The 72089-nt window shown below is 37.2% G+C and overlaps 1 long non-coding RNA gene across 1 annotated transcript; it reads right to left on the reverse strand.

The window, feature by feature from the left end:
- Window positions 1-17373: 17373 nt before the first annotated feature.
- Window positions 17374-41894, reverse strand: LOC118639551. The gene is made up of 5 exons (XR_004961199.1): window positions 41823-41894; window positions 40577-40707; window positions 38691-39350; window positions 29196-29208; window positions 17374-17384 (listed from the first exon to the last, which is right to left on the reverse strand). It is a non-coding gene; the product is annotated as an uncharacterized LOC118639551 (long non-coding RNA).
- Between the last annotated feature and the right edge of the window lie 30195 nt (window positions 41895-72089).

Consider the following 72089-nt stretch of genomic DNA (forward strand, 5'->3'; position numbering starts at 1 on the left):
GGGACAAACTGCAACCGAGGTATGCGCCCTTAGCGGGAACCGAACCCGGGTCTCTCAGGACCGCAGGCCGACGCTCTAACCGCTGAGCCAAACCGGCCAGGGCTGTTTTGATTGTTTTTAGATTTGAAATATACATGCATATTAGAATTTAAAATGTAACATTAAAATAGTAGTACGAAACTAGTAGGAGAAGGAAACCAAATAAGAAAAAGATTCAATTAAAAATAAGGTAAGTAATTTTAAACAAGTAGAACCAATAGCACATAATAAGATGGTAGAAAGAAATGAAAACATATTAGTAATCACAATTAATGGACTAAATTCACCAAATGAAGATGAAGATTTCAGGCTAGATTATTTAAAATTCTGCTACATGTGGTTACAAAGAAAATGCCTAGAATATAAAGCCACATAAAAACAGATGGAAGTTTTAGGATATTTAACAAATTCCTAAAACTTAAGGAAAATGAAACAGAATTGAAAAATGAACAAAAGAAATAAACTGGTGCTTCATAGAATCAGAAATTCAAGTGGCCTGTAAATTTAAAAAGATGCTGATCCTATCCAGAAATTACAGAAGGGTAGGAAAGTGTATGGAAAATGGAAGAAAGCACTTGTTGTCCCCCAATATTCATTATCTTATTTGGTCAAAAGACCATTGATTTTTGGCCACTTGGAATAAAGATCTCATTTTCCAGTAACTCTTGTAGCTTCGTGTAACTATGTGATTAAGATCTGGCTAACAAGTTATAAACTAGATATAGATTTCTCTAATTCTAGAAAAATGTTCCTATCAATGTCAGGTAAAGAAAGCATAAACTTCTTTCCCCTTTTCCCAGGGGCTGAATGCAAACCTTAGGGCTAAAAATCAAGCAGCCTCCTTGAAAATCACATGTTGTAGAAATGAGTCTTGGACCCAAATCACCCTGGAGCCACCACATTGCACTGCACTGCTGCCTCTACACCTTATAAATAAACTTCTTTTGTTTGGTTTAAGCCACTGTTATTCATGCTTGTTTCTTTGTTTTTCTCAGTCACAGCCAAAACTAATTTGAAGTAATACATAAATAAGTAAAAACTGCTGATAGGAGTGTGGATTAGTATACCCACTTTGGAAAACAAGTTGGCAATTTCCAGTAAAGTTGAAGATAGAAATATCCTATGACCCAGGAATTTTACTTCTGGATATATATCCTAGAGAAATTTGCACATAGGCCCTAGATGACACAAATAAGAATATCAGAGTAGCACTGGTTTTAATGACAACTAGAAAAAAAACTGTCCAAGTGGGTGAAAATTGACAAAGTATATTCATACAATGGAATTCAACAGCAAAACAAAACAAAAAAAAACCTACACAAATCAATGACAATCTCAAAAACAAAGTTAACTAAAAGAATCAAATCACTAATAAAATGCATCAGTATGATAATGCTATATTAAAATAAAATACTATGCTGCATTTACCTGGGGTAGAAAAACCTCTGGGTACCAAAGACAGAAATTACTTAAAATATTGGTGTAAGTATTGAGAAAGAGGATGACTTCAATGTCTAGACCCGCACTATTCAACAGTACTTTCTATAATAATGCAAATATTCTATATCTGCACTGTCAAATATAATATTGCTAGCTATACATGGCTTTGGGAACTTGAAATATGGTTAGTGCAACTGAGGAACTAAATTCTAAATTTTATCAAATTTTAATGAACTTAAATATAGGTTGAAACATGTGGCTAATGGCTACTGTTCATTACAGGTCTACACAATTCTTTGCTTATATATTTGGTATGTAACTCAAAAGGAGGTCAGAACTGGAAAAAATGGAGGTGGAGTGAATGGAGCTACACAGACCATCTCCCAGGACCAAAATGGATTTACAACGAAAATAAAGACAAATCATCAGGAAAGGGCAACCGAAAGGCAGCCTGAAAGACCACATAACCAGGGACACTGACTCAATCCTGGTAGGCTTGCCAGGACACGAGAGGGGGCCAGGAACCCACGGTCCGCAGCGGCCTGGACTGGGAGCAGGGGACTTGGCTGGAAGCTGTCGCTGCCTCAGCTGGATGCCACGCCCTCGGCTGGTGCCACAGACTCCCAGACTCGGCTGCCCTTAGCTGGGAGCAGCGCCCTCTGGTTAAAAGTCCCAGGTAGCTCCATGACTCAGAGACTGGACAGAGGCTAAATTGGCAGCAGCCACTCACCTTGGGCTCTGGCAGAGGGAAGGCAGACAGGACTGGAAATGTGTGGGGACACTCGGGATTTGGAGGGTGCTCAGAGCTTTTGCTGAGTGCAGCCACACAGGACTGTGATCATCTTACTCCTTCCCAGGGCCCTGGGGAGAGATGGAGGCCCCTCCCTCAGAGATTCAACCCCACCTGGTGGCCATTGAAATGCTAATTGAGGCCCATTAACAACCAGCATCTGCCCCACCCTCGGGAAATCCTCTTACACTGAGCACCTGAGGGAGTTTTTCAAGCAACTCAGAAACCAAGGTTCTTCAGGTGACGCTACTAATGGCCTCGAGGCAAAAAAAAGGTAGAGGAAAGTTAAGACTTGACAGTGGTGGTAAAAGTGGGTCCTCCCTGCCTCATCCAAACCCAGGAGAGGGAGCCACAAACAGCAGAACACCAACATCCACAGGGAAAATTTGGCAGACTCCAAAGCTCACTGTGATAGCCAAAATGGTGAAAAACAGAAACAAAAGCCAAATGAAAGAACAAGAGACCTCTACGGAAGATGAGATAAATGAGGTGCAGTTAAGCAAGTTAACAGAACTAGAATTTAGAGCCATGATCTTGAGGAAGCTCAACAGCATGTATAAGGACATGAGCACCATGAGTAAAGACATAAAAATGTTGAAAATCAACCAGTTGGAAATTACAAACCACCAAGAAGTAGTGAAGAATGACATAACAGAAATAAAAAACACATTGGAAAGTCTACATAGCAGAGTAGAGGAAGCTGAGGACCGGGTCAGTGAATTAGAAGATAGGGTAGAAAAAATCAACCAATCAGAAAACCAAGAGGAAAAAATAATTAAAGAACAGGAAAACAGATTAAGAGAACTGTGGGACAACTGGAAACGTAATAACATTCGCATCATAGGAGTCCCCGAAGACGAAGAAAATGAGCAACGGTTAGAGAATATATTCACAGAAATAGTGACAGAAAACTTCCCTAATTTGGTAAAGGAAGAAGGTATTCAAGTTCAAGAAGCACAGAGAACCCCAAGTAAGAAGAACCCAAACAAACCCACACCAAGACACATACTAATCAAAGTGCCAAAAATTCAAGACAAAGAGAGAATCCTAAAAGCAGCAAGAGAGAAGCAACAGGTTACCTACAAAGGAACCCCCATAAGGCTCTCAGCTAACTTCTCACAAGAAACACTACAGGCCAGAAGGGAATGGCATGAAGTAATCAAGGTCACGAAAAACAAGGATCTGAATCCAAGACTACTCTACCCAGCAAGGCTATCATTCAAAATGGAAGGTCAAATAAAGAGCTTCCCAGACAAAAAAAGGCTAAGGGAATACATTAGCACCAAACCAGCACTGCAAGAAATGTTAAAATGACTGCTGTAATTAGCAGTAGAAATGGGAAGAAAAATAGAACCACACTAAACAAAAATGGCAATAAGTAAGTACATATCAATAATCACCTTAAATGTAAATGGATTGAATGCTCCCATAAAAAGACACAGAGTAGCTGATTGGATAAGAAAGCATGACTCATCTATATGTTGTTTACAAGAGACCCACCTCACAACAAAAGACTCACATAGATTGAAGTAAAGGGATGGAAAAAAAATCTTCCAAGCAAACGGAAAAGAAAAAAAAGCTGGGGTTGCAATACTCATATCTGATAAAATAGATTTCTGATTGAAGGCCATAACTAGAGACAAAGAAGGCCACTCCATAATATTGAAAGGATCTATTCAACAGGAAGATATAACCTTGATAAACATATATGCACCCAATATAGGAGCACCAAAATATATTAAAAATCATCTGGAGGACTTCAAAGAAGAAATCGATAGCAATACAATCATAGCAGGGGACTTCAACACCCCGCTGACATCACTGGGAGCAGGGGACTTGGCTGGAAGCTAAGACAAAAAATTAGCAAAGAAACAGAGACTCTAAATGAAGCACCAGACCAAATGGATATCATAGATATCTATAGAGAATTACACCCCAAAACTACAGAATTCACATTCTTCTCAAGTGCACATGGGACATTCTCAAAGATAGACCACATGTTAGAACCCAGAAATGGACCCAAAGCAATATGCTCAATTAATATTTGACAAAGGTGGCAAGAGCATACAGTGGAATAAGGACAGCCTCTTTAATAAATGGTGATGGGAAAATTGGACAGCTACATGCAGAAAAATGAAACTAGACCATCAACTTACACCCTACACGAGAATAAACTCAAAATGGATAAAAGACTTTTATGTGACTCATGAATCCATAAAAATCCTAGAAGAAAATGTAGGCAACAAAATTTCAGACATCATACGCAGCAGAATTTTCACTGATACATCACCTAAGGCAATAGAAACAAAGGAGAAAATGAACACATGGGACTACCTCAAACTCAAAAGCTTCTGCACAGTGAAAGATACAATCATCAAAATGGAAAGGCTACCCACTGTATGGGAGAGCATAATTGCCAATGATATATCAGATAAGGGGTTAATATCCAATATATATAGAGTGCTCATACAACTCCACAAAAGGAAGACATAGAACCCAATTTAAAAAATGGGCAGAGGAACTAAATAGACACCTCTCCAAACAGGACATACAAATGGCTAAGAAACATATGAAGAAATGCTCAACATCACTAATCATCAGAGAGATGCAAATTAAAACAACAATGAGGATCACCTCACACCTGTCAGAATGGCCGCCATCAACAAATCATCAAACAACAAGTGTTGGCGAGGGTGTGGAGAAAAGGGGACTCTAGTACACTGCTGGTGGGAATGCAGACTGGTGCTGCCACTATGAAAAACAATATGGTGTTACCTCAAAAAATTAAAAATTGACTTCCATTTGACCCAGTGATCCCACTTCTAGGAATATACCCTAAGAAGCCTGAAACACCAATCAGAAAGAATATATGTACCCCCGTGTTCATAGCAGCACTATTTACAATAGCTAAGATCTGGAAATAGCCCAAATGTCCATCAGTAGACGAATGGATCAAAAACCTGTGGTACATATACCCAATTGAGTACTACGCAGCTGTAAGAAAGAAAGATCTCTTATCCTTTGAGACTACATGGAGGGACCTGGAAAGTATCATCCTCAGTGAAACAAGCCAAACAGTGAAAGACAAGTATCATATGATGTCACTTATTTGTGGAATATAATGAACATAACAGTCTGAGGAATGGGGTAGTCCCAGAGACGTGGAAGTGGGGTACAGACCGACAATCCCCAGAAGAGGGGGTGATGGGGAAGAGATAAACCACAGAACTTATATGCATGTATGCATGAACAGTGGAAATGGACAGCAAACTGGGGACAGGGCAGGGAGGGGAAAGGGGGAATCAGTGGGGGGAAAAGGAGAAACATCTGTAACAAAAATTAATTAATAAAAAAGAAAAAAAAAGAGAGGTCAAAGAAAAATGACATTTGCTATAATACATATCTTTCTATTTCCATCTATTTATGTAAACAGCTTTTATTAAGGCTTATATCAGCAAAAAAATATATAAATAAATACTGATTCAGTAAAGTCAGTAGAAATCATACACAGACACATGAATTGAGCAAGAGTCCCATGTATCTCATTAAAAGATGTGTTTTTGATAAAAATTTATTTTTTTTGTTGTTTAATAATTACTTAACAAAATTTGGGTATTATATTCGTTTTGCTCAATTGTGTACAAAAAATAACTGTAATATGAATTTGATCATTTTAATGCCCAGACCAGAAGATTCCCAAACTTTCTCAGCTCATGAGGTCCTTAGTGTTGCAGCAGTTTTTCCAAGGCTCTCCTAGGCTAAAAAATCCTAACTTAATCGTAGTAGTTCAGGTCATGCCCAACAGATGTCACTGTGTTTCTCTCAAAAATTGAAAATATCCTGCAATGTCCAAGAGTACCTTGATGCACAGTTTGGCATCCATGGACCTAGAGCCTTTTGGGTATAGAAAATGAAACATGTGGCAAATCTGGATAAAGTCTGTATGGGAGTACTTTTTATTTCTAATGTTTAGGAGAAGTTTTCAAAAGCCACTTAACTAATGGAAAACATACAAGACCTACAGAAAACACACACACACACACATTATAACTAGTTTGGGGGCAGCCTAGTAGTATGACTTTCCAGGGGCCCAAAAAATACATCTTGAAATTAAATTAAATATCCTACACAAGAAATGGATAGCTATGCATATATATAAATATACCAGCGCATATTATAGGGAACATATTTTAATTGTTAGAAGTGTTAAAAGTCATATTTAACTTAGAAAATAAGCCTCTCCCTGCTCACATCCCATCTTCCTATGCTGAAGGTTGCCTGTGGCCACATATTGGGGAGATTGTCTGATAAGCTATTTCTTGTTGATTGACTATACCATGCAAAGAAAATAGATCTACACTGGGATGGTTTAACTGAATGAGACAGAGACAGAGAGATGGAGAATGAGAGATGTGCTATGGAATGAGAAAAAGAAGCACAATGACATGAAAACAATGTTAAAGAGGGTTTAGGAGGAAGTGGAGGGGTTAAAAGTTACCACGTGTTTCTTAGAATCTTCAATAAAATGAGGATAGTTATTTTTTCCATGTTATATTTATAAATTTACTTTCTTTCTGGTATTTTCTATAAATAGTCCCTATCTACAGTTTAAATCAGTAGTTTATAGAAAAACAGAAGTTCCTTAATAATAGCAGCCATAAGTAGCATAAAGTCATGTCAAAATAATATGTCTTTAGCTATACAGAGGCATGTATTTTGATTAAAATATTAAGATAGTTTATTCACCATTCAACTCATCCATTTTTTATAATAAGCTTGGCAGAATTTGAAGAGAATAGATGTCTTGATTTGCTTATTGCTGCTCTATATTAGGAGAGAATGTTCCATGACAAACTAAAGAAAATTTCCCACGATCAACACAGATTTTCAAGAGAGCAGAAGTTCCCATCTTTAAAAGAAGGCCTATGTGGAAATAATTTTCCCTAATTATACTGTAAAATTTTAGAGACTAGCACAATGTACTCTCAAAGACTACTAGCCTACTCTCTTAATTTTTAAAAAGAAATTTAGACAATTAGCCCTTCCTTCAATTCCTCATTGGTACAAAGGGGACAGTAATAGTCATTTCACTGAGTTGCTGTGGCAATGAAGATACTGCCTGGGCAAGCCCTGTACAATCCTGTAATGTCATACAGTGTAAATCACTGAAGTTATTTCTCCACATTCTCTCTCTCTCTTACTTTGGTTTAAGTGAAACACTGTGTCTTCAGGTTCTTAGAACAGACTGGAGTTCCACTTTGATAGATCTTTTGAGGTGAATTCATGGCATTGTGGGTTAAATGAGAACTTGGAGATTAAACAGTTCCTTACAACTCTCTCTGATATGTCCATCACTAGTTCATTTCCTATAATTTTTGGAATTTCCCAAGGCTACATTCCAACTTTTTTACCTTTTTTTTTTTTTTTTCATTTATCTTCAGATAAAGCGGGAGAGAGAGAGGGGAGAAGAGAGAAAAACATCGATGTGAGAGAAAAACATCCACCCAAATGACCCTAACAGGGCATGGGGACAAACTGCAACCGAGGTACATGCCCCTAGCAGGAACCAAACCCGGGTCTCTCTGGTCCATGGGCCGACGCTCTAACCGCTGAGCGAAACTGGCCGGGGCAAAATTTTTTACTTTTGACACTTCCCTTCTGAAGGTTCTAGATAAGTCTTGTGGCTTCAAATGTTATCAAGTTTGGGTTACCATACACCCATCTACAAATACACTCCTTACCTTCTTTCTAGTTCCCCATCCACTACTGTCCATAAAACATTTTAATTTAAATGCCATCATAACTTCTGAAACATAATGAAAAATAAGTCCATCTCCCCCAAGAGCTATTTTTACAATTTTTTTTCACAATTATCAACAACACCTTCAGTGTTTCCAGGCTCACAACCTTGGTATCATTTTCTTTATTCCCACTTCTATTTAGATCTACCATTATAAATTCTGCTAATTATTTCTTTGTAATAACCTTGAGATTCACTTTACCATTAACACCACAGTCCCACCACACCCCCACTCCCAGTTCTCAATTTCTCCACTTCCCAACTCTCTGGCCTTAACTAATCCATGTGTGGATTGTTGCAATGGCTTATTAGGCATTCTCCTCATTGTTTGACATTTTCCATACCAATAAAAAATATTTGTATTTTTTATTTTTCAGCTTAAGTATCCATAGTGGCTGCCTATTCCTAAGTTCATCACTCAAGATACTTAATCACTGGAATGACAATTTTATTAACCATAACTTTACTTCAACTGCTCTACTGGTATGTTGTCCTCAAATTTGCCTTTTCTTGCCTTCCATCCCTTCTGGTCTGCCATAAGTACAATATTGCTAAAAGAACATCTTCATTACTCTGATGAGAGTGGGAAAGCATCAAAAGGAAGGGAAGAACTTCAGATGATCATTTGTTCTGCAATAGAAATTTTAAAAAAAGGAAATTGAAGTGGATTTTTTTTTGTCTTGGTAGCCTAGAATTTAACTTTATACCACTGCTCTCTTTCATCTTTTGAGGTTCATAAGTCTTCATCCTCTTCAAAATCCAGTTAAGACTTTAAGTAGAAATCTTCCTGGACTGACAACACACAGATAAAATATGCCCTCTATTTAGTATACTTGCCCTTTGATTAGAATTTTTCAGTTTGCAGTTGTTGTTATTTCAATACATACTTTTTAGTACACACATGCTTGTTAATATGTATATACATTTTCTTATCATCAGTCTAGGACATAAAATGATGTTATATTTCTCTTAATTTCAAATGAAATGCCTCTATCTGGTTCTTCTCTCCTAGGGATGCTCACTTTGCTTAAACTCCAAAACCTCTAAAGTTGCTTATTTAGATTTACAAGTCTGGTAACCATTCTCTGTTTAGTCAGCCAATGAGATATATTCTTTTCAGTTGTTACTAATATCACTGGCACAAGATATGCCCGTTGAAACAAAGACAACTCAGCAGCCCCAGCATATTCAGTACTGGATGAGCCATAATAAATTGGACATGGCTCTCTGTTGAAAACCTGGCCCCCTACCCAGTGCAAGCCTACTTAGCTAAGAGCCAGTATGTACCTTCCAATGGAAGGAGCTCAGCTGCACTTCCACTTTGCATGTGACTTTGGCTCAGAGTCAAGTATTCATGTACTAATAGAGTAGGCTCAGGTCTTTGAGGCTGGAACACATATACAGACACAAATATTTTCTCTCTAAGGCTGCCTGTAGTACCAGAATAAATTTCAAAAGATTTGCAGACTCAGCTACTACTGTGACTAATACAACTCTCTTGTGTTGGTTTTTGCATATCTGCTCCAAGAGCTAAAGAAATATCCTCTGTTGTGTCCAAAGACCATGCCTGTTTTCTGCCCCACAATAAGTAACAATGCTTTCAAGGAATATATTCCCCCACTATCTGAAGGTAGAGTATTCCTATGTAACCTTTTCTAAACTGAAATGGCATTAAGTGAGGATGTGATTGCTATTAATTTATATGGAAAAAAATTTTAACATTCCCTGACCCCCAAAATAACCTACCAAATTGAACCAATTAACACATAATACCTAAAATAATGCTAACATACATTAAAAACAAGAATGATATGATAAATACATACCATGTTTTGTACAACCATCACTTCTCTTAAACAATAGACTTTCCATTTTATCCATTACTGGATGCCAATTAAAAGAGAACACCTTGCTACTAGCAGAACCAATAGTAACTGCGGCAGCTTTCGAGATTCTTTCCATGTGTAAATAGTATGAATGGTGGATGTAGGCAAGTATAACACACAGTGTCTTAATTTCATTCACAATGGAAACTCTTCAGTGTTATCTGAGATGTAACATCCTTATGGTCTCTCCTAGGCTTTTCTGATACCATAGGACACATCTCCCTAACAGATGCACAAAATAAATTGAGATTAAGCCCAGATGTTCATTAACAGTTCAAAGCTATGGTGTCTTGATGGTGAGTGTAATTCCTGAAGGAAGGAGGTTGGTGGTGCCTGGGGTGTGCAGTACCTCTAAAAAGGCTTGCTGCAAAACAAACACTGGACACTATTTTAGCTTTCTGCCCCCCCCCCCCTTTTTAGAGTGAAAAGGGAGAGGGTGAGAGGGACAGAAACATCATCAGTAGGCTGCCTCTGGGGATCTAGCTCACAACCTGAGCATATGCCCTGACCAGAATCAAACCAGCGACCTCTTGGTGCACAGGTTGATGATCAACCACTGAGTTACACTGGCTGGGCACTTTTTTTTTAATGAAATTAAAAATACTTTTTTGATATCTTTTGGTTGTGAAAACAGGTATTAATGTTGGTCTTTTGTAAAAGCAAAGTGCCATAAAGCAAGCTTTCAAAAAAGGGAATACTTGTACTAGTTTTCCTAGCCTCTCATTAGTTCTAACTACTTAGATCTACATGGAAATATGCTGGAGAAAGTGAAAGATAGTAATAATAATAGTAATAATAATAATAATAAAGAGCTGTATCAAATCTTTTAGACAAATAGAACTTCTCTAGTTTCATAGTTGTCTCTGAAGCTATAATTCAAAACAGCATTATTAACAAATCTATTCATGTTGAGCTTGCCATTAAAGGTCATTAACTATCTTGCCCCATCACACACTTTGCCATATTTTACAAATACCCTATACTGTATCTGACTCAAGTTACTTGTTGCCCATAGAACATACCTTATACTTTCTGACCCTAAGCACTTTTTCAGCTCATGCTATTCTTTGCATTTGGAATTTTGCACCTCATTATGGATAACAAAATATTTATATAAATTAAACTGTATATATTTAAGGGTACGACATGATGATTTGGTATAAATATACATTGTGAAACGATGACCACAACCAAGTTAACACATCCATCACATCACATATTTATCATTTTTTGTTGTTACAAGATCCCCAACATATTCCTCTTATAACTGAAAATTTATACCCTTTGACCAATGTCTCATTTCCCCCATCCCCAACTTCTGGCAGCCATAATTCTATTGTTTCTGTAAGTTCAGCTTTTGTTTTTTGTAGATTCCACATGAACGAGATATAAAGTTTATTTCACTTAATATAATGTCCTTCAAACTTATCCCTATTTTTACAAATGGCAGTTTTTCCTTCTTTTTAATGGCTGAATAATATTCAAGTGTGTGTGTGTGTGTGTGTGTGTGTGTGTATCACATTTTCTTTTTCCATTCATCTGTCAGCAGACTCTTCAGTTATTTCCATGTCTTGGCACCTGTGAATAATGTTGCAGTGAACATAGGAGTGCAGATATCTATTAAAGATACTGATTTTGTTTCCTTTAGAGATATATAAGCATATATAAAGAAGTGGGATTGCTGCCTCAAATGGTAGTACTGTTTTTAATATTTTGAGGAATCTCCATACTGTTTTCAATAATGGCTGTACCAATTTACATTACCATCAACAGTCTACAAGAGCTCCCTTTTCTCCACACCCTTGCCAACATGTACCTTTTTCATAGTAGTCATTCTAAAAGATGTGAGGTGATTTGCATTTTCCTGATGATTAGTAATGTTGAGTACCTTATCATGTACCTGTTGGCCATTAGAATGTGTTCTTTGGAAAACTGTCCAGTTAGGTCATTTTCTCATTATGTAATTAGATTGTATGTTTGTCTGCTACTGAGTTATATGAGTTCCTTATATATTTTACTAATTAACTCCTTATCAGATATATGCAAATATTTTCTCCCATTTTGTAGGTTGCTTTTTCATTTAATAATCGTTGAACAACTGTTAATTGTTTTCTTTGCTGTGAAGAAGCTTTTCAGTTTGAGGTAGTGTCAGTTATTTATTTTTGCTTTTGTTGCCATAGTTAAAAAAAAATCATTGCCAACACCAATGTCAAGAAGCCTTTTACCTTTGTTTTCGTCTAGAAATTTTAAGTTTTCAGGTCTTATGTTTAAGTATTTAATCCATTTCCAGGTAATTTTTGTCTATGGAATAAGTGTCCAGTTTCATTCTTTTGCATGTGGATGTCTAATTCCCAATGCCATTTATTGGAGACTATCCTTTTCTCTTTATATAATCTAGGGACCCATGCCAGAGATTAGTTTGGATTTATTTCTGGGTTCTACATTCTGTTCCACTGATCCATGTTTCTACTTTTAAGCCAGTGTCACAATCTTTTTATTTATTTATTTCCCCCCATTTACCCTTTCTTCCCCATTCCCAAGCCCCTCCTGCCTTCCCCACACTATTGTTTCTGCCCATTGGTTATGCATGTAAGCATATAATTTCTTTGGTTTATTTCTTCCCTCCACACCCCCATCCCCCTTCCCTCTGAGGTTTGTCAGTCTGTTCCCTACTTCCATGTCTCTGGATCTATTTTGATCATCAACTTATTTTGTTCACCATATTCATAAAATAAGAGCAATCATGTGGTACTTGTCGTTCTCTGACTGGCTTTTTCCACTTAGCATAATTCCCTAGATGTCATCTCAAAGGGTAAGAGATCGTTCTTTCTTACAGCTGCATAGTATTCCATTGTGTAAATATATACCACAGCTTTTTTATCCACTCGTCTACTGATGGACACTTGGGCTGTTTCCAGATCTTAGCCATTGTAGTGCTGCTATTAACACAGTGGTGCATATATTCTTTCTGTTGGTGTTTCAGACCGGCCCTTTCCTCTGGCCATAATCACATTGTTTTCTGTGACTAAGGGTTATGCATATATGTTCTGTGGCTAACCCCTTCACCTTCTTTCACCCAGTAGCCCTGCCCTCAAAAACACAAATTAAAATTGCCAGAGAATATTCTTTTTTTATTTTTATAGCATTTATCACCTTTTAACATATAATTAACTTCTATTTATTATCTATCCCCACAAGAATGTAGGCTCATTAAAGCAGCAAAACCCCCATATAACATACCTCCCATTAAGTGCCTAGAATAGCATGCAACTCATAAGCACTCAGTAAATGTGTTGAAAAATTTGAAAAAATTTGTCATAAAATGATATCTGAGTATACCTCAATCTTTAAGGCTTCCTAGATTGAAAAATATTGGCATGGAGGGAAAAGCTTTGGCTTAGGAGTCAGAGAGACCTGAGTTTGAATAATCTATTGCCTCTTATTCTGCTCACAAGCTGCATGACGTGGTTCAATAACTTAAATTCAAGGCCTCTGTTTTATTTTTTATCTTTTTTAAAATTAATTAATTAATTTTAGTTATAAATGTTTCTTTTTCCCACACATATTCTCCCCTCCTCTCCCTCCCTGCCCTGTCTCCAGCTTTGTTGTCCATGTCCATTGTTCATGCATATAAGTTCTGTGGTTTATCTCTCCCCCACCACCCCTTCTTCTGCGAATTGTCGGTCTGTACCCCACTTCCACGTCTCTGGGACTACCCCATTCCTCAGACTGTTATGTTCATTATACTCCACAAATAAGTGACATCATATGATACTTGTCTTTCACTGTTTGGCTTGTTTCACTTAGGATGATACTTTCCAGGTCCCTCCATGTAGTCTCAAAGGATAAGAGATCTTTCTTTCTTACAGCTGCGTAGTACTCAATTGTGTATATGTACCACAGCTTTTTTATCCATTCATCTACTGTGGACTTTTGGGCTGTTTCCAGATCTTAGCTATTCTAAATAGTGCTGCTACAAACATGGGGGTACATATATTCTTTCTGATTGGTGTTTCAGGCTTCTTAGGGTATATTCCTAGAAGTGGGATCACTGAGTCAAATGGAAGTCAATTTTTAATTTTTTGAGGTAACACCATATTGTTTTTCATAGTGGCAGCACCAGTCTGCATTCCCACCAGCAGTGTACTAGAGCCCCCTTTTCTCCACACCCTCGCCAGCACTTGTTTGATGATTTATTGATGGCGGCCATTCTGACAGGTGTGAGGTGATACCTCATTGTTGTTTTAATTTGCATCTCTCTGATGATTAGTGATGTTGAGCATTTCTTCATATGTTTCTTAGCCATTTGTATGTCCTGTTTGGAGAGGTGTCTATTTAGTTCCTCTGCCCATTTTTTCTTTTTTAACTTTCTTATGTTTATTGGTCAACTGGATATTATTATTATTATTTTTTTATTTTATTTTATGAATTTTTATTTATTTTTTTGTTACAGATATTTTACCTTTTTACCCCATTGGCACCCCCCACCCCCCACCACGTCCCCTGCTTAGTTGTCCATGTCCATTGGTCATGCATACATGCATATAAGTTCTGTGGTTTATCTCTTCCCACCCCCCCACCCCCTCACCCCGTCTTCTGAGGGATGTCAGTCTGTGCCCTACTTCCATGTGTCTGGGTCTACTGTATTCCTCAGACTGTTATGTTCATTATATTCCGTATATAAGTGAGATCATGTGGTATTTGTCTTTTTCTGCTTGGCTTCTTTCACTTAGGATAATACTTTCCAGGTCCCTCCATGTCGTCTCAAAGGATAAGAGATCTTTCTTTCTTACCGCTGCATAGTACTCCATTGTGTATATGTACCACAGATTTTTATCCATTCGTCTACTGGTGGACACTTGGGCTGTTTCCAGATCTTAGCTATTGTAAATAGTGCTGCTATGAACATGGGGGTACATATATTCTTTCTGATTGGTGTTTCAGGCTTCTTAGGGTATATTCCTAGCAGTGGGATCACTGGGTCAAATGGAAGTTCAATTTTTAATCTTTTGGGGTAGCACCATATTGTTTTCCACAGCGGCTGCACCAGTCTGCATTCCCACCAGCAGTGTATTAGAGTCCCCTTTTCTCCACACCCTCGCCAACACTTGTTGTTTGATGATTTGTTGATGGCGGCCATTCTGACAGGTGTGAGGTGATACCTCATTGTTGTTTTAATTTGCATCTCTCTGATGATTAGTGATGTTGAGCATTTCTTCATATGTCTCTTGGCCATTTGTATGTCCTGTTTCCTCTGCCCATTTTTTAAATTGGGTTCTTTGTCTTCCTTTTGTGGAGTTGTATGAGCACTCTATATGTATTGGAAATTAACCCCTTATCTGATATATCATTGGCAATTATGCTTTCCCATATAGTGAGTAGCTTTTCTGTTTTGATGATTGTATATTTCAATGTGCAGCAGCTTTTGAGTTTGATGTAGTCCCATGTGTTCATTTTCTCCTTTGTTTCTATTGCCTTAGGTGATGTATCAGTGAGAATTCTGCTGTATATGATGTCTGAAATTTTGTTGCCTACATTTTCTTCTAGGAATTTTATGGATTCATAAGTCATATTAAAGTCTTTTATCCATTTTGAGTTTATTCTCGTGTAGGGTGTAAGTTGATGGTCTAGTTTCATTTTTCTGCAAGTAGCTGTCCAATTTTCCCATCACCATTTATTAAAGAGGCTGTCCTTACTCCACTGTATGCTCTTGCCACCTTTGTCAAATATTAATTGAGCATATTGCCTTGGGTCCATTTCTGGGTTCTCTGTTCTGTTCCACTGGTCTATATGCCTGTTCTTGTGCCAGTACCAGGCTGTTTTGATTACAGTGTCTTTGTAGTATAACCTGAAATCTGGTAATGTGATCCCTCCAATTTTGTTCTTCCTTTTCAAGATTACTGTGGCTATTCGAGGCCTTTTTTGGTTCCATATGAACTTGTGAAATAATTGTTCTAATTTTGTGAATTATGCCATTGGTATTTTGATGGGGATTGCGTTGAATCTATAGACATTTAATGATGTTAATTCTCCCAATCCATGAACAGGGTAGGTGCTTCCACTTTTTTTATCTTCCTCTATTTCTTTTTTCAATGACCTGTAGTTTTCTGCGAATAGGTCCTTTATTTCTTTGGTTAGGTTTATTCCTAGGTTTCTTAATTTTTTTGCCACAATGGTAAATGGGATTGTTTTCTTAGTTTCTTTTCCTGTGAGTTCATCATTGGTGTATAAGAATGCCATAGATTTCTTGACGTTAATTTTGTATCCTGCTACTTTGCCAAATTCATTTATTAAGTCTAGTAAACTTTTGATGGAGTCTTTGGGGTTTTCTACACATAGTATCAAGTCATCTGCAAATAATGGCAGTTTTACTTCCTCCTTTCCAATTTGGATCCCTTTTATTTTTTCTTCCTGTCTGATTGCTGTGGCTAAGACTTCCAGTACTATGTTAAATAAGAGTGGCGAAAGTGGGCATCCTTGCCTTGTTCCTGTTACTAAGGGAAATGCTTTTAGTTTTTGCCCTTTGACTGTGATGTTGGCTGTAGGTCTTTCATAGATGGCCTTTATTATGTCTAGATATGATCCCTCTATTCCCACACTGCTGAGCGTTTTTATGAGAAATGGATGCTGGATTTTGTCGAAGGTTTTTTCGGCATCTATTGATATGATCATGTGGTTTTTATTCTTCATTTTATTTATGTGGTGTATCACATTTATTGATTTGTGAATATTGTACCAGCCTGGCATCCCTGGGATGAATCCCACTAGGTCATGGTGGATAATTTTTTTGGTGTATTGATGGATCCGATTTGGTAGTATTTTGTTCAGGATTTTTGCATCTATGTTCATCAGGGATATTGGCCTGTAGTTTTCTTTCTTTGTAGTGTATTTTTCTGGTTTTGGAATTAGAATTATGCTGGCTTCAAAAAAGAGTTTGGAAGTCTTACTTCTTCTTGAATTTTTTGAAATAGTTTGAGGAGAATGGGTGTTAGTTCTTCTTTCAATGTTTAGTAAAACTCCCCCGTGAAGCCCTATGGGCCTGGGCTTTTGTTTGCTGGGAGAGTCTTGATTACATCTTCAATTTCTTCTGTTGTTATTGGTCTGTTCAAGTTTTCTATCTCTTTCCTGTCCCGTTTTGGGAGACTGTGTGTTTCTAGAAATTTGTCCATTTCGCTTACATTGTCGAATTTGTTGCCATATAATTGTTCATAGTTGTTAATGATCTTTTGTATTTCTGTGGTGTCAGTTGTTACCTCTCCTCTTTCATTTCTGATTTTGTTTATTTGGGTTCTTTCTCTTTGTTTCTTGGTGAGTCTAGCTAAAGGTCCATCAATCTTGTTTATATTTTCGAAAAACCAGCTCTTTGTTTCATTGATTCTTTGAATTGTTTTTTTGGTCTCCATGTCATTTATTTCCGCTCTGATCTTTACTACTTCCTTCCTTCTACTTGCTCTGGGGTTTTCTTTTTGTTTGCTCTCTAGTTCTTTCAGTTGTGAGGTTAGATAATCTATTAGAGATTTTTCTTGTTTTTTGAGGTCGGCCTGTAGTGCTATTAACTTCCCTCTCAGAACTGCTTTTGCTGCATTCCATAGATTTTGTGTTGTTGTGTCTTCATTTTCATTGGTTTCCAGGAAGTTTTTGATTTCTTCCTTGATCTCCTCTGTATCCCATTTATTGTTCAATAACATGCTATTTAGCTTCCATGGTTTCACATGTCTTTGTGTGTTCGTGTTGCAATTGATTTCTAGTTTCATGCCATTGTGATCTGAGAAGATGCTTGATATGATTTCAATCTTCCTGAACTTGTAGTGACTTAGTTTGTGCCCTAACATGTGGTCTATCTTTGAGAATGTCCCATGTGCACTTGAGAAGAATGTGAATTCTGTAGTTTTGGGGTGTAATTCTCTGTAGATATCTACTAAATCCTTTTGGTCTAGTGCTTCATTTAGAGTCTCTGTTTCTTTGCTAATTTTTTGTCTAGAGGTTCTATCCAGTGATGTCAGTGGGGTGTTGAAGTCTCCTGCTATGATTGTATTGCTATCGATTTCTCCTTTGAAGTCCTCCAGAAGATTTTTAATATATTTTGTTGTTCCTATATTGGGTGCATATATGTTTATCAAGGTTAATCTTCCTGTTGGATAGATCCTTTCAATATTATGTAGTGGCCTTCTTTGTCTCTAGTTATGGCCTTCATTCAGAAATCTATTTTATTAGATATGAGTATTGCTACCCCAGCTTTTTTTTCTTTTCCGTTTGCTTGGAAGATTTTTTTCCATCCCTTTACTTCAATCTATGTGAGTCTTTTGCTGTGATGTGGGTTTCTTGCAAACAACATATAGATGAGTCATGCTTTCTTATCCAATCAGCTACTCTGTTTCTTTTTATGGGAGCATTCAATCCATTTACATTTAAAGTGATTATTGATATGTACTTATTTATTGCCATTTTTGTTTAGTGTGGTTCTATTTTTCTTCCCATTTCTCCAGGTAATTACAGCAGTCCTTTTAACATTTCTTGCAGTGCTGGTTTGGTGCTAATGTATTCCCTTAGCCTTTTTTTTGGTCTGGGAAGCTCTTTATTTGACCTTCTATTTTGAATGATAGCCTTGCTGGGTAGAGTAGTCTTGGATTCAGATCCTTGTTTTTCATGACTTTGATTACTTCATGCCATTCCCTTCTGGCCTGTAGTGTTTCTTGTGAGAAATCCGCTGAGAGTCTTAAGGGGTTTCCCTCAACATCATGACTCTAAATTCTAGTTCTCTTTACTTGCTTAACTGCACCTCATGTATCTCATCTTCCGTAGAGGTCTCTTGTTCTTTCATTTGGCTTTTGTTTCTGTTTTTCACCATTTTGGCTATCACAGTGGGCTTTGGAGTCTGCCAAACTTTCCCTGTGGATGTTGGTGTTCTGCTGTTTGTGGCTCCCTCTCCTGGGTTTGGATGAGCCAGGGAGGAGCCACTTTAAACACCACTGTCAAGTCTTAGCTTTTCTGTTTAGTGTTGCTAGCCCAGGGAATGGTAGTTATTCTCTAGCTATTTTTTTGCCTGGCAGCAATTAGTAGAGTTCACCTGAAGAACCTTGGTTTCTGAGTTGCCTGAAAAACTCCCTCAGGTGCTCAGTGTAAGAGGATGGGGCAGCTGCTGGTTGTTAATGTGCCTCAATTAGCATTTTAATGGCCACCAGGTGGGGTTGAATCTCTGAGTGAGGGGCCTCTGCCTCTCCCCAGGGCCCTGGGAAGGAGTAAAATGACCACAGTCCTGCGTAGCTGCACTCAGCAAAAGCTCTTAGCACCCTCCAAAACCCAAGTGTCCCCACACATTTCCAGTCCTGTCTGCCTTCCCTCTGCCAGAGCCCAAGGTGAGTGGCTGTTGCCAATTGAGCCTCTGTCTAGACTCTGCGTCATGGAGCCGCCTGAGTCTTTTACCCCGAGGGCGCTGCTTCCAGCCAAGGGCGGCCATGGCTTTGGCACCAGCCGAGGGCGTTGCACTCAGCAGAAGCCCCAGGACTAAGCCGCGGTAGTGGGACACTACTAAGGTGGCAGCAGCTTCCAGCAGAGTCCCCGGGTCCCAGCGATTCATGCGGCAGCAGCCGAGGGCTTAGCACGCAGAGTTTACAGTACTCAGCAGGGGTTGCAGCCGAGGCGGCAGCAGCCTCCCGCTGAGTCCCCTGGTCCCAGTCCAGGCCGCAGTGGACCGTGGGCTTCCAGCCCCATCTCGTGTCCTCTCAAGCCTACCAGGATTGAATCGGTGTCCCTGGTTATGTGGTCCTCCAAGGTGTCTTTCGGTTGCCCCTTCCTGACAATTTATTTTCGTTGTAAATCCAGTTTGGTCCTGAGATGTGGTCTGTGTAGCTTCCATTCACTCCGCTGCCATTTTTTTAGTCCCCTTCACTTTCAATCTATGAGTCTTTTGTTGTGAGGTGGGTCTCTTGTAAACAACATATAGATGAGTCATGCTTTCTTATCCAATCAGCTACTCTGTGTCTTTTTATGGGAGCATTCAATCCATTTACATTTAAGGTGATTATTGATATGTACTTACTTATTGCCATTTTTGTTTAGTGTGGTTCTATTTTTCTTCCCATTTCTACTGCTAATTACAGCAGTCATTTTAACATTTCTTGCAGTGCTGGTTTGGTGCTAATGTATTCCCTTAGCCTTTTTTTGTCTGGGAAGCTCTTTATTTGACCTTCCATTTTGAATGATAGCCTTGCTGGGTAGAGTAGTCTTGGATTCAGATCCTTGTTTTTCGTGACCTTGATTACTTCATGGCCTGTAGTGTTTCTTGTGAGAAGTTAGCTGAGAGCCTTATGGGGGTTCCTTTGTAGGTAACCTGTTGCTTCTCTCTTGCTGCTTTTAGGATTCTCTCTGTCTTGAATTTTTGGCACTTTGATTAGTATGTGTCTTGGTGTGGGTTTGTTTGGGTTCTTCTTACTTGGGGTTCTCTGTGCTTCTTGAACTTGAATACCTTCTTCCTTTACCAAATTAGGGAAGTTTTCTGTCACTACTTCTGTGAATATATTCTCTAACCGTTGCTCATTTTCTTCGTCTTCGGGGACTCCTATGATGCGAATGTTATTACGTTTCCAGTTGTCCCACAGTTCTCTTAATCTGTTTTCCTGTTCTTTAATTATTTTTTCCTCTTGGTTTTCTGATTGGTTGATTTTTTCTACCCTATCTTCTAATTCACTGACCCGGTCCTCAGCTTCCTCTACTCTGCTATGTAGACTTTCCAATGTGTTTTTTATTTCTGATATGTCATTCTTCACTACTTCTTGGTGGTTTGTAATTTCCAACTGGTTGATTTTCAACATTTCTATGTCTTTACTCATGATGCTCATGTCCTTATACATGCTGTTGAGCTTCCTCAAGATCATGGCTCTAAATTCTAGTTCTGTTAACTTGCTTAACTGCACCTCATTTATCTCATCTTCCGTAGAGGTCTCTTGTTCTTTCATTTGGCTTTTGTTTCTGTTTTTCACCATTTTGGCTATCACAGTGGGCTTTGGAGTCTGCCAAACTTTCCCTGTGGATGTTGGTGTTCTGCTGTTTGTGGCTCCCTCTCCTGGGTTTGGATGAGGCAGTAAGGACCCATTTTAAACACTACTGTCAAGTGTTAACCTTCCTGGTTAAAGTTGCTAGTCCAGGGAATGGTATTTATCCTCTAGCTTTTTTGCCTCAAGGCTATTAGTAGCGGTCGGGTCACCTGAAAAACCTTGGTTTCTGAGTTGCCTGAAAAACTCCCTCAGGTGCTCAGTGTAAGAGGATTTCCCAAGGGTGGGGCAGATGCTGGTTGTTAATGGGCCTCAATTAGCATTTCAATGGTTACCAGGTGTGGTTGAATCTCCGAGAGAGGGGCCATCGCCTTTCCCCAGGGCCCTGGGAAGGAGTAGATGACCACAGTCCTGCGTGGCTGCAATCAGCAAAAGCTCTGAGCACCCTCCAAATCCCGAGTGTCCCCACACATTTCCAGTCCAGTCTGCCTTCCCTCTGCCAGAGTCCAAGGTGAGTGGCTGCTGCCAATTTAGCCTCTGTCCGGGTTCTGCACTGTGGAGCCCCCTGGGACTTTAACCTGAGGGTGCTGCTCCCACCTAAGTGTGGCGGAGGCTGCGGCAGCTCCCAGCCGAGGTTGCAGGACCCAGCCGAGGGCGCAACTTCCAGCTGAGGCCACTGGTCCCAGCCGAGGGTGTGGCACCCTGCTGAGGCAGCCAAAGGTCCCAGCTGAGGCCACAGGACCCAGCCGAGTCTGCTGCGGACCGTGGGCTCCCAGCCCTCTCTCGCGTCCTCACAAGCCTACCAGGATTGAGTCAGTGTCCCTGGTTATGAGGTCCTCCAAGCTGCCTTTCGGTTGCCCCTTCCTTACCATTTGTCTTTATTTTCGTTGTAATTCTATTTTGGTCTTGGGAGATGGTCTGTGTAGCTTCCATTCACTCCGCTACCATTTTTTTCCCTCTTTTTTAAAAAAATAAAATATAAAGTCTGTTAAAAATGAGAAAAATGTCTAGTACATAAAATATCAGCATATATGAAGATGATCATTATTAGTATTAGAGATGTCATAGAACAATATTTAATCAAATAAGCTATACTTTTATATTTTTCCCTTCCTTAATTTATCTTATTCATAGAAAGATAAGATTCATAAAATTCATAAAAATAAATTAATAAATGGAATAAATGAAAAGGTAAAAATAGGATGCAAAACTTCCAGTAAAACAACAGTATGAAAATACTGGAAAATGGTTTCATAATCATTTGTCAGATTTTGAAAGAGCTTGGCAATAATAGGGCTGCAAAATAAGCCAATTTATATTTTCTTATAAATAAGAAGAAAAATAGATGGATACAAGAAATAAAATAAAGATCAATTTGTGACCCCAGCTGCCCATGAGTGGGTTTTCTCTCTCAGCATTCAGTACTCTATCTTCCCACCTTCTCCCTACATGCAAGTCCTACTTGGCTTATCAGGAACTCTAACCCTCAGGCCAACCCTGAAGGAAGAATTAACCTACTTATTAAACCCTTAGGCAGTGTACATGGCCAGGAACTTGGGTATTTGGGAAACACACCAAGGTAATCTCAGCATTTTATTGCAATATCTCACAACCACTGAAGGAAGAGGTTTAAAGTAACTTACTATAATAAGAAAAAGTAGTGTAAATGTATTCCTTGGTTTAAGTTTTTTGCCAAATGGAATTCTCAAAATTCTTTGGAAGTGCAAATGGACTGATGATCTATTTCAGGTAAACATTATTTATTTTATAAAGAGAGAATAAAATATTACTTAGTTTTAGGCGAATGACATTTCATTAGTATTCCCAGTTTAGCACAAAATGAGCAATTTTGGATGGCTAAATTCAGTCTTAACCCAAACCACATTCCAATAATGCAAATAGCTATTGGTAGATTAAAATGGATTTGTCCTCCAACATTTTTAATGTTAAAAAATAGTTAAATGAGACATATGCCCCTGATAATAACTTGTGTTAACAGCAAAGCAAATACAAGCCCATAAACTTTCTCTCGCCCTTGTCACCTAGTTCTGCCAGTGTGCTAGTTCAACTAATAATCTTCTTTAATGCCAACATGCAACAGATATAATGTTAACCAACTTCCACTTAGCTGATTCACTATATTGCCCTGAACTCTTCATTTTCTCTATAAAAACATGATTAATATACATCTTGCTGAAGGCTCATGGCTAATAAGCTATTCTGTAGTATGGCTAGGTACTTCTTTTCCAGTTAAGCAGAAGCTTACTAAAGATCACTTGTGCTTGTTTCCAATACTGTTTATGCCATTGTACTTGTTACTTTTATTACATACTCTACTTAACTATATATAAGCTGATAAAATATTAGTGCAAAAAGAATACTGTAGCCTGTATAAACAACAACAAACTAAGCTGAATGCTCACTAAGAATTAACTTGAATTAGGTGTGGATGAGACACTGGGAAAGATTAGAAAAATAATTGTAAATATATACAACTATTCTGTATTCAAATTGTTTCAAAATGTCTTTATTATCTCCAAAATAATCAAAACAAAATCATACATCATGCATTAAGGGTGTGACTTTGGTGAGAGCATAGAGAACACCATTCAATAACCTATACTCAAAAGACCCTAGCAGCTTTACATCTAAGAATTGGTGAATACCGTTTTACGTTTCAAAGACAGTAAAATGCTTCAGTGCTGACACTTTTCTTAGTCCCAGCTACAACAAACATTTTTGGTTAACTGTCCAATTACAGGTCCCAATTGTATCAGTTAAGGGGGTTCTACTCTATTCATCTTGTTTCTCCTCAGTCCAGAATTATGAACACTTCATATTATAGGCTTCCCCATCACCTTTAAATTTCACTAAAAAGCATTTGCTAAAAAATATTTTTCAATAGTTAGAACCTAAGGATTTCTAGCTGAATTTAAAATTTAATGTCAGATTTAATGGGTAAGTAATAACAAGAAATACAACTACATGGGAAGGAAAATAAGCAGTTAGAGAAGCAAGAGTAGCTAGGTACACCAAAAACACAACTTGGAAAGGTAGGAGAGAAATAAGAAAGGATGAGTGCTCTCAAAACAGAAACAGTAAATTGATAGAAGAAAGCAATTTAAAGTAACACCAAAGGATGGATGATTGATGTGAATCAACCCTGAAGATACAATTTTGATTATTAGTTACAGTGGACCGGTTCATCAACTGGAAGATGGTTAATTGACCTATAATATATCCAGTGTGGAATTCTATGCAGTAGTTAACAATGAGGCAAATATGTAGACATAGACAAGAAAATATTCCAGAGCTTTATTTAATATTGAGTAAAAACTGCAAGATGCTGAATATGATTCCATTTTTGTTCAGCATTTTGCAATTATCATTGTATATGCAGTGAAAGACTTAAAGAACATACAGAAAGCTGTCAGTAATGGTTACCCTGGAAAGTGGCAGTGAGGATGGGACATATTTTATCTTTTCACATTTCTATAAGGTTCATTGTCTTACAAAAATATTTTACTTTCTAAGTAAACAACAAACATCTAACTTTGGAAAAAGGCAAGGTGAACAATGTAAACACACAGAATTGGTGGCTTTAGAAAAGCTACTTTTTATCTCCATTTAAACACTTTGGATATTGTTGAACTTCCAGTCAAGATGGCGGCGTAGATAAACACAATCCTCCCACAACCACATAAAAGTTACAACTAAACTACAGAACAACCATCATTCAAAACCACCTGAAATCAAGCTGAATGGAAGTCCTGCAACTACAAAATTAAAGCAGCCACATTGAGACTGGTAGGAGGGGTGAACGGGCTGGCCCCATACCCATGTGAATCAACCCTGTGTGGCGGATAAAAATCAGGCAGATACCTCAGCTGTGATGGTCCCCCCTGAGGAGTGAAGGGTCCCCGTCCCACACCAGGCCCCCAGCTCAGGGTTCCAGTGCCAGGAAGAAAAGTCCCCGTAACTTCTGGCTGTAAAAACTAGTGGGGAATGAGATTGAGGAGGCTGAGGCTGCTGAAGCCCCAGGCAGCTCCTCTTAAAGGGCCCACACATGGATGTACTCGGACTCGCACCCTCTAGGCTCCAGGATGGGGGATGCAGCTCAAAAGGTACCAGAGACATACAAAGAAGAACTGAGTTGTTGCCATGGGGGTGAGGACTGGAGAGGCAGCTTTATCCTGGACAGATATGCTGTCAGAGGCCTTTGTTCCTTTGGTGAGCCCTTCCCCAACAGGGCAGGCAGAAGGCCGCCATATCTGGGGTTCCAGCAACCTGGCTCACACTGTTTGCCCCACCCTGGTGATTCCCTGAGGCCCTCCCCTACACAACTTTCAGGCCCACTCAAGCTATTGCCGGTTGCTTTACCTAAAGGAATGGCCTCTCTCAGATCCTGCTTCAGATTTTCCTAAATTCTTTCAAACAAGCAGAATCTGGTCTCAGCAAACCCCATACCTCTCGTTAACTGGCCCCAGGTCCAGCACTAGAAGCAGCCAGCCTTGGTTCACAACTTGGCTTTTCGCGGGCACCTCAAAACCCAGCGCAAGAAGCAGCCATCTGCAGACTGCTCTGTAGCTTATGCCTGGTGGCTCCAGGAAGAACACCAGGCAGTGGCTGAGCTTGCCGTAGAGTCAGCACACCCAGTGGACAGCTTCAGAACACTGCAAAGCACCACTGCCCAACCACCTTGACAAGTGACACACTCAAGGAATGAACTTAGTGGGTATCAGAGCCCTGTTGAAGAAAGTCTTGCTCTGTGTGGTGGGCCCCTGCACAGCTGATTAGCAGTTGGTAGATAGTGGGCACAACTAGTCCTTGTAGCTGATCAGCCTGAGTAAAACTCTCTCATTGATGTGCCAAAAGCAATCAAGACTCAATTACAACAGAAGGGTGTAAAATCTACATGAGGGGTGCACCTTGAGGGCCCAGCTAGGAGATCAGGGAGGCTGTGCCACTGGACCTACAGGATACCTACTACAACAGGCCACCCTAGGAAGCCCAGGAGATATAGCAACTCTACCTAATACATAAAAACAAACACAGGGAGGCAGCCAAAATGAGGAGACAAAGAAACAGGTCACAAATGAAAGAACATAACAAAACTCCAGAAAAAAAAACTAAGCGAAATAGAGATAAGCAACCTAACAGATGCAGAGTTCAAAACACTGCTTATAAGGATGTTCAATGAACTTAGTGAAAATTCAGTGAACTTAGTGAGGACCTCAAGGCATAAAAAAGGACCAGTCAGAAATGAAGGAGTCACTAACTGAAATAAAGAATAATGTACGGAGATCCAATAGTAGAGTAGGTAAAGCCAAGAAGCAAACCATTGATATGGAATATAAGGAAGCAAAAAACACCCAATCAGAACAGCAAAAAGAAAAAAAAATAAAAAATGGGGATAGTGTAAGGAGCCTCTGGGACAACTTCAAGCATACCAACACTCGCATCTTGGGGATGCCAGAAGGGCAAGAGAAGAATAAGAAATCAAAAACCTATTTGAAACAATAATGGCAGAAAACTTCCCTAACTTGGTGAAAAAAATAGACATAAAAGTCCAGGAAGCACAGAGAGTCCCAAACGAGATGAACCCCAAGAGGCCCATACCAAGACACATCATTGTCAAAATGCAAAAGGTTGAAGACAAAGAGAGAATCTTAAAAGCATCAAGAGAAAAGCAGTTCGTTACCTACAAGGGAGTTCCCATAAGACTGTCAGCTGATTTCTCAAAAAAAAAAAAAAGCTTTGCAAGCCAGAGGGGAGTGGCAAGAAATATTCACAGTGAGGAAAAGCAAGAACCTACAACCAAGATTACGCTATCCTGCAAAGCTGTCATTTAGAATTGATGGCCATATGAAGAGTTTCCCAGATAAGAAAAAGCTAAAGGAGTTCATCACCACCAAACCATTATTATATAAAATGTTGAAGGGTCTTCTTGAAGAAAAAGATAAAAAATATGAACAAACAAAATGGCAATGAATATATATCTATCAACAACTGAATCTACAAACAAAATGAACAAGCAGAACAGAAGCATTCTCATAGATACAGAGAATATTTCATTGGTTGCCAGATTAGAGGGGAGTTGGGGAAATGGGTGAAAAAAGTGAAGGATTAAGAAGTACAAATTGGTTGTTAGACTGACAAACCTCAAAGGGAAGGGGGGTGGGGGGGTGGGAAGAAATAAACCAAAGAACTTATATGCATATATGCATAACCAATGGACACAGAGAACAGTGTGGGGAAAGGCAGGAGGGAGGCAGGAGTGGGGAGGAGGGGCTCAATAGGGGAAAAAGGAGGAACATCTGTAATATATTCAACAATAAAGAGAAGTTAAAAAAAATTAACACTTTGGGTATGGTTAATAAGTTTATGACTTCTGCTGTGATAGTGAAAAAACAGTATGAGATGCCTTTTCCAAAACAAAATGTCAAAGAAAGCCTAAAATACTCTAAAAGAAACTAATGAGATCAACATTGGTAACTACCTCTTGTCTCTGTTTATGTCTTTTTGCTCTACGTTTTGTGGATTTCCTTTCACATTACTAATTCAATCAGTGACGTGTTATTTTATGAATTGTGTTGAATTTTCTGTTTTGACTGTCATGCCTTTTAACCTTTTTTTTTTTCCTCACCCGAGGGCATTTTTCCATTTTTTGTTCAGATAGAGTGGGAGGGAGAGAGAGGAACAGAGAGAGAGAAACATCGATGTGAAGGGACACATCGAGTGGCTGCCACCCGCACGACCAACCAGGGCCGGGGACAAACTGCAACCAAGGTACGTGCCCTCAGCGGGAACCGAATCCGGGTCTCTCGGGACCGCAGGCCGACGCTCTAACCGCTGAGCCAAACCGGCCAGAGCCCTTTTAACCTTTAAGAAATCTTTTCTGCTCTGATTTCTCCTTTGCATGGAGGCTCTTATGTGTTCTCTCTGAATCTAAGGATTCAAGCTAAAGTTTTAAAAGTTTTGTTTCTTACATCATCTACCTTTCCTCTGAGGTCAAGAATTCATTTTTCTCACTTTAGTCTTTCACATTCATTTTTTTCTGACTTTCCTCATCTTCTAGTGATCTTTATGTGTTGTTTATAAATGAAGAACAGCTGATTATGGTATGTGGTCATCATAAATTTCTTGTATCTCTGTTGTAGCTCTGTGTCATGTTTCTCCAGCACAATCTCCCTGCTCCTCCATTAGCTGGCTGACTACCATCTCTGATTAAATGGAAAAAGAACACAAAAAGACTTATGATCCATGAACAGGCAACAATATATAAAGAAAGGAGTCTTTGTCATAGCGTTGAAGGGCATTTGTGTTTGTAAGAAGCCCTTAGTATATTTATAGAGCATCTCCTAATAGATATAAAAGTAGTCATGGTTTTAGTGCAAAGACAAATCCTTCATTGAAGAGGTTGTATAGGAGGACGGGGTTGCCTTTAGCCATCACATCTTCTTAGTCTCCATCAATGTGACAATTTCTTAGTCTTTCCTTGTTTTTCTATGATCTTGACACTTTTTTTTGTTTTAGTTTACCAAAGTTGTATTTCTTTAATTAAAAAATGGTGGGGGGGCAGTATTTAGCCCTGTCCATTTTTTAAAATTCAATTTATTGGGGTGACATTGGTTAATAACATAAGTTTGATACTTTTAAAGAATAGTGATTAGTTATTTTGTAGAAAAAACCCCCCAATTTGACTTATTCTGAAATATTTCTAATACTAGACTAAGATTATGCATTTTTGCCAAGGTGATGCTAAACCCAAGATGACACAGTGAGAGTGCATCATATCAGGAAGTACCTGAAGTTAAGATGTACCCATACTGGTTGACTCTGAAAACATAGGTGGTATCTGCCAGAATTCTCCACAGTAATTATTTTTCCCTTTGTAATTAATTCATGTCTTTCAATGAGATACTTTGATGGGATAAAAGAAGCAAGTAAAGAATGACCTCTTTCTTGTCATACTTTCATCCAGAATTTTTACAATCCATGAATGTTATTGCTACCAAAAATTATTTTTGTAGCACTGGCCAAATGGTGATGTTCTATTTCTAGTATTCTTTCTACATTTATTTATTGGAATTTTACTATAAGAAAGAGCTGTCCTTTACCCTCATTTAAAATTTTTTTAACTTAATTTTTGTTATAGATGTTTCTCCTTTTCCCCCCACTGATACCCCTCCCCCACCCTCCCCGCCCTGTCTTCAGCTTTGTTGTCCATGTCCATTGTTCATGCATACATGCATATAAGTTCTGTGGTTTATCTCTCCCCTCCCACCCCCTCTTCTGGGGATTGTCAGTCTGTACCCCACTTCCACATCTCTGGGAATACTCTGTTCCTCAGATTGTTATGTTCATTATATTCCACAAATAAGTGAGATCATGTGATATTTGTCTTTCTCTGTTTGGCTTGATTCACTTAGGATAATACTCTCCAGTTCCCTCCATATCATATCAAAGGATGAGATCTTTCTTTCTTACAGCTGCATAGCACTCCATTGTGTATATGTACCACGACATTTTTAACCATTCATCTACTGATGGACATTTGGGCTGTTTCCAGATCTTAGCTATAGTAAATAGTGCTGCTACAAACATGGGGGTACATATATTCTTTCTGATTGGTGTTCCAGGCTTCTTAGGGTATATTCCTAGAAGTGGGATCACTGGGTCAAATGGAGTTCAATTTTTAATTTTTCAGGTAACAACATAGTGGCTGCACCAGTCTGCATTCCCACCAGCAGTGTACTAGAGTTCCCTTTTCTCCACACCCTCACCAACATTTGTTGTTTGATGATTTGTTGATGGCGACCATTCTGACAGGTGTAAGGTGATACCTCATTGTTGTTTTAATTTGCATCTCTCTGATGATTAGTGATGTTGAGCATTTCTTCATATGTCTTTTGGCCATTTGTATGTCCTGTTTGGAGAGGTGTCTATTTAGTTCCTCTGCCCATTTTTTAATTGGGTTCTTTGTCTTCCTTTTGTTGAGTTGCATGAGCACTCTCTATATTTTGGAAATTAACACCAAAGTAGCAGGATGCAAAATTAATGTCAAGAAATCAACGGCATTCTTATATACCAATGATGAACTCACAGAAAGAGAAACTAAAAAGACAATCCCATCTACCATTGTGGCAAAAAAATTAAGATACCTAGGAGTAAACTTTGTTTTTTTTTTATCCTCACCCGAGGATATTTTTTCCATTTTTTGTACAGATAGAGTGGGAGGGAGAGAGAGGAAGGGAGAGAGAGAGAGAAACATCGACGTGAAGGGACACATCGAGTGGCTGCCACCCGCACGACCAACCAGGGCCGGGGACAAACTGCAACCGAAGTACGTGCCCTTAGCGGGAACCGAACCCGGATCTCTCCGGACTGCAGGCCGAAGCTCTAACCACTGAGCCAAACTGGCCAGGGCCCTAGGAGTAAACTTAACCAAAGAAGTAAAGAACCTATTCGCAGACAACTACAGGTGATTGAAAAAAGAAAATAGAGGAAGATAAAAAAAAGTGAAAGCACATATTTTGTTCATGGATTGGAAGAATTAACATAATTAAAATGTCCATATTATCCAAAGCAATCTATAGATTCAATGCAATCCCCATCAAAATACCAACGACACAGTTCACAGAACTAGAACAAATACTTCAAAAGTTCATATGGAACCAAAAAAGACCCCGAATAGCCACAGCAATCTTGAAAAAGAAGAACAAAGTTGGAGGGATCGCATTACCAGATTTCAGGTTATACTACAAAGATACTGTAATCAAAACAGCCTGGTACTGGCACAAGAACAAGCAGATAGATCAATGGAACAGAATAGAGAACCCAGAAATGGACCCAAGACAATATGCTCATTTAATATTTGACAAAGGTGGCAAGAGCACACAGTGGAGTAAAGACAGCCTCTTTATAAATGGTATTGGGAAAATTGGACCTACATGCAAAAAAATGAAACTAGACCATCAACTTACACCATACACAATAAACTCAAAATGGATAAAAGACTTAAATGTAACTCATGGATCCATAAAAATCCTAGAAGAAAATGTAGGCAACAAAATTTCAGACATCATACACAGTAGAATTTTCACTGCTACATCACCTAAGGCAACAGAAACAAAGGAGAAAATGAACATGTGGCACTACATCAAACTCAAAAGCTTTTGCACTGCAAAAGAAACCACCACCAAAATGGAAAGGCAACCCACTCTATGGGAGAGCATAATTGCCAATGATACATCAGATAAGGGGTTAATTTCCAAAATATATAGAGTGCTCATACAACTCAATAAAAAGGAAGACAAAGAACCCAATTAAAAATGTTTTATATCATAGCTTCATGGATATTTATTTAATGCTATGGGTTATAATCCATTACTGGCATTGTATATTCTATTCATATAGCGCTTTAAAAATGACTTTTTATGGTTGATTTCAAATATGATTGTGTGTTCTAAGAAAACACAATCTGAATATTACTTTTTGGACATCTACTAAGATTTCCTTTGTGATAAAGCATGTGATTAATTCTTTTTGCAAATGTTCTTTGTATGCAAGACATAATGAACATTCTTTTTTGCTTTTGAATTTTTTGTGAACTATACATGCTTTTGAATTTTTTTGTGAACTATACAACATATAAAAGTGCACTGAATATAATTATATGCCCTTTGGCTTATTATAAAACACATACCTCTGTTACCACTATTCAGCTGAAAAAAACAGAATCTTGATAGGGACAGAAAAACATCCCAAGTGCTATGTTCCAATATGTCTTCCCTGCTCACCATCCCTCCCCTCCCAGCTCAAAGAAAACTGATGCTCCGATTTTGAGGTTATCTAGTTACCTGCTTCTCCTAATACATTTAATACTTAAGTATGCATTACTAAAAACTATTCTTCAGTGAAAAAAGATATATTATGGAAAAATGATTAATCAATTAATATCACACAAAAACAATTCAAAACAAGGAGTACTGTTAGAGACAAAGAAAAATGTATCATAATGATGAGGTTAAATTCACTAAGAATGTACTGTCCTAAATGTGTATGCATCTAATAACAAAACTTCAAAGTACAGAAACAAAAGTGAGAGAAATAAAAAAATAAAAAAGTTCCCACTCACAAAGATATTAACACCCCTTCCTCAGTAATTGATAGAACAAGTAGACAGCAAATTGGAAAAGATATAGATGTGAACAACTATTAACTGGACCTATTAGAACCCTACATATAAGAACTATAGAATCAATCTCTCTCTCTCTCCATATATATAATTTAAATGCATATGGAACATGTAGTATCTTGCTGAGTTTTAATTTCCATTTTCTTAACTAATGAGCATAAATACTTTCATGTTTATTGGCTGCTTGGCTATTGTTGTAGATGCTTTTGGGGTTCTGCCTTTAGGGAACCCTACCTAGAACAGCTGCTACCAGTATAGATGCATAGTCTAGAAAATGTCCTAGAGTCTGGCAAGCTGTAGTAGTGCAAATGTTAATACTTTCACTTGTGTTGAATGGGGATGTGAAAAGAAATGTCCTAGCCTGTGTAATTCTCTGGTATTTCTGAGCAATGATGAAGAGAATTAAGAATTAGGACTGTGGGACTGCGTTATTGCTAAGTATCACTGATTTATTGAAGAAAGAGAATGACACACTTAGGTCAATTAAACACCAATTTAAAGCACAGAATAAAAATTAAAGGGCAGCGCTCTGGCCAGGTGAATTCGATTGTTGGAGTGTCATTTTGTATACACCAAAAAGATTGCAGGTTCAATTTCTGAGCAGGGCACACACATAGGTTGCAGGTTTGATCTCTAGTCAGGGCACATAGGGGAGGCAACCAAATGATGTTTCTCTCTCACACTGATGTTTGTTTCTCCATCTCCATCTCCATCTCCATCTCCATCTCCCTCTCCCTCTCCCTCTCCCTCTCCTCTCCTCTACCTCTGTCTCTCCCCACTAAAATCAATAACCATATCCTTGGGTGAGGATTAAAAAAATCAAAGGGAAAACATGATTTAAGATTAGGAATGTGACTTAATTATAAGAAGGCTGATTTCTCAACCCACTGAAGTCTTCTATGTCAAAGTCAGGGACCTGAAAGAGAAGTGGGTCCCTGAGCCTTGGGATGATATTAGGGTTGATGCAATTGAGAATTTTGATCACCCAGATTATCCTCAATCCTTTTGGGCCTGTGGAAGGGGCCCACTTCCACTTCTTATGAAATGGGAACTCCAGCTTCCTTGATGAACAGAGGTTTCAAATGAGAAGGGAGCCTTATAATACTTTCCCTTTGAAGAATCTGACTTCACTTCACCTCCTGGGCACCAAAGAAGTAACTAGTCAAATCTCAGCATCTTCTCACTGGGGAAATCTTAGGCTTGCTAAGGGGAGGAGAGAGATTTAATGCTAATAGATGAAAGATAATGACAGAGTTGCAGCACCTGGCTAATAAGTACCACAGACATTTAAAGAATATGCCTGGAAGTAGATATTAAGGGTTCTGGGCCAGGGAAATGGAATATAAAGCTGCTTATTAGGGGAACTTTTCCATGACTCAGACTAAATGCCCTGAGCAAGGGACCTTCGAGTCAGTTTTTAATACAAAGTGAGTGGCTTTTGGAAACCCAAAGAGTGATGACCCACATTAAATAGAGATATGATAACTGGTGTTATAAACTATTCAAGAAGTAATAAAAACCTCAAAGAAGTGGGTATGCTTGATTGGAAATGTTACATAAGACCAAAACCCAGCTCACTATGTTCCTTGGAAGGGTTTGGAAGATGCTTCATTTACCAGCATTATTGAATAGCTTGGTAGTTACTGGTCTCTATAGGTGGGAACTTTAAAAGTGATAGTGTTATAGAAATGGAATCCCTTCTATAAATGTAGATGATATAATCCAGGAGTAGCAGAGATTAGCTAGTAGCACTTAATTATCAAGAGAATGGTGGAAATAAGTATTATGATAGGCAGTAGTTTTGAATGGCAACCAGTGGATGCCTGACCCACAGGGATTTATGGAGATGGCTCAGAGAACTTGATGTTTCTAGAAGCAAGATATATATATATATATAGTATATTACATGTATATACATACTGTATATGTATATATGACACATATTGGATGAGCAAAAAGATAAAGTTAGCTACTTCAGCGGAAAAATCATAATCCCTTGCTCAGTTCCTCCACAAGATACAGTTCTCATATCCAGAATTAATCAACTGAAAAAGAAGCTAGGGTTCACTTATGGCCACAGACAGCAGGAATACAGTAGAGGCTCACTTCATCTTTCTGGGATCTGGTTCTATGAGCTCTGAAATATACTGTCTTATATTAATGTATCACTCCAGCTTTCATTTGATTAGTGTTAATATGGTATAGCTATTCTCATCCTTTAACTTTTAAACTATTTACATTTAAATGTTTACATTTAAAGTGGTTTTGTTGTATGCAGCATATATTGGGTCCTGTTTTATCCACAATCTGACAATTGCTGCCCTTTCATTAGGGTATTTAGGCCATTTACATTTAATGTGATTATCGAGGATGACATTTAAATCTATTATCTTGCTATCTGTTTTAGATTAATTGGGAATTTTTGATAATTCCATTATCTCACTTATGTTAGCTTATTAACTATAACTCTGTTGTGTCATTTTTGCTTTTAGCAAAGTTTATAGTATACAACTTTAACTTATCATAGTCTATCTTCAAGTATTATTATACCACTTAATATATGGTATAAAAACTTTATAAAATAATTCTTTTATTTCTCTATTTTCTTCAATAGCTTTTGAGCTACTGTTATGGATTTTACTTTTACATGTTACAAAAATAATACATTGTTATAATTTTTGCTTTAAATAGTCGATTACCTTTAAGTACATTTAATAAACAAGTTATAGAAATTTACCAACATAATTTCCATTTCCAAGACTTTTCATCAGTTTCCATTTGTCTGAAGAGTTTTCTTTACCATTTTTTTGTAATGATGAATTCTTTCACCTTTGTTTCTGAACACATTTTTGCTAGAATTTCAGGTTTTTTTTTTCCTCCAGTACTTTAAAGCTGTTTCTTCACTGTCTTCAGGCTTTCATTGATTCCAGTAAGACAACTGTCATTTTCATCTTTGTTCCTCTGTACATAGTGTCTTCTGTTCTCCTGCTGCTTTTAGAACACTGTTTTTTTACTGACTTTATAAAAGCAATTTGGGTCTGGCTGGTGTGGCTCAGTGGTTTAGTGTTGACCCATGCACCAAGAGGTTGCCAGTTTGATTTCTGGTCAGGACACATGCCCAGGTTGTGGGCCCAATCCCCACTGGGAGGCGTGCAGGAGGCAGCTAATCGATGTTCTCTCATCAATGTTTCTAGCTCTCTCTCCCTCTCACATCCTCTCTCTTTAAAATCAATAAAGAAAAATTAAAACAAAGAAAGCAATTGTGTTATGATGTATCTTAGTGTAGTTTCCTTTGTGTACCTCATGCTTTGGATTCATTGAGATAGTTGGATCTGTTGATTTATATTTTTCACCAAATTTGGAACAATTTCAGCTATTTCTTTGAATATATTTTTTGTCCCCCTTCTATCCTTCAAGGGATTCAATTATACATGTATTAGATCACATTAAGTCCCGTAACTCACTGATGCCCTGTTCATTATTTTTCTGTTACTTTACTTTCTATGTGTTATTCTAGCTAGTTTTCTACTAATATGTCTGTAAATTGATAATTTTTTCTTCTGAGATATCTAATCTGTCACTAATTTCATGACATGGCATTCTTAATCTCAGACAGGGTAGTTTTAGTCTTTACAAGTTCAATTAGAGTATTTTAAAAAATCTCCCATGTCTCTATTTAATATGTTCCTGATTTCTTTTGTCTTCTTGAATATATGGAATTCAGCTGTAATAGCTTTAATGTGTTTTGATTTTAAATAATTTCATGTCTTCATCTACAAATTCTATCTTCATATTCATCTTCAAACTCTTAATTTTTCTCATTATGGGTTGAAAATATTTTGTCCCAGGTTGTAGCCTATTCTTTCACTTATTTAGCAGTATCATTAAAATAGAAAAAAAATTCTATTTTGCTAAAGACAAACTTATCTTTTTCATTTATGATTCAGGTTTCCCCTATCTATAAAATCTCTTATATAGCACAAGATCACGAAGATTTTATTTTGTATTTTCTTCAATAACTTTTATAGTGTTATGTTTTTGTTTCAACATCCATTTAAAATTAATATTTGTATAAAATAAAGAATGGGTAAATATATTTATTTATTTGGCTCCAGCATCATGTAGTACAAAAATTAAACTTTTTACTCTCTAGTAAAAAGTAACTCTCTTCAATGGATTGTCTTTGACCCTTTGCCAAAAAATTGTGTCTATATCTGGGCTATCTATTCTGTTCCAATAATCTTTAAGTCTATTCTTACATCATTATCACACTGTTTAGATTACTGCTGCTCATATTTTTCTATATCTATTCAACTGACAATTTTTAAAAATCTGGTGATATAGTGAATCAAATAGATTTTAGAATGCTGAACCAAGCTTTCATTCTTGGAATAAACCTGACTTGGTCATTTTTTTACATATTATTCAACTCAATTTGCTAACAATTTTTTTCTTTATTGATTTTAGAGAGAGAGGAAGGGAGAGGTAGAGAGAGATGGAAACATCAATTGGCCACCTCCTGCATGCCCCTCAGTGGGGATTTGGCCCACAAACTGGGCATGTGCCCTGACTGGGAATTGAACCAGCAACCTCTTGGTGCATGAGTCAATGCTCAACCACTGAGCCACACCAGCTGGGCAAATTTGCTAACATTTTGTGAAGGATTTTTTGTGTTTATGTTTATGAGAGTTATTGGTCTGTAGTTCTCTGTTCTTATATTGTCTTTGTCTGGTTTTGGCATCAGTGTAATGCTGACCTAAAATGAGATGGAAAGTGTCCCTTCCTTTCTATTTCCTAAAAGCGATTGTTTAGGACTGGCATGATTTCTTCCTTAAATGTTTATGGGACTTGCCAATGAAGGCACCTGGGCTGGATATTTTCTCTATAGAAAGGTATTTTAACTACAAATTCAATTTCTTTAACAGACATAAAACTATGTAGTTTATTTGTTCTTGAACAAATATTGCTAGCTCATCTTTCAAAGAATTTTTTCTTTCATTTAGGTTATCAAATTTATTGACAAAGTTGTTATTTACTTACCCTTTATTATCCATTTAATATCTGGCAGATCTTTAGTGATGTTCCCTCTGTCATTACTGCTTGAGATAATTTATGTCCTCTTACTTTTTTTCTTTTTCTGTCTGACAAGATGTTTATAAATTTTTGTATTCTTTGCAAAGAACCAGCTTTTGGGTATACTGATTTTGCCTACTGTTTTCAATTCCATTGGTTACGCTCTTTATTATTTCCTTCATTTGTCTTGTTTTTGGTTTAATTTATCTTCACACAATTAGATTATTGATTCAAAACCATTTTTTTTTTGTTTCTAAAATAAGGCATTACAGCTTATTTCTCTGTAAGCACTTTTTTTAGCTGCATTTTACAAATTTTGTGTTTTTATTATCAATCAATTAAAATATTTTATTATTTATTTTAAAAATGTTTTAAATTGTGCAAATACTAACTCAGATAGAACACCAGGTAAATAGGCATAAATCATGCTTTCCCCAGGCAAACTAGACATGCAGGCACCCTGTTGAGTTAATCCAGAGTAAAAAATATTTTCTAATTTCCCTGTGATTGCCTCTTCTTTGACCCATGAGTTATTTAGAAATATGTTTAATTTCCAAAAATTTGGGATTTTCAGATATCTTTCTGTTATTGAGTACTAGTTCAGTTTGTTTGTGGTTAGAGGATATATTTAGTCTGAATTCAATACTTTCAGATTTGTTGAGATTTTTTTCTAATGAATCAGAAAGTTGTCTATCTTTGTGAATGTTCCAAATGTACTTATAAAAATTTGTAGTCTGCTCCTGTTGGATGGAGTGTTCTTATTTTTATTTTCTTAAATGGCTATTAATTTTTTGAAAATAAAACTTCACAAAAGGAATATGTCACATGAGTTTAGATTCAGAAATCTGATAGTTCAATGTATGAGTTTGAAAGATCAAAAAAATTTTATAAGAAGTATTATAATAGTAAATAGTTCTTCATATGAACTTCATTAAGCACATGTACACACAATTAATAATGATATAAGAAACCAAGCACCCGCAATTAAATGCAGATAATGAATAAGTTACCTTTTTCACGCTTACCTCCCAATCTTTTCCCAGTACGATCCAATGACCCATTGTCTATACTCGTTTAGTCGCATTGGTTTTCTTTTAGTCTTTCCAAGCAGCCATGATCTTTTCTTACCTCAGGATTTATTAACATACACTCTACATGAAAAAATACTTTCTTCATCTTTTTATCTAATTTGTCTTCCACTTTTAGAATTAACCTTGAATTCACTTTTTTTCAGAAAGCCTTTTCTGACATGCCTTCAAAGATCAGGCCCTCCTAGTGTACATTTTTATGGCACCCTGTACCTCTCTTTCACATAACATTTTGTGACTAAAATAAAAAATATAAAGCCAGATAAGGTCATATTATCAAAGATGTTAAGACTTCTCAAAACGTTCAGAATCATCTATTCAAATAAGTTATCAAAATCAGACATGGAGTGGCCAGTTAAGCTGACTAGTGACTTAACTGAAACCTATTCTGAAGACTTCTCTGAAAGCAGAATTATGCCTTCAAAAGAACAATGAATACATCAATCTTTCATATTACATATCTAATCATAAATCCAAGGGGCTATAATTTATAAAATTTTTCACACAGAAGGGCATACACAAAACGAACCAAAATGAGAAACACCATTTTTCTGCTTTCATAGACCCAGGCAAATGGATAAGGTGTCTGTTTCTCTAAAACATTCCTTGCTTTAGAAAGGAAAATCCATATATAAATAATCAAGTTTGCTCAAATAACTTTCCTTTTCCAAATTAAATCTAAAAATTAATGCTTTAGAGTCTAATAGTTTCTTGAAAACTTTTAGGCAAAGGATTTGGGTGAAGAATGTGAGAGGAAAAGCTTCATCTTTCATGAACATTTGGAAACTTAATTTACTTTAAATAGCACTTGACAATATTACTAGGGCGCACTTGTAGAAAAATATACATTTCCTGGCAATGGAGTTGGAAGAGCTGCCTTCCCCATGTCTCTCAGGCCACTTTGTAAATTATGTGAAACACTTTTAGACAGACACTGGTACTCATAAATTATACAGCTCATTTGCATATTCTAGTCATGAGACATTATGCAAAGTGACACGATTTGCATAATGGATTCCTCTTGTCGCTTCACTTGCAGCCTGCTTTTAAAAAACAAAATGAAATAAAATGAAAGCATGAAAAGGTGAAAGCATTACATTCCCAGCCTTGCCTATCTCCTTCCCAACTATAGTATCAATTGCTTTCATTTCCTACAGGGGATTGGGGTGGAGGCGACAGAAAACAAAAATCTACATCCATACAAACAAAAAACCAAAGACCTTTCATATAAATTTTGTTCTTAATTATAATGCACCTACTTTTTAATTGAAATCCTTCATCATAAATAACCCGTCTGAGTCAAGGGAAATAGAAACAAACAAAACACTGAGATACAGAGAAAGAAATTATGGAACATTTTCATTAAGAAAATCTCCTTTGCCTGTGATATTTAAGGTAGGGTAGCCTTCCTCTCCTTGTAAATTAAAAAAAAAAAAAAAAAAAAAAAAAGCACCAGATATTTTCTTATTACTGGAAAAAAAGCATATTATGAATGAGATAAATGGTCTTGGGGAGGGATTCCCCACCCCTATAAGAACTTCTGAAGGGTTTTCCTGTTTTTAAAGAGGAAAGAAAGAGGAAAGGAGAAGAAAGGGCTGTGCTTTATTTTAAAAAATATAGAAAGGCTAAATATACTATAAGGATGAAACAGTACCACATCGACTTCTATCGGCTCTACTCCAATGAACAGGCAACATTCCCTCAGCAGTTGCTAGTTTTGCTACGGGCTTTCCCTGCCCCCCTGCACCAGTGCAAGAGGCAGAGTGTGCCAAGCGGCTGGCGTCTGTACCCTGTGGGAAAAGTTAACTGTAATTCTTCGGCTTTTAAAATCAATTAACCCGTGTGTTAATTAACGTCAAGTCGACGGGGAGGAGGTGGAGGAGGTGGAGGAGGAGGAGGAGGAGGAGGAGGAGGAGGAGGAGGAGGAGGAGAAGAAGGGGAGGGAGGGAGGAAAGAAAAAAGCTGCAAGGGCGGATGGCAGAAGAGTTGGCACAGTGCCATCCATTCAGGGGCAACGCCACAGTTTCGTGTGATAGCAGCAGCGGGTATATGTTACGGGGGCCCTGAATGCGGGCCAGACAGTGCGGTAGAGCCAGGGGAGATTATCCAGACCCCCAGGAGCGAACAGCAAGCAGCAACCGAAGGCGCAAGTGCCAGGATTACAGCCTAGGCTGCTCCAACTATGAACCATGCCTCGGACCCAGGGACTCGGCTACTTGGGGTTTGGGGGTCTTCCACACCAAACAGGCACAAAGCTGACTTTAATCACTTTTTTCCTTTAAACTTCATTCTGCCGCAGTGGAGCCAGCACAGTGGATGCTTTCACACCCAGCAAGACAAAGGCCGTCGTCTCCGCCATGACACTGTTCCGTTCCAAGCAGAGGCCGGGATCCTGGACTCCTTGAAAAATCAAAAAGAAACAAGGAAAACAAACAACAAATACAGCAACAAACAGAAAAAAATTAACAACCACCAAAATCGTGTGCCCGTTTGCCCATGCCAGGGGTGATCTGGGCATCTGTTGCAGCAGAAGGCGCTTGTGTGGGGCTATTTTTTATTTTTATTTTTGGCAAGCTGTTGTCTTGTTTGCTATTCAACTTTGTTTATAATTAACTTAAAAAACACCATTCTGCCTAGTCAACAACAAACAAAGAGAAAAAGCAGACATCGGAAGAAAAATGCCATAGGAAGCGGCTTGAATGCATGCCACAGCCGGTGCCACTTGCCATTCGGAAACCTCAGGGAAAGATGCCAATTCTACAGCTCGGAAGAAGGCAGAGAAGGGAGCATAAAGGTCTACAAATAGAAATCATAAAGAAAGAATACTGCTTGTATAATCCTGGATTGCAATTGCACACAGCTTCTGCTGGGAGAAGAGAGGGAATATTTAAATGGAGATATAGATGGGTATAAATTAAAAGATAGACACTTATTGATTGCATATAGACACATGTGTAAGGCTGTATGTGTATATGAATACACTTATCTTCAGAAAAATTAAACATTTAGATATGTATATATTTTTGTGTTATAGGTATGGGTATGTATGTAGGTGTATATGTTTAAGCATATACACACATATGTGGGATGTATGCATGTGTGAGAAAAAGGAGAGGAAGACAGGAGAGACAAGGAAATGTGCGTATGTACATGTACGTGTGTGCATACCTCCCACTTTTTGACCCAGGTATACACAGAAGACAAAATAAAAATCATACTCCAGCAGCAAGCAGGCAGTCAGAGATTTATCTACATTCACTGCTATCACCAGGGAGATGAATGGGGCCGATGTGAAGCCCTTTTACAAGATCCACTATGGGAGTGAAGGAGGAGGAGGCATGCCACACAGACATGCACAAACTTGAAGGCAGAGAGATTTGGAAGGTGCTACTTAGGAAACCCTGGTGGCATTATGCAAGGGAGAAGAAGGGAAAAAAGGCTGGTCTCTGTCTATATTTTAGTTGGTTGTTTAAAAAAAATCTGAAAAAGGGTTTCAGGAAACGGCTGGTACTTACGTTTTCTGCGTTGCTGTGGATCTTGAAAGGTGTTCTGTTGGCACCGGGCGCTGAGCCAGGGGCAGGCTCTGGAAACAAAAGGGAGAGACAAAAAAAAAAAAAATTAAAGTCACTCAATGGGAATATTAATTGCTGCTCTTGTGGATTTTACAAAACACATAAACTGTTTTCTTTTTCTTTTTTTTAATGTGGATTGGCGCGTGTCCCTTTCGCATGGAATATACAAGTAGTATGGGATTTACAGCCCAGTACGGGACTCAGGATTAACCGCGCTGGCATCTTTTTGGCATATTCTTCCTTTTAATGAATGAGCTTTCGCTGTTAATGAGGAATAATCGTTTGGCTAATGAGCTTTGAAACATTAAGAGAAAAGAGGTTTTTTCCGTTAATCGCTCTGGTGCGACTGCATGGATGGATTACAAAAGACAGCAATAGGAACGCAGTACAAAGGGGGGGGGGGCCTCTCCTGGAGTGGGAAAAGCACTGAGATGGGTGATGTGTCCCTGCATCCTTCCTTCCTTCCTTCTCTCTCTCTCTCACCCCTCTGCCAACTGCTATGGGTTTCCATAACTCCGAAATCAAAGTGGATGGTCGGGAAGGATTATTACAAAGAGTGAAGCCTCTGCTGTTAATGTCTCCAGTGTTTAATAATCATACAGTAGAATGGTTTTATGCATATTTCATTTGCATATCATTAAACTGTGTAGCGAGGGGCATTCAGAGCCATGAGAAGTACAAAGTTGGGGAGAGAGTGAAGAAAAAAAGGTCCCTATGATGCTTATCTTCAAACAGGGACTTGTTCCATGATCTGTCTTCTACTTTTTCTAAAATCATTATGACTTGGAAACCTTTGAAGTTGGATACAACCTTGGATTCTTCTAATTCCTGCAGAGCGGTGTATTTTTAAAAACAGCAGAAATGTTCCTGCACTAGACAATTAAAGGAATATAAACTCCAGTGGGTTGAAACTAGTAGCTCTTTGGGGAATGCAGTGGCAGAGGCTTCTACAAATACCAACACACACACAAAAAATAATTAAGAGCATCATATTAAAAGAATACGAAGACAAGAAATATTAACGTGGATTACATTTGTTTCTTTTGGGGGGTAGCGAACTAAAGAGAATGAAGAAGCCATCGGTAATTTATCCCTTCATTAATGAACAGTCACTTTTTTGTATGTGTTTGTTTTTGTCATTTCTTTTCGAAAAGTAATGTTGTCACTTTGGAAGCGATTAGTCAATTATTTTGTAGCTCTGATCTTTTTCTTCTACACCAGACAGGGGAGAAAGGTGGTGGTTAGGGAATATGTGTGTATTGGGGGGATTTGTGGGGAGAGAAGAATACAGTGAGTTCTTTGTAGATCTAATACATGCACAACATATTAATTGAGAGCTTTTAAAGCTCCCTCAATGGGCTGTTTCATTCTTGGTAAAACAGCAGCTGGTTAGACACTGTTGGTGACTCTTCAAATATCATTTTAAGTATTTTTATTCTGTCGCTGTTGTTGTCTTATTTTTCCTCAGTTAAGAATGAGTCTAATGTCACCCTTTTTTATTGAGTCTCTTCTTCCCTCCATCTTCTTCACTCTTAATTTCCAAACTGTAAAACACTGCTGATTTATTATTGAATCTTGGTGCGGAATGTAACTGGCACAACTTGATTTGGAAATGAGGTGCTGTTTTATATTTAAATTATCCCTGCTCCTCCCTTATTTTCCAAAGCTTTGTCTCGGCTATGAATATTCAGATTAGGCATGATGTGATTACACTGTACAATTATTCCTATCCATGGTGGTGGCAGGGGCTGCTCGGGAGACAGAGAGCCAGACAGCCTCCAAGCCAACACAGTTTGTTTTCAGTATTTTTCCTATCTCCTTGGCACTGCGGCACATGCAGATGTCGCTGTTGTTCTTTATAAAGCCCTAATGATATGCAAAAGCATAACGACTCAGTTTGGATGAAAAGCATCAATGAAATATTATGGATGTCTTTAAGAAAGAGGAAGAGAAAATCCTGACTGAAGGAATGTCCACATAAATTATTTTTATTTAAATGAATTCAAAGGATGGGGTGAGGGCAAGTCAGAAGGAGTCACATGGAAAACATGCATAATATTAATATGCATAAAGAGTTCTCACCAAGGAGAAGACACTCCTCACTACAGCTCATGGGACAAACTGGTTCATTAGGAAATGGTTCAGAGCGACCACAGCATTTTGCTATTTCATTTTTTCCCTTATTTTAAATGAAGAGTCAGACAGATGTGTTTTCTTTGCCTGGTAGCATCGAGATGGATCCAATTTGTGAAATTTGCAGCCCAAATGGCATTTCTAATGGAAACGGAACTAAACAAGGGCACGGACATGGAAGGGAGGGGAGAAGAGAGAATATATGAAGAGTATATTCAGAGCCACAGTATATTTTGTAGTACAGGAGGTTTTCAGAAACCATCTGTGCTTCATTAGTCTCAGATGGGGGCTCCTGTTGCAGGGAGCTATCAGGGTTTACCAAGATGAGCACTGAGACAGTCCTTTTTTAGGTCTGAGACTGAGGAAAGCAGCGGCAACTTGGTGCTTGTACCCCACCTCCCAGCTGTCTACAGCTCGGAAGCCAAAAGCACAGCTACTCCTAATGTGGGGATGCAGTAGAGTGCCTCCTGGTCCAGGTATTTGGGGCAGAGGGAATTCTTGGAGCTATCATAGTATATATTATTAAAGAGCAGATGGAATCGTCTGGGGTGTGTAAGCAGGCCTGACAATGATCATGCCAATTACTTCTCACGGTAAAGATACTGTGGTTTTCTAACATTTTCAGAATGTTGAAATTACCAGTGTGGATTAGTGCATGTTTACGATAGAGATGAACAAATAGTGAATAAGCCTATTGGAAAAATTCAGAACTGAGAAAAATATTCGGAACATTACTAAAGGCCTCAAGGGATTAATAAAGAAAACCAAAGCAAGAGCAACAGTCAGAAAAAAAGAGATAAAAATAGATTTCATTACTTCTCTTTGTCAGGTGGATATAGCTCAAATTACTTTAATAACTCAGGTTAAAACTGTTTTATATTTCTGTTTAAATTACTGAAAGACAAAGACTGTTTTGCTCTTGTCTGTATACCTACAAAAATGTCTACTTGATGGCATAATATTGACCTGGAACTAGTCTGTTTTTATATGTGAGCATATAAGCATGTTCTAAATTCTGTCAGTCTTTACCTATTAATTTCCAAAACTTCCACTTGTGAGTCTCCTTAACACACACACACACACACACACACACACACACACTTCAACTATTACATGAGTCTGAACTGGTACAGTATACCAAACTACTGAGTACAATGAGTTAATAATCATGTGGAGAATACTGTTTAATCTGAATCTGAATCAGGCCTTTAACCTCTTATCTTTTCTACCCCTGTTGCCAGAATTATGGCTATTAAATAATGAAACAATACATATAAAGTATTTAGCACAGTATTTGCACATAACACTCACTAAATAATGTTATATTTTATTGCTGCTATATTATTATTATTATTTCAGTGATTTATTTAGTATTTTAGGGAGATAAGGAAATAACATTCAACCTTTACTGCTAATATTAAATAGTGATGCAGGTAAAAGGTTTAGTAGGAAAACATTAAATAGGTATCCATGGTGAATAGATTGTGAATTATCAAAAATCAAAAATCAAACTACAGCTCATATTAATGCAGTTCATAACAGATCCATGAAAGGGTTCCTTTAAAAATGTGTGTATAATTCAGAAATGATGATTGTGTTGCATGATATCTATAGTCTGATAAGAGCTCTATCATGGTTTGTGTAGAGGGCTATGGTAACTGAGTGGGTGGTCATTATTTACGACATTGAGAGAGTAATGCCAACGTTCAGTCATTTTTTAAAACAGTGTTACTTTTTTGAATAGGTAATGCATTAACTGTTTTCAAGTGGCAATAAGTTAAATAATGTAGAAAGCAAAAAGTTTCCTTCCTCTCCCTATTCTAGCCATATATTTCTAACCTCACCCCAAAACTGGTAATCACTGTTACTGGTTTCTCATTTATCCTTTCAGATACTAGTATATTATATGCAGATATTAATAGGATAGTAACATATTTTCCCTCCCTTTTTTACACAAATGGTAAATTTTTTAAAAGTTTCATTATAATTTTCTGCAAGTATAATAATTTCATCTGTGAATAGATAGCTTAATGTCTTCATTTCCAGTAATCATATTCATTCATTTTTATCTTTAACTTGCCTTATTTCATTTCATTCATGAGGACATCTAGTACAATGTTGAATAGAAGTGGTGAGTGCTGAGACTAAACATTTTTTCTTTGCTTTCAATCTTAGGAGACATCATTACCTTATTCCTGAACTTAGGGGAAAAATAACTCAGTCTTTCACCACTAAGAAATATGCCTTTTATCAAGTGGATGAATTTTCCTTCTATTCCTCATTGCTAAGTTTTAAAGAAAAATCATTAATGGTTGTTAAATTTTGTCAAATGCTTTAAAAAAACAAAACAAAAAACAATCACAACTCAAAAGTTGTAAGCACGGTGAATTACAATCACTGGCTTTTATATGTTAAACCAACCTTGCAATCCTGGAACAAATCTCACTTGGTCATGATGTCTTTATTTTCATTATTATTTTTATATATTGCAATATTTGACCTGCTAATAATTGTTTAACAGTTCTGAATCCATGTTCATGAGAGATGATGATTATTGGTTTTGTGGAGAGAGTGGGAGAGAGAAAGAGAGAGGATTGATTTTTTTGTCCCACTTATTTATGTATTCACTAGTTGATTATTGTATGTGCCTTTACTTGGGGATCAAACTCGCAATCTTGGCATATCAGGATAATGCTCTAACCAACTGAGCTACCTGGCCAGGGTCTATAATTTTATTTTCTTGAAATGACTTTGTTAGGATTTTTATCATGGTCTTGTTGGCTTTATGGAATAAATTAAATACTATCCCCCTCCTCTATACTGAAAAAGTTTACGTAAATTGTTATTATTTTGTCCTTAAATGTTGGATAGAATACTCCTGTGAAGTCATCAGGCCTAGAAACTATGGGCAATTTTTCAATTATAAATTTTATTTTTAAGAAAATGATCTCTTGGCCTGGCCAGTTTGGTTCAGCGGTTAGAGCATTGGCCCACGGACCAGAGAGACCTGGGTTCGGTTCCCGTTAAGGGCACAAACCTCAGTTGCAGTTTGTCCCTGGCCCTGGTTGGTTGTGTGAATGGCAACCAGTTGATGTTTCTCTCTCTTTCTTCCTCTCCCTCTCTTTCTCCTGTTCTATCTGAAGATAAATGCAAAAATATCCTTGGGTGAGGATTAAAAAAAAAAGATCTAGAACTACTCAGATTTTCAATATTCTGGGTTAATTTTGGTAAGCTGTGCTTTTCAAGGAATTTGTCCATTTCATCTTAGTTATCAAATTGATAGGAACAAAGTTGTTGACAATATCCTATTATTATCCTATTTTGGTCTGTTAAAACTTTAGTAATATCCTCTTTCACATGTGATTTGGTGATCTGTGTTTTGTTTCCTTGATCAGTCTTTTAAAAATCGATTTGATTCATCTTTACAAAGAATTAGCTTCTGTATGATTATCTTCTGATTTCTACTCTTAATTTTATAATTTCCTTTCTTTTACTTACTTTGGGTTTAATTTGCTTCTCTTTATCTAGATTCACAAGGACAAATCTTAGGTAATTAATTTTACATTTTTCATTTTTAATATAAATGTGTAGAGCTATATCTCTCCCTCTAAAGTCTGCTTTAGTTGCATCCCATATACTTCATGGATGAGTATTTATTATTTATTTGAGATTTTAAAAAAATTCTCTTATAATTTCTTCTTGGACACATGCTATTTAGAAGTATGTTGCTTAATTTCCAAACAGTTATTTTCTAGGAATCTTGTTATTATGAATTTCTACCACTGTGTTCAGATAATATATTTGTATAATTTTAACTCAGGACCTGTTTTATGGCCCAATATTTAGTGTATCTTTTTGAAATTTTATGTGCATGAGAAGATTGCATACTCTGCTGTTGTTGATTTCTTACATTAAACAGCTGATTTCTATCTAGTTATTTTCAGTTGTTTTTTTTTTTTTCAAATTTTTTTTCTTTATTGGTTTTAGAGAGAGAAGAAGGGAGAGGGAGAGAGAGAGATGGAAACATAGATGAGAGAGAACATCAATTGGCCACTTCCTGCATCCCCCCGCACACTGAGGATTTGGCCCATAACCTGGGCATGTGCCCTGACCGGGAATAGAACCAGCAACTTCTTGGTGCACAGGTCGACACTCAACCACTGAGCCACACCAGCCAGGCTATTTTCAGTTCTTATTGTTTTCTTCCTTCTACTTCCTCTGTGTTGCCTTTCCTATTTTATTTTTTATTTCTTCTTCTTTCTTTTTTTTTATCCTCACCCGAGGACATTTTTCCATTTTTTGTTCAGATAGAGTGGGAGGGAGAGAGAGAGAGACACATCGACATGAAAGGGACACATCGAGTGGCTGCCACCCGCACGACCAACCAGGGCCGGGGACAAACTGCATCCGAGGTATGCGCCCTTAGTGGGAATTGAACCCCGGTCTCTCTGGACCACAGGCTGATGCTCTAACTGCTGAGCCAAACCGGCCAGGGCTATTTTAATTTCTTAAGAATGTATTTAGATCACTGATCTTCATCCTCTTTTTCTTCTTAAACATTCATTTAAAGGCTCTATGTTTCCCTTTAAGCATAGCTGTAGATATAACCCCCAGGTTTTCATGTCATATTTTTTTTATAATTTGGTTCAAAATATTTTCTATTTTACATCATAGTTTCCTCTTTAGCTTATAAATTATTAGATGGCTTAAATTCCACATCTCTGGGGATTCCTAAATATTTTAGTTATCTTATTGTTATTTACTTTTAGCTTTGTATTACTGCTTTCCAGATCTCCATGGTCATAGTCTATTTTGAATGATTTAAATCTTTGACTATTTTTGAGATTTGTTTTCTGGGCAATTTTGGTAAATGTCCACTTGAAAAGAATGAATCCTGCCATTGCTAGCATAGTGTTCTACATATAATTAAGTCACATTGGATAATTGTGTTGCTTAATTCACCTACATTCTTACTGATGTTTTGTCTGTTTATGTACTCATTTTATTGGTTACCACAAGAAAGGTGTGTTAAAGTCTTAGATCATGATGTAAATTTGTGTACATATTTTTTAGTTTTGTCCATTTTAGCTTCATATGTTTTGTGGTATGTTATTAAATGCACACAAACTAAGAATGATTATATTCTAGCCCTGGCCAGTTTGGCTCAGCGGTTAGAGCCTCAGCGTGAGGACCAGAGAGTCCTGGGTTTAGTTCCCGCTAAGGGTACATACCTCGGTTGCAGTTTGTCACTGGCCCTGGTTGGGGTCGTGTGGGTGGCAACCAGTCGATGTGTCCCTCTCACATTGATGTTTCTCTCTCTCTCTTCCTCCCTCTCTCTCTCCCGCTATTTCTGAAGATAAATGCAAAAATGTCTGCTGGTGAGGACAAAAGAAAAAAAAAGAATGATTATATTCTGTTGTACTGACCTTTTAATAATTATGACACATACATCTTTACCTCTTGCCTTAAAACTATTTTGTCTAACATTAATATCATTCTAGTTATATTTTGGCATAACTGGATTATAGTTCGTTACTTTCAACATTTTCTGTTTTTTAGATTTTATCTTTTATCTAATCTGACAAGTCTGTCTTTTAACTAGAGAGTCAATTTATATTTAATATTTAAAATTATATAGATATCTAATTGTTTTTTAGTTGTTCTACCTGATTTATGTTCTTTTACTCCTGTTTTATATTCCTTAAGATTAACTAAGCCTTTTTCTTATATAATTTTCTTTTCTATTAGTTAGTAATATATTATTTTACTATTAAATGTTGCCCTAAATATTACAACATATAACTCTGACTTACTAAAATCTATTTATTATAAATTAGTACTTTTACCACTTCCCAGACAACACTAGAAAACCTTACTTTCATTTTGTTTACTCTGCTATCTTTGATGTTATTGTTAAAATGTATTTTATTGTTCATATATTTTAAACCTCATAAGATTTTTTTTCATTTTTTTATTGTTCAGTCAAGATTTATTCAGACTTATCACCATGTATACCTTGTGCATTGTTCTTTGTTCATCCCTCCACTTCCATGTTTCCTTCTGGGATTACTTTTCTTCTATCTAAATAACTCCTTTTGTTATTTCTTTAAAGTGAGGTCTGCTGCTGCTAAGTTCTCTGTTTTTGTTTGTCTGAAAAGTTTCTCATCTTCAGTTTTGAAGAATATTTTCACTGAGTATAGAATTCTAGATTGGCAGTTATTTTCTTTTAGCATCTTCACGATGTCATTCCACTGGCTTTGGCTCCCATTATTTCTGTTGAGAAATCAGATGTCAGTCTTACTGTTGCATCTATAAAATAATGTTTTCTTTATCCTCATTTAAGCCACAGATATCTTCAGCAGGATAAACACACACAAAAAAGAATACCTAGGTAAAAAAGTAAATCTGCCTGGTCCTGTTTCTTAATATTCCTGGAAAGCACTGAATGGATGTAAGACATTCAGTATGAAAATTTTAGAGGCTCTGGATGGTGATATCATACTCTGAAAAAAAAAAACAAGTACCCACTGGGAGGTGGTAGGGTAGAACAAGGGTAGACCACCTCAATTCAATAAGAGAGGAAGTCAATGTAAAACTAGATTGTAGTCTTTGTAAGGTTTGGGTTACATCTGATTCACCTTATCTCCAAGGTCCCATTTTCTTGACAGATTGTGAACTGTGCTTTTGTCTTCCCAGTATTGTCACGCTGAAAGCTCCATTTGGCTTTCAGCAGCTTTCTGCTCAGCTTCTTACCTTCTTATCCTAGGTAAGAAAAAACTGAAAGTCTGAGATATACTCTGATTATAAAATCCCTCTGAAAAAATGCCATCAAAAAAGGAAGTGAGGACATTTGTTCTTTGTAAAACTATTTTTATTCCTAGTGATCAAAATTCCCTTTTCCAAGTGCCTACAAAAATAACTTCTAACCTACTGATTTTTAAAAATGCGTTTTTATTGATATTTTTAGAGAGAGAGGAAGGGAGAAACAGAAATACCAATGAGAAAGAAACATCGATTGGCTGCCTCCTGCATGCCCCCTAATGGGAATTGAGCTTGCAACCTGGGCATATTGCCCTGACTGGGAATTGAACCAGGACCTCTGAGTCTATGGGATGATGCTAAATCTACTGAGCCACACAGGCCAGGCTTACCTGATTTTAAAATCAACACGACATTTTTGAAAATTGGGAATGATTCTTCTTCTTTTTCAGACTTTCAGCAACTCTTTTAATCTGCATAGTCTCTCAAAAACATTTGTACTTCTTCAAGCACAACTGTAGACGTAATTCTTCAAACTCAAGTGCAAATTCTCACAGTACCTTTGAAAGTAAGATATCTGGGATAGGGGACTTCTAATAATTAGTTGTTCTATTTCAATCTCTTTAACTGATCTTGGGCTGCAATCCCCACTAAAAAATGTTATTCTTGTCCTTTTTTTTTTATCTGAAGGCCATTCTTATTGACAGAGAAAAAGAATTTGAAAAATAATTCATTCTCTCTCTCCTCCCATCCCTCCTACTTTCTCTTAGTGATTTCATTCTTCTTTTTTTAAAAAAATCCTCACTCGAGGACATGCTTATTGATTTTTAAATATTTTTTTAAAAATTGATTTTTAGAGAGAGAGAGAGAGAAACATTGATGTGAGAATGAAACATTGATTGCTACTCCCACACACCCCCTACTGGGGATTGAAATGGCAATCTGGGCATATGCCCTAACCAAGAATTGAACTGGCAACCTTTCAGTGTACAGAGTAATGCCCAACTAACTAAACCACACCATCCAGGTCCTTAGTAATTTCTTAAAAGAACATTAAAATTCTGCAAGTATCTCTGTTTTACTTTTTTCTAGAAAAAAATCCCAAATTATTTCTCTATATGCACCTCATATCTTTTACACATAATCCTTTATTATCTAAAACTAATCAACCAGATCCCTATGAAATAGTATTGCTCTTCTTCACTTATCCCCCCCTCCCTTTTTTCCCTGAAAATTTCTTTATTTTATTAATCAATTACTCACTAAGTTCCTACCAATATACTTACTATGTACCAGATATGGTGAAACAGACAAACACACTCTTGCCTTAAAACTGGTTTCAATATAGGCAATGAGCCAATTACAATACAATGTGATATGTGTTAAGTGTTATTTTGAAGGGTCTCCTATTTTTTTTTTAGCTAATTTTTAGAAATACTGTCCATAAAGTTATATCTATCCTTAATCTGAATATTTTATACTCTCTCTGTCTGAAGTCTAGGATAACATTATCCAAAAGAACTTTCTGCAACGATAGAAATGTGATATCCAATAGCATAGCCACTAGCTAGTACAAGTGAAAACTGAATCTTTAATTTTACTTAATTTTAATTAAAGAGGCTAACTTATTGGACACCTAGCTATAGGGCATATGTCTGATTATGTCCAATATTCACCATTCCTGGCTATTTTAAGCTCTAAGATGAAATGACTACTTTCTTCCAGGGTTATAAATTTTTCTACCTCTCTGAGAAGTTCCCACTTGATCAAAATTAGGTTCATATAACTAGTTTCCCTAGCATTTCTTCCATCTACTGAGGATGTAAATTATTAGCAAGGCAAAACATGACTCTATTAAAAACTTTACTTTTAGTAGAATATTACTTTGAATGTGCACTTGAATAGTTGACCCCATATGATCATGAGTTTGTACTTCTTTTAGGATCTGAATCAGGATTGTGATATATCTATTCTTTATTTGGCCAAGCAAATTACAGAATATCCACCCTAAACAATTACATCTAATCCCTAGTTTTAGGCTTACCTAGAGGCTTTTCATCATGTTTCCACTCAAATTCTGCCCCCTACTAAATTAATGAATGTTATATCTAGAGTAAGGAATGTAGTCTGTGACCATGGAAAAGATTGCAACCAAATGGCCAACTCAGGGATTAATAACATGACTTTAGCTCATTATCACAGTACTTATATGTGCTTCTTTATGTGTGAAAATAGATACATACATAATCCATGTGTTTTATGAAAGGAGAAATAGTATTTACCAAAAGGTTAAAATAAGTGGTTAATACAATTAACATATATAGCATAAGGAACTTAGTCTTATGAAGTGCAGGATGTCCTATATTAAGACATAGGACAAAGAAGATTTAGCCATTTCTATTGGGTTTTTAGAAGAAATACAAAAATACTATTTTCACAGAATTAGGTTTTAGGTTGTCTAAAAGTGAATGAGAGGTAATACAAATTATATCATATGACCTCTCATATCTTCAAAGTCTGAGTATTGTACACGTTGTACATGTGTATATATGTGCTCATTGTATACATAAAATCTATGAACTGATTTATAGATAGGGACTTAAACTTTTTTCTAATGAAGTATGTCTGGTTGTCCATATTTTAGTGAACATTGATGTGTAAGGATAATAGTTCAGGCTTTGGATTAACATAAACCTAGGGGTTCTGTATTGTGTAGCTCTAATTATGATGGTTTCTGACCTCAAAAATAAGTTAGCAGCTTTTCCATGGTGTCTTTTTGGCAATTACTTCAAGAGATCATAGGTGTCAATCAACAGTAATAAAGAGTGCCCTCCTTTAGAAACTTTAATGCTAAAAAATTTAAGATTCAAAACAGATAATTAGGAAATGAGTCATATTACTAACTAATTATTAATTCTTGTTATAGGCTTTGCCTAGAAAGAAGCTCTTTTATACATTTAAAATAGTATGTTTAAAAAATTTTTTAAATTACTTTCAAATTTTCAGAAAAACATATTGACAAGGAGATAATAAAAGTGCTTCAAAATCATTACTATTGTAGTATACTTCATATCTGTCTAGGACTTTACCATGTACAAACAATTTCACATACACTGTATCTTTTAAAAGAAAGGCATCATAAGAACAGGAACTGATACTAAATTTTTTTCTATGAATAATGACACTTTTAAAATGGAAAAAGAAGCTATGCCTATTATTTTACTATATATAAACTATCTATATATAAACAACACTTTTAAAAAAATCACTGAGATTTTCAAAAGGCAATATGGCAAAGAACAGGCTTTGGAGTCAGACCTCAGTTGGAATCCTACTTCTATTTACTAACTATGTGATCTTGTGTAAGCTACTTAACCTTCTCATCTGTGAATTGGAAATTCTGACCTAGCAGAATAAGATTAAGGAAAAAATAACTTATATATCCTAAAGCAATATCTACTATATAGTAGAAAAATCAATCAATTATGATAATAGTAATAATAATGTTATTGCTATAATTAAAATTATCTATCCTTTCTCATTGACCTTCATAACATTTCAATACAACTTACATGCAAACGAAATAATTAGATATGAGACAATGACTGGTCTAATATCACAGACCAAGTCAGGAAGAAAGGTAGAAGTAAAAGTCTGTTTCAGAAGCAAATTAAACAGTACAACTAGGGAAAATGGAACTCATTAGGGAATCTCAGATTACACCTATGTAGGTTTGAATTTATGATGTTTAAATAGGGTAAAAGTTATACTGAGAACTTCACAGGCAATTTTCTTTTTGGAAGAGAAAAATGGAAGCACATTTGTGATGTGAATGCCGAATGAAAGAAAATGGAAAGATATTTGTGAAATAAGAAATGGTATCATATAAAATGGGGCAGTGTGCAGAGAACATGTGGCTGGAATAATTTGATTTGTATAAGCAAATTAGCTCACTTAGATTGATCGTATGGATTATAAGAACAAGGATAAAAGCTTGACCTATACAGTTTTGCATTAAAAAAAAAATCTCTCTGCTCCAGAGTAAAAGACTAATGAGTCTCCTCACAAATGCGTGCTGTCAGTTAAACAAGGAGCCTCAATGTAGTGTTTCTTGCTTAAAGTAATCCATCACAATTATTATATTAACAACTGAAATGATATGTCCTATTTACATAAAATAACTACCATCTTTGCATTAACAACACTCACTCATTTTGACTTTCTTCTTGAGGTTTCAAGAGTGGAACATTTAGACAAAGAATTAACATTATTTGAAGGCCCATTTTATAGGTGTTTATATAAACTATGTACTTTTTATTATGCTCACATTACAGGTAAGAAAGACTAGGTGATAAGCCTAAAGCAATGACTATACATGGTGGAAGTAGAATATAAATCAAGACTTTTAAACTAGTAAAAAAAATGGTCTATACTCATGCTTTTTCCAGATCAAATATGTTGAGTTCTAGTAGAAAATTTAGAATGCATGCTAAGTGAAAGGCAGCTTGGTAAAGAAATGCAGAACTGAGTTAGCACCATGGGATAATACATGTGCTTGATGAGGGGTAAGCACTGAAGAAACATTATTTGTTCTGGCATTCCCCACTTCGTCCTCTCTGCCTTCCCCTAAGGGAGTTCATAATTTTTAAGGTTCTATAAATTATAATAAAATATCATAGAAAAATAACAGTAGCTTGCTCAAAAACATCCTAACAGCTGTGTAGGGCACACAATAAGCACTCAATAAATGTCTGACTTACCCGATGTAAAAAATGAGACGTTAAATATTGAAAATCATTTCACAACACAGAAAGCAAATCAGCCAACATTCAAAAATAAAGAACAATTATAAAAAAGATGAGAACATTAAAGTGCTGGTATCTTATCTCCTGACTATCTTTTATGATTCCCTTAGACAAAGAATGTCTGAGCAAAGAGGGAACCATTATTTGCTTATTGTAAGCATTCATTTAATCTATAGATGTAAAGGCTGTTTTGAACACTGGGTCTGTGGAGAGACAGGTGATTGCTCTCTGCTACAGTTCCAAAGTCCATCTTCTTTACCTCATCAATTTGCAGCTTGGTAGGGGTGAGGGTGAGGGAAGTTATATTGTACTCCCAGGAGCAAGGGGCTGTTTTCCTGCCTGTCATTCTACCAACCTCCCAGAATAAAATGCTACTTCAAAAAAGGAAAGCCAAACATTTATGAAACATATTGCTATTTAGAAAAAAATAAGAATTGTTTTGCAAATAGTAGCACTATTAAAAGAGGGGAGAGAGAATACCATCAGTCATTTTACATTAAATATAAGCAGTTTATTAAAGAATTAAATATTTATAGACTATAAAGCAAGGCAGGCAATGAGTTGCAAACAGCTTGCTGAGAAGTACATTATAAAACAATGAATCTGTCAGTGATTGATAAAGAATGGAGAGTGCAAATGCTTTAGAAAATCCCTAAGTTAGCCATGAATTTCCAGACTAGCAAAATAGGACATGGTAGCCAGTAATGTCACAGCAACTCAAGCTGTTGTATATGCTAAAGGCTTTCAGTGAACAAAATGTATAGTTTTACTCTAATCCTTCCACCACTATATAATATAGGGAAAAGGTTTGCAGAGTATACAGAACTCTTGGGCAATGGCTTTTTGGATTCTCAATTCCAAATTAATAGATGTTATATGTAGATACCCACATACCTCACCTCATTTTCTTCCAACATTTTTCTTAATAGATAAACAAAGCTATAGATTTTTAAAGATATTGCTCCTTTCCTTACAGAATTATATACATTAGATATCAGATTACCTAATCTAATCCCCTTAGTTTGGAGAGGAGGCAACTGAAATTTAGTGGTTAAATGATTCATCCAAGTTTAGAAGCAACTTAATAACGTAATAAAGATTAAAACTTGGGTTTCCTACCTCCTACATCAATATTCTTTCCATAGCATCACCTTCTTTTTCTAATATTGTTTTAAAATTAGAAATCTGAGCTCTTTCTGTCCATAAAATCATTCCCCAATTAGAAATTGTGAATTCTTTCTCATGTGAAATTATATTTCAGTCCAGTTTGGAAAATGGTTTTGTGAAGAGAGAAAAAAGCTTTAAGTGTATAAAGCTTTAGTAAAATTATTTGAGAAAAATGGAGAATATAATCTGCCTATCCAAAGTCATTCTAGAATTTGCAATAACAGGATGCTATTCATGAAATACTGGCTTTTTCTTGGATAAATTGATGACATGTCACTTTTTCATAAATAACTAGCTGGGAGAACGAATAACTTTGTCCTTTATGAGAATGACTGGTCGAGACCTAAAGGTGTTCATACTTTTCAATGCTAGAGGAAGTCATCTTTTATTGACTATGTGAGAGTCATAAGTGTCTCTATATTCTGGATATACTAATTTGGAATTCTACTTCTTTCTGTTCTCTGCCTTCAAATTTAAACAGTCATTTGGTTTCAACATAACTGAATTTGAAGTTTTACTTCCTGCCTGCAAATTGGATAGCAGACACACTGTGAGTAAAAAAAAATTATGGATCAAATACTTTGTGCCTGTATAGAGCTAATTCACTAGCTAGTTTGTTTAAAAATTTTTTTAACTAATTAATTTATTTTTGTTACAAATGTTTCTCCTTTTTGCTCCACTGATTCCCCCCTCCCCTTCCCTCTCTGCCCTGTCTCCAGCTTTGTTGTCTGTGTCCATTGTTCATGCATACATGCATATAAGTTTTGTGGTTTATCTCGCCCCCACCACCCGCTCTTCTGGGGATTGTCAGTCTGTACCCCACTTCCATATATCTGGGACTATCCCATTCCTCAGACAGTTATGATCATTATATCCCACGAATAAATGAGATCATGATACTTGTCTTTCTCTGTTTGGCTTGCTTCGCTTAGGATAATACTTTCCAGGTCCCTGCATGCCGTCTCAAAGGATAAGAGATTTTTCTTTCTCACAGCTGCATAGTACTCCATTGTGTATATGTACCACTGCTTTATTATCCATTTGTCTACTGAGGGACACTTGGGCTATTTCCAGATCTTAGATATTGTAAATAGTGCTGCTACAAACATGGGGGTACATAAATTCTTTCTGATTGGTGTTTTATGCTTCGTAGGGTATATTCCTAGTAGTGGGATCACTGGGTCAAATGGCAGTTCAATTTTTAATTTTTTGAGGTAACACCATAGTGTTTTCTATAGTGGCTGCACCAGTCTGCATTCCCACCAGCAGTGTACTAGAGTCCCCTTTTCTCCACACCCTCGCCAACACTTGTTGTTTGATGATTTATTGATGGCGGCCATTCTGACAGGTGTAAGGTGATACCTCGTTGTTGATTTAATTTGCATCTCTCTGATGACTAGTGATGTTGAGCATTTCTTCATATGTTTCTTAGCCATTTGTTTGTCCTGTTTGGAGAGGTATCTATTTAGTTCCTCTGCCCATTTTCTAATTGGGTTCTTTGTCTTCCTTTTGTGGAGTTGTATGAGCACTCTATATATATTGGAAATTAACCCCTTATATGATGTATCATTGCTAATTATGCTCTCCCATAGCGTGGGCTGCCTTTCCATTTTGGTGGTTTTTTCTTTTGGGGTGGAGAAGCTTTTCAGTTTGATGTAGTTGCATGTGTTCATTTTCTCCTTTGTTTCTGTTGCCTTAGGTGATGTATCAGTGAAAATTCTACTGCGTATGATGTCTGAAATTTTGTTGCCTACAGTTTCTTCTAGGATTTTTATGGATTCATGAGTCACATTTAAGTCGTTTATCCATTTTGATTTATTCTTGTGTAGGGTGTAAGTTGATGGTCTAGTTTCATTTTTTTTGCATGTAGCTGTCCAGTTTTCCCAACACCATTTATTAAAGAGGCTGTCTTTACTCCACTGTATGCTCTTACCACCTTCGTCAAATATTTATTGAGCATATTGCCTTGGGTTCATTTCTGGGTTCTCTATTCTGTTCCATTGATCTATCTGGTTGTTCTTGTGCCAGTACCAGGCTGTTTTGATTACAGTGTCTTTGTAGTATAACCTGAAATCTGGTAATGTAATCCTTCCAATTTTGTTCTTCTTTTTCAAGACTGGTGTGGCTATTCGGGGTCCTTTTTGGTTCCATATGAACTTTTGAAGTATTTGTTCTAGTTCTGTGAATTATGTCGTTAGTATTTTGATAAGGATTGCATTGAATCAATAGATTGCTTTGGGTAGTATGGACATTTTAATGATGTTAATTCTTCCAATCTATGAACAGGGTATATGCTTCCACTTTTTTATATATTCCTCTATTTCTTTTTTTCAATGACCTGTAGTTTTCTGTGAATAGGTCCTTTATTTCTTTGGTTAAGTTTATTCCCAGGTATCTTAAATTTTTTTGCCATGATGGTAAATGGGATTGTTTTTTTAGTTTCTCTTTCTGTGAGTTCATCATTGGTGTATAAGAATGCCATTGATTTCTTGACATTAATTTTGTATCCTGCTACTTTGCCAAATTCATTATTAAGTCTAGTAGATTTTTGATGGAGTCTTTGGGGTTTTCCATGTATATCATGTCATGCGAATAATGACAATTTCACTTCCTCCTTTCCAATTTGGATCCCTTTTATTTATTTTTCCTGTCTTATTGCTGTAGCTAAGACTTCCAGTACTATGTTAAATAAGAATGGTGAAAGTGTGCATCCTTGTCTTGTTCTTGTTATTAAGGGGAATGCCTTTAGGTTTTGCCCATAAGTATGATGTTGGCTGTAGGTCTTTCATATATAGTCTTTATTATGTCAAGATATGATCCCTCTATTGCCAGATTGCTGAGAATTTTTATCAGAAATGGGTGCTGGATTTTGTCAAATGCTTTTTCAGCGTCTATTGATATGATCATATAATTTTTATCATTCATTTTGTTTATGTGGTGTGTCACATTTATTGATTTGTAAATACTATACCAGCGTTACATCCCTGGGATGAATCTCACTTGGTCATGGTGATGAATAACTTTTTTGATGTGTTGCTGGATTCAATTTGCTAGTATTTTGTTCAGGATTTTGGCATCTATGTTCATCAGGGATATTGGTCTGTAGTTTTCTTCCTTTGTAGTGTCTTTTTTAGGTTTTGTAATTAGAATTATGCTGGCCTCATAAAACAAGTTTGGAAGTCTTCCTTCTTCTTGAATTGTTTGAAGTAGTTTGAGAAAAATGGGTATTAGTTCTTCTTTGAATGTTTGGTAAAGTTCCCCCGTGAAGCCGTCCTGCCCTGGGCTTTTGTTTGATGGAAGAGTCTTGATTACATCTTCAATTTCTTTTGTTGTTATTGGTCTGTTCAAGTTTTCTATCTCTTCACCGTTCACTTTTGGGAGACTATGTGTTTCTAGAAATTTGTCCATTTCACTTAGATTGTCGTATTGCTGCCATATAATTGTTCATATTTTTAACGATCCTTTGTATTTCTGTGGTGCCAGTTGTTAGTTCTCCTCTTTCATTTCTGATACTATGTATTTGGGTCCTCTCTCTTTGTTTTTTGGTGAGTCTAGCTAAGGGTCCATCAATCTTCTTTATCTTTTCAAAGAACCAGCTCTTTGTTTCATTGATCCTTTGAATTATTTTTTTGGTCTCCATGTCATTTATTTCTGCTCTGATTTTTACTATTTCCTTCCTTCTACTTGCTCTGGAGTTTTCTTCTTGTTGGCTTTCTAGTTCTTTAAGTTGTAAGGTTAGATAGTCTATTAGAAATTTTTGTTATTTCTTGAGGTAGGCCTGTAGTGCTATGAACTTCCCTCTCAGAACTGCTTTCGCTGCATCCCATAGATTTTGTGTTGTTGTGTGTTCATTTTCATTGGTTTCCAGGAAGTTTTTAATTTCTTCTTCGACCTCCATGGTAACCCATTCACTGTTCAATAACATGCTATTTAGCCTCCATGTGTTCAAATGTCTTTGCATGTTCTTGTTGCAATTGATTTCTAGTTGCATGCCGTAGTGATCTGAGAAGATCCTTGATATGATTTCAATCTTCTTGATCTTGTAGAGACTTAGTTTGTGCCTAACATGTAGTCTGTCTTTGAGAATGTACCATGTGCACTTGAGAAGAATGTGAATTCTGTAGTTTTGGGGTATAATTCTCTATAGATATCGATTAAATCCATTTGATCTAGCGCTTTGTTTAGAGTCTGCATTTCCTTGTTAATTTTTTGTCTAGAAGATCTATCCAGTGATGTCAGTGGGGTGTTGAAGTCCCCTGCTATGACTGTATTGCTATTGATTTCTCCTTTGAAGTCCTCCAGAAGATTTTTAATATATGTTGTTGCTCCTATATTGGGTGCATATATGTTTATCAAGGTTATATCTTCCTGTTGAATAGATCCACTCAATATTATGGAGTGGCCTTTTTGTCTCTAGTTATGGCCTTCATTTTGAAATCTACTTTATCTGATATGAGTATTGGTACCCCAGCTTTTTCAGCTTTCCATTTTCTTGAAAGTATTTTTTCCACCCCTTCACTTTCAAACTATGTGAGTTTTTCTTGTGAGGTGGGTATCCTGTAAACAACATATATGTGAGTCATGGTTTCTTATCCAGTCAGCTATTCTGTGTCTTTTTACTGGAGCATTCAAACCATGCACACTTAAGGTGATAATTGATATGTACTTATTTACTGCCATTTCTGTTTAGTGTGGTTCTATATTTCTTCCTATTTCTTCTACTTATTACAGCAGTCCTTTTAGCATATCTTGCAGTGCTGGTTTGGTGTTAATATATTCCCTTAGCCTTTTTTTTTTTTCTGGAAAGCTCTTTATTTGACCTTCTGTTTTGAATGATAGCCTTGCTAGATAGAGTAGTCTTGGATTCAGATCCTTGTTTTTCATGACTTTGATTACTTCATGCCACTCCCTTCTGGGCCTGTATTGTTTCTGTTGAGAAGTCAGCTGAGAGCCTTATGAGGTTTTCTTTGTAGGTAACATGTTGCTTATCTCTTGCTGCCTTTAGGATTCTCTTTTTGTCTTTAATTTTTGGCAATTTATTTTTTATCCTCACCTGAGAACCTTTTTGCATTTATCTTCAGATAAAGTGAGAGGGAGAGAGGGAGAGGAAGAAACATTGATGTGAGAGAGACACAGAGAGTGCTTGCCACCCACACCACCCCAACCGGGGCCGGGGACACACTGCGACCGACGTACATGCCCTTAGTGGGAACTGAACCTGGGCTTTTCTGGTCTGCGGGTCAAGGCTCTAACCACTGAGCCAAAATGACCAGGGCAATTTTTGTCATTTTAATTACTATGTGTCTTGTTGTGGGCCTTGTTGGGTTCTTCTTACTTGGGGATCTCTGTGCTTCTTGAACTTGAATGCTTTCTTCCTTCACCAAGTTAGGAAAGTTTTCTGTCACTATTTCTTCAAATATATTCTGTAACCCTTGCCCATTTTCTTCCTCTTCAGGGACTCCTATGATGCGAATATTATTATGTTTCCAGTTGTTCTACAGTTCTCTTAAGCTGTCTTCCTGTTTTTAAATTGTTTTTTCCTTTTGGTTTTCTGATTGGTTGATTTGTTTCTACCCTGTCTTCCAATTCACTCATCTGGTCCTCAGCTTCCTCTACTCTGCTGCTTAGTCCTTCCAATGTGTTCTTTATTTCTGCTATGTCATTCTTCATTTCCACTTGGTAGGTTTTCAATATTTCTATATCTTTACTCATGGTGCTGATGTCCTTATTCATGTTGTTGAGCTTCCTCAAGATCATGGCTCTGAACTCTACCTCTGATAATTTGCTTAGCTGCATTTCATTGATCTCATCTTCGATAGAGTTCTCTTGTTCTTGCATTTGGGATTTGTTTCTTTGTTTCACCATTTTGGCTATCTCAGTGGGTTTTGGAGCCTGCCAAATTTTCCCTGTGCGTCTGGATGTTCTGCTGTTTGTGGCTACCTCTACTGGGTTTAGATGAGCCGGGGTGGGCCCACGTTAAACACCACTGTCAGGTCTTACTTTCCTGGGTAGATTTGCAATCCCAGGAAAGGTTCAGTTATCCTCTTGCTTTTTCCTAGAGGCTAGTAGTCTCAGTTACTCAGTGCCTTGAAATGTAGCCCTGGTGTTCTGCATAAGAGGATTTCCAGAGGGTGGGATAGATGCTGGTTGTTAATGAGCCTCAATTTGCATTTCTTTGCCTCACCTGGGAATGGGTGAATCTCTTAGGAGGGGTCCTGCTGGGATTGCCCACAGCTCTGAAAATGAGCACACTGGCCACCATCCTTGTGGCTGCAACTCAGCAAAAATGCTGAGTGCCCTCCAAATCCTGGGTGTCCCAACAGAGTTCCAGCCCTGTCTGCTCTCCCTTTGCTGAAGCCCCCAGGTGAGTGGCTGTGGCTATTTTAGCACTCTGTCTCTTCACTGTGGAGCAGGCTTGGTCTTTATTCTCCAAGGGCAGTCCTCACAGCTAATACTGCTGCTGTCCATGGGCTCCCAGCCCACCACCTTCTCATGCCTCCACAGATCCTACCAGTGTCCCTGGTTATATGGTCCTGTCCTGCTGCTTTTCTTTTGCTTTTTTCTGAGGATTTGTCTTTATTTTAGTTGTAATTCCCATCTGGTCCTGGGAAATTGTCTGTGTAGCTTCCACTCACTCCACCTCCATTTTCACATCCTCTATGCCTATCTTGTGTGCAGCTGGGTCACACAGGCCTCTCTGGTCCCCCTGCACCCTGCAGGTCCCGCAGGTAACTAGGTGGCACAGTCACTTTGGGGACCCAGCTCAATGCCTATGTTATGGGCTGCTGGGTGGCACAGGCCTCTCTAGTGCTTCAGCATCCCGCAGGTCCCACGGGTAAGTGGATTGCACAATCCCTGCCTGGTTGCACAGGCATATCTGGTACCCCTGCACCCTGTAGGTCCCATGGGCAGGCAGCTGTATTGCACTAGTCCCTCTCGGGCTCTGGCATCCCACTGCTCTTGTGAGCTGCTGGACCACAAAGGCCTCTGTGGAGCTGCAGGTCCCACCACTGGTAGCTGGGGGAGTGCTACTGCCCCGTGGGGCTCAACTCCTGCTCAGCTTTTGCTGTAGCTTTTGGGGATGGGTCTCAGCTGCTGGTCTGTGCTTCTGTTGCCTGGGAATGGATGTCTGCTTCCCAGCCTCTGTTGCTGGGGGTATATCTCAACTCTAATCGGGCTGCTACTCTGGGTAATGGTGCTGGGCTCCCGGCTGTCCGAGGCCTCCACAACTGGCACCTTGGCAGCTCCACTCCTGTGCACTGGTCTGTGTTGACACAGAGTGTCCACTGGTCTGATGGTGCTAGGTGCGCTGGTGGGCTCAGGTTGCTGGGCCCTAGTCGCTCCCACTGCCTCCTCCCAGGGAATACCCGGGATCTTCCAAAATGGTGGGACCTCCCCATGGTGCAGGGAAAAGCGCCCTGAAGAGCCTCTTACCACAGTAGCCGGCTGCTCCCCGTCCACAGCACCGGAATCTTCTGCTCCATGTCTCTGCACTGCAGGAGTTTGGTTGTCCACCTTCATGTCTACTCACACTCTCTCACACAATAGCTCACTCTCTCACACACTCACCCTCCCTCCAGTCCTGCCTGCCACCATCTTCCCCACAATCTGTTTTTAAAAATGGAACCACTGATGCCCCTGCTCATAACCCCAGCACCACTTTTAAAAATGAGTAATATCTGAGTTTCTATGAAATTATATCAAACAGAGAAAATCCACTTGAATACATTAGATGCTTTCTTCATAGAGCATGATTTAAAGCTTTTTTCATGAGAAAGAATAACAAGTATTTTTGGTATATAAATTCCTTTATTTGCCCAATTCTCATCAACACAGAAAAACAGCTACTTGATGTGGTGAAGGCCTAGGTGGGGAGCAGGGGCAGGGTGGAGGGAGGCAAAGGTGTGAGAAATAGGGGGCATCAATAATAGAGTCAACAATAAAAAAATAAAAAAAACTAGCTACTTGTATCTCAAAATGAATTAGAAGGTAAAACGAACACTTGGTTGGTATTGTAACCGAACATAACTAAAAACAATGCTTGGTTAATGGTTGGGAATAACTTTATTTTTCAAGTAGAAATAAAGATACAGTATCCATATATTAAAGCAAATCACTCCCTAAAATAACAAAAGCCAGTGTTCCCTGAAATTTCACCTCAAAAGTTTTTTTTTAAGATGGAAGGTATCAAGGAAATTCAACTTGCTTTGTATTTATTAGGTATAAATTAATGTATATATGGTTATAATGTTATTTTAAATGTCATCTAGAAAATTAGCTCTATTGGTTAGATAAAATAAAAATGAGAAAATTCAAGGTTAACTTCTGTTAGAACTGAATCTACAGGTTGAGGAGAAAAAACAAAAAAGAGTCAGAAACAAAAGTGAAAAAAAAAAAAAAACTAAGGTGACTCAACATTTAATGGCCAAAAAATGATCCATTATGTTAATGAGTACTTTTGTTCTTAAGTGGTTACTATGTTATCTGAAGAGTTTGGCTTAATGTGTCCCAGCACCCAAAACTGTAATTAAAAATAAAATGCTGGCACCACTAAAAAGGCATACTATATATTTATGAATCCACAAAGCAGCTTCTTACATGAAACTATGGGACATTCATGTTTACTATTCTATGTATAGATTTGGACCCTTAAATATACAACATTAAGAAATGGGGAGACAAACTTGCATTGGTCTGAAAAACTGAGAATAATAAAAGTTCCAGACAGGATAACTCTTATTTATCAAATCCCATAATTAGGGGCATCTCTTGGAGCTTGGAAGCAGTAAACCTAGAACACACATGATGAAATGAGATAAAACAGAGGATTACTTACAAAGGAAAGTTTCATAAACTATTACTTCAAGAAAAAAAATAGATTTTTAAACAATCTAAACAAATAAATGGTATTAGATGTATAATATGTTATTAAAGGGAAACTGGGATATTTTCTTGATTGATAACATAGAGAAAGCCATGGTGCACTCTTCAATCCTTCTGTTACGAGGAGTCAGAATCCTAGTATATTTTCAGTATGGCAACTGTATGTTATAAATGTTATTTGTAGTTTTCCTTACTTTTCAATGGGGTAAAAGCAAGTATGATTAAGTTCATTTAATCACTACAAAATTTAACAGCTTTAAAAAAAAACAAGGTCAAAGATTAGGAGGGTATTACTTTATGACCCACACAGTAATAAACCATAATGTTAAGTTCTCTACCAATTATCTTATAAATAAGAAATCGATTTGAGAAATTAACAGCTAAAAGCTGTTGTAATTTGGCGCTGTTGTGAAGGAACTTATTAGGACTCAGTTTTTGTATTTCCACATTTCCAAACCACAAGGGTGACTAATATTCATTTGTGTGGTCATGATATATAAACCCAATATGAGTGAAGGACTGAAAATCAGCAATGTCAGCATCTTGAACTCAAGGCATAAATATTCATTATAAAAAGAGATGTTAATGAAGACAGTAAATTAGTAGGTTTGAGAACCAATTTCTGATGTCTCAAGGGTTTTCAACTTAATTTGACCAATATAAATTCACTTCTGTGAAAATAAAAAGCATAAACTGAAACTATAATTCTGGAGGCTATCCTGAGCTCTCAAAGCCAATTGTTAATAACTAGGTAAGACAAATGTCCATAGACAACTGAAGACCATAGATATAATTTTCTATTTGTTTTCTTCATTTCATTAAAAAAATTTTTTTTTTTAAATTTCTCTCCTGAGGATATTTTCCTATTTATCATTAGATAGGGTGGGAGAGAGGGGGAGAGAGAGAGAGACAGAGAGAAACATCGATGTGATAGAGCCCCATCTACTGGTTGCTTCCCACACAACTCTGACCAGGGCTAGGGATGAACTTCAACCAAGGTACGTGCCCTTGACCGGGATCGAACCCATGACTAATTGGTCCGCGGGCCAATGCTCTAAGTGCTGAGCCAAACCGGCCAGGGCTTCATTTCATCTTTTAAAGAAAGGTTGTACTTGTTTGTTTGTCCATAGGAAAAAATAGGGATCAGGATAAAACTACTGTTTCTGAAAAATGACCACTAATGTCAGATTTCTCTCTATAAACTGAAATAGAAGGAACTATCTCATTCTCAACAGGGTCTCAGAGAAAGCGATAGCTTTAAGGCAGATAATTCTAATGTACCCATGGGAAGAAAGGACAAGCTATGTTGTATAGAGTTAATCCTCAGAAAAACATATGGATCCTTAGGCAATGTTTGCAAACAGTGAACAATAGGTTCCATGGAGTAAGTGTATCAGCCAAAATGGCCTATGTGCAAAGTGAGCACCAGCATAGGATTAACAGTTTGTGAATGATGGTGTAAGGAAACTTGTGTGTGTACGTGACTATTTAATTTTAAATACACCAAAATTTGTAAAATATAGAGAGAAATGACACCTGACATAAAGGATTTTAAAAACTATCTTAATTATTGATAGATGATATATAATGAGGAAAGTATAATTTAAGGAATTTAATACAAATGACAGCAAAAATAGTATAACTATTATACAGATGATTATTGTTGCTGTTATTCTTATCCAGAAGAAAACAAGCTGCTTTTCATGATCTCCATTGCGATTATCAGGGTTTGCCTGGATTATTGCAATAGTCACCTAATTGGTCTCCCTGTTCCCACTTCTGCCTTCCTTCAGTGTTTTTTCTTTTTCCTTTTAATAGCATAACAGCCATAAATCTGTTCATGTATTCCTCTGCTTACAAACCTCCAGTGAGGTTTTTACTCATCTCATTCACAGGAAAAAACAAGTATTTTACAAAGCTCTATACAATCAGGCCCTCCATTACCTCAATGATCTCACATCCTATTTCTCTCCCCCTTTCATACTCTACTCCCCAATGCTGGCCTCCTCAAACTTGCCAGGTACACTCCTACCTCACAGCCTTTGCATATGCCATGCCTGCTTTCTGGCATACCACTAGATATTATTATGGTTTACTCTTCACCTCATTCAATATCATCTTCTCAATGAAGCCTTCCCTTCATACCCTGTTTTAAATTAACAACACTTTTGATCTCAGTATCATTCCATATTCTTTGTTGCTTTCTTTTTTCTCTTTCTTTAATATATATATTTTATTGTTGACAGTGTTCCTCAATTCCCCCCTTGCCCTACCCTACTCCAGGCTTTCACTATACTGTTGCCTGTGTCCATGGGATATGCATATAAATATATGTTATTTGGTTAATCTCTTCCCGTCCCTGTCTCCTCTACCCCCGGAGATTTGTCAGTCTGTTCCATGCCTCCATGCCTCTGGACCCATTTTGTTGGTGAGTTTATTTTCTTCATTAGATTCCACAAATAAGTGAGATCATGTGATATTTGTCTTCCTCTGACTGGCTTATTTCACTTAGCATAATAATCTCCAGTCCATCCATGTTGCTTTCTTTTTCTTCAGAATACTTAACTGACAGAAATATGATTTACTTATGAATTTATCCCTCTTCTCTCCTAATTAGTATATCAACTACACGATGTCAGGAATTCTGTCTATTTTGTTTACTGCTGTGTTCCCTGGTATTTACACTGTACCTAGCATATAATATCCACTAGAAAAATATTGATTTAACCAATGAAAGTCACTGTAGTGTAGAGTTTAAGTCTCTGAAGTTAGACTGCCAAAGCTCAGATTCTGCCTTAACTATAACCTGACTTTGGAAAACTGTAGTTTCTTTTCTGTTAAAATGGGAAAAATTACAATTCCTACCTGCAGTGTTCCTGTGAGAGTTAGATGGTCCATTTAAAAGCATTTAACAACTTCCTTGGATGACCAGTGGAGTTACTGATATCCGATTTGCCTTATGTTCATGTTCTGCTTGGTTCCCCCTCTATAAACTTTACTCCAGAAAGTGACTACAGACAGAATGCTGGAATGATTGTGAGAAAAGTGGACATAGTATATAAAACAACTGGTTTCAGACACTGGACAAAAGGAGCACAAGGATATGATCCCTGAGATAAGGAAATAAATAAAGCAAGTCCCCATCTTGCTGTCTGGAGGGACTTTCCAGATCCAGCCTAGGGAGGGGGAATCAAGTAAAGCATGGCAGTTTCAAGTAGCTGAGAAAACAGAAACAAAAGTTTGGGGAAGCCAAAGTGCCTGGAATTTATGCAGGGTACCTAAGAGGTGGGAGATCCAATGAGAAAGAAATCCAAGAAGCTGCCCAGTGAGTGATTACCTAGAGCAAAGGTTTTCAAATATTTTTCATCTCTGAACCCTTTTATTTGCTTAAAAATTAAGGACTTCAAAGAGATTTTATTTACGTGGATTATATATACACCAATATTTGGTTTATTAGAAATTAAAATGTAAATTTCTAAAATATTCATACTTTTATTTATCAATTTAAACAAAAGCCATATATAACATTTTTATAAAAAATAAATATACTTTTTGAAAATTAAAAAATACAAACCTTAGAAGAGGTGGATGTGGGGGGAGGGAAGAGATAAACCATAGAACTTTTACGCACATATTTGTAAACAAGGACATAGACAATAATGCTGGGGTGGGGGGCAGGATTGGGAGGAGGGTGTCAATGGGGAGAAAAAGAGCAACATCTATAACAAAAATAAATAAATTAGTTAATTAAAAAATAATACGTACAGTAGTAGCAATGTTTTACCTTTTTTACATTTATCTTTCTTTTCTAGCTTAAGAGAATACATTTGGATTTTATATTTGCTTCTCGGTTTAATTTGTTGTAATATCACATCTCATGTAGCCTCTGGAAAAACTCCACTGTACACTACTGAGTGAATGAGAGTAGAAAGGCAAATAACATGTTAGTATAATTATAAAAATAGTTTATTATATTATCAAGTATTTCTTAAATGTTTTTATTTATTTTTTAGAGAGATATTGATCGGCTGCCTCCTGCATGCCCCCCACTGGGGATCAAGCCTGCAGCCTGGGCATATCCCCTGACTGGGAATAAAACTGGGACCTCTCAATCCATGGGATGATGCTCAATCCACTGAGCCACACCAGCCAGGCTATAAAGTATTTTTAAACTTACAGATTCCTGAAAGATATCAAAGATTCCCAGTAGACTCTGGCCCATACTTTTCACCTAAGAATCTTTGGTCAAATACTAAGCTGCATATGTATGGAGTGAAACTCCTCAGTACCAGGAAAAGAACTGCCAGGAAACTGTAAAGTCAACAATATTTAGAGATTACACAGGTTTGAAGATATCCAAATTCTGACCAGCTAGTATGAAGAGACTTGCCCACGCAGGGCATTTAATAAAGCCCTCAGAAGGATCATGCCTTAGCTAGCAGTAGTGATAAACTTAACTCTTGAATAAAGGCTACTTTAGATTGACCAAAACAACTTTTAAAAATAATTCTCAAAAGCATAAAACTGATCAATAAGTAATTTAGCTGCCTGATAATACAAGTTCAACACTTTAATAGAAGACAGTAAAATCCAGATTCAACAGCATAATACTCATTCAATTAAAAACAATAACACTATATATGCAAAGAAGCAGGAAAATGTGACTCAATACTTGGAGAAAAATCAGTCAGTAGAAGAAGACCTAGAAACAACTGAGATGACGGCAAAACTTTAAGACAGCTATTATTAATGTGTTCAAAGACTTAAAGAAAAAAAAAAACACATGAGTATAATGTTGGGAGAAATGAAAGATATAAAAAAAGAACCAAATGGAAATTCTAGAGTTGAAGGATACCATATTTAAAACGAGAAATTCATTAGATGGGCTTAAGAGCAGATTAACTGAAGACACAGCAGTTGAAACTATCCAAACTGAAGCACAAAGAGAAAAAGGAAATGAGAATAAAATAAACAGAGCTTCAGTGGCAATTGGATCTAACATATTAGAATCCCTGGAAATGGGAGAGGGGCATAAAAATATGTTTTTTAGAAATATTGGCTGAAATTTTTCCATAGTTGATGAAAAATGTAAAGCCATAGATAGATTCAAGAAGCTCAATTAACCTAAGCACAATAAACCCCAAAAGAACTATACCAAAGCAAACATAATTGAGCTGCTGAAAACTGAAATAATAAGATCTTAAAAGAGGCTAGAGGAAAAGGAGGATACATTATAAAAAAGTAAATGAAGACTAATAATTCCTGATTTTTCTTCAAAATCGATTAAGCAATAAAAAATGAAATATCTTTTTGTTGTTGTTGTTAATCCTCACCCTAGGATTTTTTTCATTGATTTTTAGAAAGAGTGGAAGGGAGAGAGGGAGAGAAGGGGGACAGGAAAAGCGGTGGGGTGGGGGGGGGGCAGAGGAGGAGAGAAAAAGAGAAACATCAATGTGAGAGAGATGCATCGATTGGAAGCCTCCTGCATGTGCCCGAACTGGGCCAGAGATTAAACCTACAACCCAAGTACATACCCTTGACCAATAATTAAACCCGTGACCCTTTGGGTGTGGGTCGACACTCTAACCCATGAACCACACTGGCCAGGGTAAAATATTTTTAATGTGCTAGGTGATAGGGGTCATAAACTTAGAAGTCCATACTCAGCAAAAATAACCTTTAAATATAAAATTGAAATAAAGACATTTACAGACAAGCAAAAGCTAAGAAATTCCATTCTCAGAAGACCTGAACTAAACTATAAAAAAAAAAAAAATTGCAAAAGGAAGTTCTTCTTCAGAACAAAAAATGATAGCACATAGAAACATGTATCTATGGAGGAAAAATGGAGTGTACAAGAAATAGTTTAAAGTATTGGTAAATACTGCCCTGGCCAGTTTGGCTCTGCGGTTAGAGCATCAGCCCATGGACCAGAGAGTCCCAGGTGGTTCCTGCTAAGGGCATGTACCTCAGTTGCAGTTTGTCCCCGGCCATGGTTGGGGTCCTGTGGGTGGCAACCAGTCGATGTGTCTCTCTCACATCCATGTTTCTCTCTCTTCCTCCCTCTCTCCTTTCCACTCTATCTGAAGATAACGTGGTGCAAAAATGTCCTCGGGTGAAGATTAAAAAAAAAAGTATCGGTAAATGTTAACTATTTTACTACTTTAGAAGATAATTGATTATTTAGAGCAATAATCAAGCAAACTATGGCTCAAGAACCTAATCTGTCTCTGTTTTGAAAAATAAAGTTTCAGTGGAAAACAGCCAACTTCATTCTTTTATGTATTGTGTATGACTGATGGCTGAGTTGAACAGTAGAAACCATATGGCTCACCAAGCAAAAAATATTTACTCTCTGGACCTTTACAGAAAATGCTTGCTGACCCCTAATTTAAAGTGAAAATAGTATCATTGTATTGTGAGGTTTGTAAAATATTTGGTAATAGTAGCACAAAGATTAGGA

Source organism: Molossus molossus, unplaced genomic scaffold (genome assembly GCF_014108415.1).
Source record: "Molossus molossus isolate mMolMol1 unplaced genomic scaffold, mMolMol1.p scaffold_m16_p_21, whole genome shotgun sequence".
Lineage (NCBI taxonomy): Eukaryota > Metazoa > Chordata > Mammalia > Chiroptera > Molossidae > Molossus > Molossus molossus.